This window comes from Clarias gariepinus, chromosome 12 (assembly GCF_024256425.1).
Source record: "Clarias gariepinus isolate MV-2021 ecotype Netherlands chromosome 12, CGAR_prim_01v2, whole genome shotgun sequence".
NCBI classification, from domain to species: domain Eukaryota; kingdom Metazoa; phylum Chordata; class Actinopteri; order Siluriformes; family Clariidae; genus Clarias; species Clarias gariepinus.
The window spans coordinates 16,340,475-16,412,563 of record NC_071111.1 but is presented as its reverse complement, the minus strand read 5'-3'; the positions used below and the strand labels follow the sequence as shown (position 1 = coordinate 16,412,563).

The following is a 72,089-nucleotide window of genomic DNA, read 5'->3' as shown; positions in this document are numbered from 1 at the left end:
CGGGCATTATAATTATTACTACAGTAAATTACTGTTATGACTAATCTGAATAAAAGCTACAGTTTTTTGTAAAACAAGCACTCAATATATCAATCACTCAAACAAATGAATAAACAAGTCAGATATTCTGACTCAATAGTGAGTGTCATTCTGAATAACTTTACCTTTTTTTCCCCCTGTAAATTTGGTGGGTCCAGTCAGTAGAAAAATGTATAATAATTACATAAGATCAACTTTAGAATTATTGCCATCTTTCATAAAAATTATGAAACCACCAAACACAAAAAAGTACATGAAGCTGAGCCTCTTTCGTTTCTTTAAAATTTAACAAGTATGGAAACACTTGGATCATCGTCCAGTCCTCAAAGCAGAAACCCTCAGCACATTAGCAGATGTCAACGGATGACAGTAAAACAATATTTATTTATCCTTTTTTGTTTTTAGTAACTGCTTTGTGTTAATTTGAAAATATCAGGTTTTGGACAAGTTGTGGTTCTAGTGTGCATAGCACCCTGGGCAAAATTTTTCCCACGCCCGCCGTGCCACCACAAGTGGCTGCCCATGGCGCCGAGATTGAGTCTCGCCATTGCACCACTGCTTCGTTACTCCGTATTAAGCACACCTGTGTTCAGTTTTACCTAATTAGTTTGTTATTTAAGGCCTGATGGTTTGTATTTCATCTGAACCTCTTCATTCATATTGTGATTTGTAAGCCAGGCTCTTTGTTGGGTTTTCTGACGTTATCTTTTGACCCAGAGATTAAATGTGCCCCCAAAGCATCAACAACTTGATTTTTTTTTGTCTGCAGTGTCTGTTTCCATCAAGCATGCCAACAGGTTTAATATTAGTCTCATCTGTTCAATTTTTTAAATGTATTTTTATTTTATAGATATATTTATAGATAGTTTCTGTAGTACAGAATCCTTTACTCTATCTATAGACACATCATAGAAGATAAAGTTGCCATCATGGTTATATCTATAATATGGTAATCCTTTCATTCTCTTCATCACCATTTAATGTCATTTTACCTCATAGTCGTTTTCTGTCTCTCAATCAGTCCCAATTAAGGCAAAGCCTCCAGCATGCTCTTGCCATCTGGACACTCACTCATGTGTAAGAGAAGACTCTGACTCACTCTCAGATATAAACAGGCCACAGAAAAACAATAAACAAGCTCTATGTACCTCATATACTACAAGGTCTATATTCAAATGAGTATCTGTGCAAAAAAGGTTCTTCCCAAAAAAAAAATTATAATAAATAAACAGGGATTGTTCTTAGTCTTACATGATGTGTTTTTTGACAGAGTATTAAAGAAGAATGTGGATAAGGTGTTGTCCCTTTCCACACCTGTATGTTCATTTACTTATACTGTATGCAAGCATCCATGCACGTATGACTCACTGGCATAATCCAAATGTGTCATTTATCTTGTTGAATGTAAGCTATGTTTTTTTCCCCAACTTTCATTTGATCTTATTTGCTGTATTTGTGGTCAGAAATGAATGAACCTGCATTAACAATGTTGGAGCCAGGGCTACATAAAGCTAATGCATGGCCTGGGGGCCTGATATGAGGTCCCATCACCATCCAGCTCCTATGGGAAAGTGACTACAAAGAGTCTTTAAAAAAATCTGACACTGTGTCCGTGGTTATGGCAGCGCAGAAAATCAACAAAACTACGACAAACAGCATACAGTACTGTATTAGCAAAAGAGCACTGCATTTACAGTATATACAGTATACAGAGCAAACACACCTTAAATGTACTTACATTCACCATAATACAGTAATATACAAAATGCTAAAAATTAAATTTTAATTTAATTTTATTTGTATAGCGCTTTTAACAATTGATATTGTCGCAAAGCAGCTTTACACAATTAAAAGAATTATTTTCGTTTGTATGAAATGTGTATGAATTAAAATGATAAGCCTGTCCCTGATAAGCAAGCTGAGGATGAAGGCGACAGTGGCAAGGAAAAACTTCCTGAGACGGTAATAGGAAGAAACCTTGAGAGGAACCAGACTCATCAGGGAACCCATCCTCACTTGGGTGAAATGGATAGCAGGGATTGATCTGCCTCATACTGTGTGAGACTGGAAGTTCAGTATAACAGGTTCAGAGTCCAGTTCGTTATTGGAGGCTCAGGTAGACTGTAGGAAACTCCAGTCCTGAACTATTAAACAAGTGAAGTCACAAGTCCTCAAAGAACAAAATAAGCCTTATTACTTACTAGGGTCATAACAGAAATTAAAAAGGCCAAACACCAGATTTGTCATTTTAATGCAAACATATTGAAAACACATACACCATTTTCTTTTTATTTCTCAAATCCACTTGAAACCATATACAGAAAGTGTGTTCCTTAACTGCATTGTGATTGAAACAGAGCGAAAATACAAGAATAACCTGTACTGGTGCCGCAGTCAAAAGAATCAAAATAATGTCTGGTTGCCTGGAGGTAGGTAAGATACCAACGTTTCATCATTAGTTAAAAATGATTTATAAGAGTATCATGTACGCCACTTTTTTTCCCTCTTAATAAGCAACTTAAAAACATATTCTCTTATGCTCTATTATACATCATTTTTTTTATATCATTCCTTATCCTAAAACAAAAATAATATTCTGCGTGACAAGTGTCTTCTAGGTGATCCACAATTTTGTCAGTTATTCAGTCTTGGCAAAGCGAATCTATTGTTGTGTTGTAAACTGCCACAGCAGCAATCATGACAATCACTGTAAAAGAAAGGAAAAGCTGTACAATGGACTGTAATAACTTGAGAAGCAAAGAACACTATAATTGACATTTTTTCCCTTGAGTAGATATTATGGGAATACACAATTCCACACAGGTTAAACGATTTAGTGACACTCAACAAAAATGCACTTTAAAAAAAACAAAAAACAGAATGTGGACCAGTAGTTGAAAAGTCAATTGTAAATCAGTGGTCAGAATAGTGGATTTTTTTATTTATTTATAAATTTTTATGCAAAGGTGATCTTCAGTAATACTGTAAGGTAAATATTTTTAATATTCACTATAAAACTGTTATGTTCTCTGTGTAAAAGTTTTAATATGTTTCGTTTTGTTTAAAAGTTATAAGATGTACATTTGTATTTAGCTAAGGCAAATTTTCTTCACCTTATGTTGCATTTTAAAAATTCCCCACCTGAAACATTATTATGTAAATATTATTGTGAATAATCTTACTTTAATTATTACATGCCCTGCAGGTGTAATTTATAATTTCACTTCTTTATTACACACTTTTATTGCCTTTTATTCATTTTGAGGATGGCAAGTCTGAAAATCAGTCCATAAGCAAAACAAAGAGCACCACCTTAGTGTAGAGTATATGACAGGGACTAAGGGGTCTGTAAATCCCAAACGCTGCATATATTTGTGCTTTTCCATATGAATACTCTTGGCTTTGGATCCCTGCTCATTCATGAAATTATCCAATCAACTAATCATGTGACAGCCATTGTGTGTTTTTTAAATCATGCAAATACAGGTCAAGAGCTTTAGTTAATGTTCACATCAAAGTATATGATGGGGAAAATTTTGACTTTGACACTGGCATTGTCTCTGGGATCAGAACGGTCGGTTTTGAGTATTATAGAAACAACAGTTATAGATATATACGTATCTGTATATTTATACAGAATGGTGAGAAAAACTAAAATCTTCAATGATTGGCATTTGAGTATTTAGATTTCCTTGGTGAAACAGCAGGGGAGGATTTTTGTAGTGAATCATACTTGCAGCAAATTGGAAAAAGGAACAAAGAGTTAGTTTTGGTGCAGATAATTTTTTTTTTTATTACAAAGATTTTAATTAACGTTAAAAAACAATACAAATGGTTAAGGTTACAAAGCATCATCAGCACCTCCCTCGTTACTAGTGTGATTTTAAATGCAGTAATAGACTGTAAACATCCATTATCTCGGCTTTAGCATTCTCAATAACTCCATCGAATGCATTAATTTCATTGCTGTCATGGTAGTTGCTCGTTTTCCTACAGTAGCATGACCATTTTAGCTTCACAGATGATGTAACGGAAAGAAGCAATGATAATGATTTTAAAAATGAATGAAATGAATTTAATGCATAATTTTGCAATGCAATGTAGTTTGTTCACTGTCATATGTGGTGCTTATATCTATAATGTACTCCTAGGCCAAGCAGAGTTACAAGCTTCTATCTGGGACATTGATAAATGATGCTAACCTCTTTGTATTATTAGAATCAATGTTCTAGCTTAATACAATAGTTGTTATAGCTCCACTGTTTATATTTCAAGCATCGCAATGCAATGGAGGCACTGGTGTAATGAACAGCTACTGACATGAATATATTGCGGCCCATATGCATATTGTGTTATAAAGCTGAAATCTCACCACTTGCTTTGCTCATGACTGGACATTTACATTTCAGGTACATCTAAATTTATTTATTTTTTATTTTTATTTCTGTACATAATGTAAATTTTACAGCCAACATTTTTTTATATTTTCTATACTGTCCTTTTTTATATCATTTTTCCATATTTATTATTTTATTTTATTAATATATTCTATTATTATTTAGAATACTTTTTTTTTAAGGTCGAAGGCATTTGATAAAAACATTTCACTGCATACCATACGGAGTGTGTGTGTGTGCGTGTGTGTGTGTGTGATGACAAATAAAATAAAAATTTAAACTTATCCAAGGTAGACAGATAAATTTAGACTGGTAATAGCAGTTGACTTGCAAAGTATCTATGGTGAAAGCTGTTGGGTGTGGGAATCTGTGTAGTTTACTGTATATTGTATGTGAAATGTTGATTTGGTAAAAGATATTTGGATATTATGCATTTTGAACATCCTCAAATAACTGTTTGTGTAACATACAAAACAAAGAGTGGTAGCACTAGACTGTCTCTTAGTCCAAACAGATGAACAAGATGGGAGCTTGCATTTGGCAGTGGAAAATGAAACCAGAGCTCTGTGTGTGTGTGTGTGTGCGCTCAAAGGGATAACGAAGTGATAAGTAGATAATGACTTGCTTACCCAGCACTTCTACTATATTTTGGATGTAATTTTCCAAAAGCTTTACCAATGCTAATAAGATGTTTTGAAGTTACCTTAAATACACATCATTGTTTTAATTCGCAAGGTTGTGACCAGACAACTCATGTACTCTTACTAGCGATGTAATAATATACGACCATCTGCCCTCTGCCAAAAGAGAAGTAGGGAATCACGGTCTGCCAAGTAATACATGGCGTCAACTAATACTGCCGCTGACATGTCGATATAAATATTGCTGACACGAGTGGTCATATTTTCTACGGCTGAAAATAGGCAGCATGAAATACGTTTGTGTTGTATGGTCATTTCCTTTCACTTCTTTTCTTTTGTTGAATAGTCGCCAGGTGTGCTCTGGAGCATTATTAATGTGAACAAGTTGAGTAGAGCATGTGACTGCCTTATCATGCTGAAGTAAAAGGAACTCTTCAGAACACTAACGCTCCTGGAATAGGTCCATTTACTTTCTTTTTTTTGTGCCTTCTTGGGTATATCAGATGACTTGTGAGACCATCACATACTAAAGATAAAGTTTGTTTGGACTAGAGATGAATTATATACTTAGGCCACAAACAATCTTAGGCAAATAAACCAAACTATAGGGTATGAAATAAAAACCACACATTGTAAAATAAATTCTGCATACATCTTAAAAATGTTGTCCTAAATAAAAATTGTTTTCATTTTATGTCGAATAGAAGTACAGGTAAAGCATTTTAAAATCTGCTTCTATCAAAAACAATTTTAAGATTGAAGATTAAATCTCAGATTTAAGATTTTAAGATTTCAGTTTCACTAAAAAGACACCACATTTTACACTACCTATGTAAAAACAACATTTTAAGCTTTTAAAAGGACAGGGGTTTTCACTCTGTATGTATTTATATACTGGTTGACAATCTCTGGGTAAATTTTGGTTATCTTTTGTCCATAAGTCAAAACTCTTTAATTATTTAAACTTTTTGCTAAAGCTTGCTAAAATGTCTAAAATTTAAATTCTTGATGGTTTTAGGTCACTCAGCTTTGTGAGGTTTTGAAAGTCATGTCCAACTGTCAAGAAATGTCTAAAAACTGTCACATGGCAAGAGATATCAAGGTCTTAAAAATGTTTTAACATTTTAAAATGCAGTCACTAAAAAAATATAATAAATCATAGAGGCTGTGGATACTTTTTAAGAGTTGGTAGGTAAATTGTGGCATACCGTGCCAAACTCTGATGAAGTTCCTGGAATCTCCATTGGATTTTATATAATCTTGAATTAACATGGGTTCAGGGTCAAATTCTGAGATTTGAGAAATCATCTTTGCTCTGCAACAGTCTTTTGTAAGGCAAATTTTTTTGGAAGCTTTGGATGTTTTTTTTTTTTTTTTTTTTGCAAAGTAGAAAATGGAACCTATCTTTCTGTACAATGATATTATACAGTATTCATTTCACAAATACAATGTTAATATATTTTTTTGTCAAACTCAATAGTTCGGCTTATGCTTATAAGCATTTTTTATATAGAAAGTGTGGACTAGTGGACGGATACTAATAATAAAATTGGTGACGAAAGATAGCAGTACAATTTAAACTGATTCTGCAATAACCATTGCAACATCAAACTATTGTAGAATACTGAAAAATACAGCAATAAGTACAGACCACTGCATTACCAAACCCAGACTTCTTAATATTCATCCACTGGGTTTACTTGGGGTAACACTCAGTAGCCTTTTTTTCCCTTCTTTTTATTTCTTCGCAACCCCAAAAAGTTTTTTTTTTCTGGCTTCGCTTTCTAAAAACAGTTTTCATGTAAAACACTTAGAGAAAGCTGCTACTGTTTAAATTGTGTATATATTTTAATATATTCCCATTTGCCATGATGATCTGGCATCCCATTCAGGGTGTATTCCTGTGTACATTGCACCCAGGATAGGCTCCAGATACACCACCAACCTAACACGGATAAGGCAAGTTGCTGAAAATGAATAAATACTTATTTTTTCTTGCATTGCTTACATGCAATCATAAGTACATACTGTATATTTCTGCACATCCATGACTCATGCCCCCCTTTCTGTGACTCTTGGCTAGGAAAAGTTGTGGATATTATCCTCTTGTGCATGGATCTTTTCTCTGATATCAATGGTTTTTAGTTGCAAGTTTTTCAGAATACAGATCCTGGCTATATTTAGACAAAAAGAAAAGATGAAGAGCAAAAAAAAAAAAAAAAAAGTCCCACTTCACAAAGGCTTAAGTTTCATCCAGATCAACTCACTGACTTTCACCCAAACAGCACAGCCATGGAGCATTTCTCAGTAATTGAACAGGCCATGGGCATTATGCAACCAGCCCACGAGTGGGCCGTCAGAGCCAGAAGAGGAGAGGAAAGGAGAGAAGAAGTGGACTGAGGGGGGTGCTGCTTGTAGGCAGGATGGTGGGGGTTAGCAGTGCTTGGCAATGTGTAGGAGGATAGATGTAGAGTGTGACTGAGTGAGATAGGGAAAAAAAAATCCAAGAACAAGTGATACAGTAGGTTTTGGGTTAGCAGTCAGTACATATTACAGTGCTATGATGAAATCGGTTGAAATGTTGTTTCCGTCATTGTGAGCAAATTTGTGAGGAGAAGGAAGAGGATAGTGATGAACCATGGATGCAGATGAAATCAAATTCAGAGAGATGTGCCTGTGTTTTGATTACCAATCACGCTTAAAGGTGCTAAGGATCATTAAATTTCTTCCTTCATTTGAAAAACATGATCTATAAAGGAGAACAGTTTGTAAACTGTTGAGCCGCTGCCAAAAGACCACCCAGGGTGTGAACATATGTTGGCATTAAAGATACCTCTATATTTTTAGTCATGCCTGTGTAGAGCAGCCAAAATCTCCCCACATCCTGCCATGCTCACTGTGCAACACCGGCATCCCACCATGCAACGGGTAAGGATCATGGCAGCTCTCAGCTGTGCCTGTGCATGCCGCTGTGTACACCTATACATGCTTTTGTATGTATTTCTTCCTTGTTCTTCACTGGCAGGCTTACAAGCTCTATTTTCAATGTGCTGCAGCTGAATCACTGAATTTTGTTCTGTAAATTTCACTTTTGTTTCTTTTTCGTTATGCTTTTTTTTTTAATTTGCATTTTCATTTTCTCTCGCTCACTCTACTCCCACGCTAACCCCACATGCACCATGCCTAAGGCACCACTAAACCAGACTTTTTGGCTGTTTTTAAAACATCTGGATTAATACATAGAAATTTACCTTGATTTGGACACATGTAAAAATTCTCATATGTACAAGTACATTTAATGTGCTCTGACATTACACTACCAGTCAAAAGTTAGGACACACCTTCTAATTTCATGGTCTTTCATTTTTATTTATTTCTTTTTATTGTAAAATAATGCGGAAGTCAAACATAATATGTAACAATTTCCTCTAAAGAGCTGATATTGAGATGTGTCTGCCACTTGTAAAGCCTTCATAACGGTTCTAATCTATCATGCTGTTTGTTAATTGGTGATTTCTGAGGCTGGTACTGTAACTCTAAATAAACTTCTCCTCTGTAGCCGAGGTAAGTTCTTGCTTTTCTGGGTAAAAAAAAAAAAAAATCTTTGAAAATGTATTAAATTAGCAGTTGTTAAACCACTACTTAAGAAACCAAACCTTGATCCTTGTCAGCTGTCCAACTACAGGCCGATATCAAACCTCCCCATTTTCTTTAAGGATATCTTCTCAGCAGCTATGTTCATATCTACATGAAAGTAGCATACATGATCTGTATCAGTCAGGGTTTATGCCTCACAGCCCAGAGACAGCACTTTTTAAACTAGTAAATTACCTCCTACTGGCCTCTGATCAGGGCTGCGTCACTATGCTTGTGTTACTCGTCCCCAGTGCAGCTTTTGACACCATTGACCATAGTATTCTTCTTCACAGATTAGAAAATGTAGTAGGAATTAGGACATAAGAGTCTGGATGTTAATTAAATTTCTTCTGCTTAATCCTGATAAGACAGAAGTTCTAGTCATAGGACCACATACAGCTAGAAGTAAGATTTTAGATCACACTGTAACTTTAGACGGCCTTTCTGTTCCATCGAGTGCAACAGTGAAAGACCTCGGTGTGATTATTGATTCCAGCCTTTTATTTGAAGCTCATGTTGATAATATTACCAGGATAGCATTCTTTCACCCCAGAAATATTGCCAGGATAAGAAATATATTGTCACTAAATGATGCAGAAAAACTAGTTCATGCTTTTATCACCTCTAGGTTGGACTATTGTAATGCCTTACTGTCTAGTTGTTCAACTAGGTGTATAAACAGCTTCAGCTAGTCCAGAATGCAGCAGCGAGAGTCCTCACTAGAACCAGAAGATACGAGCACATCACCCCTACTGTATCTTATCCGCACTGCATTGGCTCCCTGTGAAATTTCGCATTGATTTTAAAATACAACTTTTGACTTATAAAGCATTAAATGGTCTCGCGCTGCAATACCTGAGTAAACTGATAGTGTAGTATGATCCGCCACGCCTACTTGGATCAAAGGATGCAGGCTGCTTGTCAGTACCACGTATTATGAAGCAGGGGACAGAGTTTTTTTTTTTTTTACAAAGCCCCAAAATTATGGAATAGTCTTCCAAATAATGTTCGGGAGTCAGACACAGTCTTAGTGATTAAGTCTTAGCTAAAAACCTAGACAAGCATTTTTGTAAATAGATTTGCCTTAGGTAAAGAAGCAGATCTGGGGAACTCATGGACGTAGAGTATTACGGTGAATTGGTATGTCTGAACCTCCAGCCGCCTAACACAATATAACTGCAGACCAATCCCTGATATCTGTTATTTCCCAAATGAGGACAGATTTTCTGTTGAGTCTGGTTCTTCTCAAGGTTTCTTCCTATTGCCATCTTAAGGGTATTTCCTTGCCACCATCGCCCCCTCTGCTTGCTCATGAGGAACTATCTAATCATTTTAATTCATACACATTTTTCCACAATTCATACAAATTTTCATAATTTTCTTTTGATTGTGGAAAGATGTTTTGCAACAAAAAAATTGTTAAGCGCTACACAAATGAAATGTAATTAAATTACAATTTTCATGTGTGGGGGTTAGCAATTGTTCTGAGGTTTTCAAAAATCAAAGTTTTTTTTCCACTTTTTAGGAAATGATGAACTCTTATGATTTAATATGAGACCGTATCACTCACTCACTCACTGATTGTCTATACCGCTTTATCCTGTATTCAGTGTCACGGGTACCTGGAGCCTATCCCAGGAGGCTTAGGGCACGAGGCAGGGTACACCCTAGACAGGGTGCCAATCCTTCGCAGGGCACACACACATACAGTCACACACTCAATCACACACGACAGGCAATTTGGGAACGAGCCAATTAGCCTGACCTACATGTCTTTGGGCTGTGGGAGGAAATCGGAGTACCCGGGGGAAACCCACCAAACAAGGGGAGAACCTGCATAGGAGACCTTATTTCTAATTTAATTACACTAACAACCACTCTGTACAATTTCTGTTAAATGGAAAATCTGCTAATGTTATATTCCATTATTGACATTTGTAAAACTCAATTGAAAATCTAATTATGATGTCCCCAATACTGGTGATCTGTAGAGGCATACTGTAACTGTGTCATGAAACAAAAATTTCATGACACTTGCCCACACTAGAAGGTTCGGATTAGGGTTACAAGGCTGTCAGTGTTTTTACTATTTTCAATAAATGTTATAAATTTTTATGTTACATAATAGTGAGTGTAACTTTGATAATATTGTTGGTACATAGTATGTGTTAGAGAGATGGACCACAGGATGTAACATTATTTATAAAAGCAGGGCTTCTGAGGGGGTTAATGAAATAGGAGGCTGAGAAAGTGCTTATGACGCACACAGGAAGACCTTCCCGTTTGGAGATATTGTGGGATTATTAATTGGAACTAAAGAAAACTGAAAACAAAACATAAACAGAGCTCCGCCGTCTCCTCAAAACCCAACAGGGCTCTGATAACTAAAAATAAAGCTCTTATCCTCTCTGGATGAGTCTACCCATTCTGAGGGCTTATGTGTTATTTATGTCTTTGTTTTTTTTACACTTTAACTGAGGCTAAATGGGTGGCATGCCGCTCTCTCTATTAATAACTCCAGCTTCTAGTGCAGACATTGGCTGGGTCTTTGCCTTGTCTTTACCTTTGTCTTTGTTGCGCTCTTTGTCTTGGTCCTGGTACCTTACCGGGTGCTACAGTACCTAATGATCGCACAATGTGCACAGGTATCAGGCCCCTTAAATAAGAACGCCGACAGGTGCAGAGCATTTATGCTAATTGCTTCACATCGCCGTCACATACAGGCCCTACTCCATTTAAATTAAACACGGCTTTGCTTTCCCATCTGGTGTGGTTTTTTCATCAAAACAGCCACACTGTGACCCCCCAAAATAGGTGGTCTCGATCCGAATCAACTGGAGAATTCTGATCTGGTCCTCCTTGTGAGAAAGCATTCAGAACCAAAACAGGACCAAGGTACATATATCTTCAGCTGATTTAGCGTCATGGTTCAGGAGGATTAATGCAGTCATTTTTGTATGTTCTTCATACAGTATGTTTCAATTCAATTTAATTCAATTTTATTTGTATAGCCCTTTTAGCAATTTTCCTTGCCGCAAAGCAGCTTTACACAGTCAAAAGAATTATTTAAGTTTGTATGAAATGTGAATTTGTATGAATCAAATTATGTTTCTTCGGTGACCCCAGTGCATTAGTGTTTTTTTCTTTTTTTAACTGTATGATCTGTATGATTTTGCCACATAGGTGAACCTCCATCATGAAATAGTTTCTTCCATGTAACAGAGATGTGCAGTAGCCCACAACACAGGACCTTCGTCCTATATTTACTATTTTTGTTCTTATGGCAAACGCATCTGACCAATAAGTGGAGAAAACGTTCTTGCATAGTTTGAAGTGGCATTTTTTGGAATACTTTTAATTTCCTCTGTGTGAAAAGAAACCAAACGAATGGGAAAACACTACAAGTTTTCAAATTCAAGTGATTTGGACCAGAACAGATGAACTAAGGTGTGAAAGCACCCTCAAGTGTTAGCACACTGTGACAGTAAGTTTTTTTGCAAGAGGAGTTTGTGCCTTCCGCTTTCTCAGTGGTACAGTATGACAAGCTGACTAAAAGAGAGAAAAATGGGTGGTGAGAATAACTAGTTTTACATTTTAATGTTACACAAAAATTATAGTTATCATTAATTGTTTAAAAAATGTAATTCATGAAAAAGTAGCACATTCCTGTAGTAGAGGAAACTCACATTTCAGGACTGAATGATCTGGATTCTGGATTATTTTCCTGTATGAGCTGTTGAATGTTATACCTTACATCATGCATATTGTGGATAAAGGAGAACTCTGCCAAGCTTAAACCTCCATAAAGAGCCAGTTTATTATTAGAGTCTTATAGAATATATAGGGTATTATTACTGAGACTAATAGAAAAGGTATGTAATTAAAAGAGTTGGTAGTTTAAGTTGAACTGCTAACAGATTTTTTTTTAGGGGTAAGTCATGGGTCAGACTACAGGGCTCAAGGGACTTCTGAGATTTCATCAATACCCAAATCCATCCATGAATAAAACATTGTGACTCGTTTGCCACATGCTCTCTCTCCTCTTGTTATTTGGATGCCAGTCTGTAAAATGGCTTTGTGGGAAGAAGCAAGGTGGCCACCGTACAAGCCTCTGGAGGCAGTGTTATGATGTTATGATGTGGGCATTCTTTAGATGGTCAGGTCTAGACTCAGCAACATCATGTGGATCAGATGGAGGCCGTGGAGAAGCTGATCCGCGACCTACAGGTGAAGCTGGCCCGGCTACAGCAGCGGAAAGCCACGCTGGAATCGTCGCGGACCGACGCTCACCTGTCCCAGGTAAATTCTCGGCATGAGAATTCTCCGACAACCTCTACTCCGCGTGCTTCTCTGCCCAGGTCCAACGCACCGAGAACGCAGCCTGCCCAGCTTTCCTTCACCCCGGCGCCGGGATACCACGAGGCCTGGAAACTTCAGCAGCGGAAGACGCGCGCCAAGCCCCGGGCGAGGACCTCTCCTCCTCCGCCACCACCCGTCTTCGAGATCTCAACCCGAAACCGCTTCGCTCCTCTCCGTGAGACGGCACACGACGCGCTGGTCATCGGAGACTCCATTGTCCGGCACGTGCGTGCTACCACAGCTAAAGGTAAGGCGTACACGCGCTGTTTACCTGGTGCACGTGTTCTTGATGTTGCTGCACAGGTGCCTGCGGCCCTGAGGAAGAACATTCGAGCTGTGGTTCTCCATGCTGGCACCAACGACATCAGGCTGAGGCAGACGGAGATCCTAAAGAAGGACTTCAGGAGCCTGGTTGAGAAGGTCCGCAGCACATCACCCACGACAAAGATCGTCGTATCTGGACCACTTCCGACATTTCAGAGAGGAATCGAGAGGTTCAGTAGATTATTTGCCTTCAATGAATGGTTACAATCTTGGTGTCAACAACAGAGATTACCCTTTGTTGATAACTGGAATGTTTTCTGGGAGCGTCCTAGGCTCTACCGCACAGATGGCCTGCACCCTAGCAGAGCTGGAGCAGCGGTCCTCTCTGACAACATCTCCAGGACATTACGAACCATCTGACTTGCGGTAAGTCATACCTCAGATTCTTTAGATATCAGCCACAATACAACCCACCATACTAATAGACGCACACACATAGCTTGTACTATAGAAACTGTGTCTATTCCCCGATTAGTGAGAAAAAAGAATAAATTCGTTAAATCCAGCCGAAACAATCTGGTAACCATTAAACCAGAAAAAGCCCAAATAAGTAATCGAAGTCTACCTCTAAAGTTTGGACTTCTCAACATTAGATCCCTTACGCTAAACCAACCGTCTGCTAGCTGCATAGAGTCGTCACTCAGGGTTCACTCTATTGAGACTGTGTCTGTTCCCCGAGCTAAAAACAAATTTAGAAAGACTCAGAAAGTCTGTTTTAGTAATTTAATTAGCATAAAGACCACAAACTTGGATCAGACTGAATGCGCAGCCGGCACCTCTGATCTGAAGCTAGGACTGTTAAATATTAGATCTCTCGCATCTAAAGCAGTTATAGTTAATGAAATTATCACAGATCAGGAGTTTGATATACTCTGTTTAACAGAAACCTGGATTAAACAGGACGAGTATGTAGCTCTAAATGAAGCTAGTCCTCCTGGATACAGCTACATACACCAGCCTCGGTTAACTGGTAGAGGAGGAGGCGTCGCAGTTATTCACAATGATAATTTGACTATTGTACAAAAACACGGACACAAATTTAATTCATTTGAAATTCTTTATAGTAACATAAGTGTATTTAACTATATTAAGTCAGCTCAGTCGATCCCGCTAATTGTCATTTACAGACCTCCAGGGCCGTACTCGGAATTTCTTAGTGAATTTGCAGATTTCCTCTCAAACCTAGTCATTTCTGTAGACAAAGTGTTAATTGCTGGAGATTTTAATATTCATTTTGAAAACCCAGAAGACCCTCTGAGAACTGCATTTATGTCTATACTGGACTCGGTAGGAGTAAATCAGTGTTTAGTAGGACCCACTCATAAAGCAGGTCACACTTTAGATTTAATAATATTATTTGGATTAAGTATAAGAAATTTATTCACAATACCACTATCTGAAGTTATCTCAGATCACTATCTTGTCTCATTGCAAGTGTGTCACAATAATAATGTACACACAGCGCCGCGCTACCGTATGAAACGTACATTCACATCAACTACCAAACAGAGTTTTATCAGTAATCTCCCAGAGTTCCCAACTTCGATTAGATCACCGTCTGACCCCACAGAACTCGATCAGGCGACTGAATATTTAGAGTCGACATTTCGCTATACCCTAGATAATGTAGCTCCAGTCAAAAGAAAAATTATTAGAGATAAAAAACTTGCTCCCTGGTATAACGATCACACGCGCACTTTAAAACAGACCGCTCGGAAATTAGAACGTAAATGGCGTCAAACTAAATTACTAGTATTTCAAATAGCATGGAAGGAGAGCATCCTGAACTATAGAAAAGCTCTTAGTGTAGCTAGATCAACATATCTCTCCATTCTTATAGAAGAAAATAAAAATAATCCTAGATTCTTATTTAATGCTGTAGCTAAATTAACCAGAAATAAGACCACTGCAGAAATCTCCACAACAACATCATGCAATAGTGAGGACTTCATGAACTTTTTCAATAATAAAATTGTAAATATTAGGCATAAAATTGAGGTTTTGAAACCGAACAATGTAATTGATGCAGATGTTAATCTAGCCATGTCAGACCAGAACCTAGAATACTTTACTCCCCTTGAAGAGAATGAACTAATTTCACTCATCTCTTCTTCAAATTCATCAACCTGTATATTAGATCCTGTACCGACACATTTTCTTAAACAGATAGTACCAGCAATAATAGAACCCCTGTTGAGAATAATTAATTCTTCACTCAGCATTGGATATGTTCCAAAATCTTTTAAATTAGCAGTTATCAAACCAATAATTAAGAAACCTGACCTCGACCCCTGTCAGCTGTCCAGTTACAGACCAATATCAAACCTCCCCTTTATCTCTAAGATCCTGGAAAAGATAGTAGCGGAGCAGCTATGCTCATATATACATAGGAATGGCATACATGAACTGTATCAGTCAGGATTTAGGCCTCATCACAGTACAGAGACGGCGCTCGTTAAAGTAGTAAATGACATTCTATTGGCCTCTGATCAGGGTTGTGTAACTATGCTTGTATTACTTGACCTCAGTGCAGCTTTTGACACTGTTGATCACGCTATTCTTCTTCACAGATTAGAAAATGTAGTGGGAATTAAGGGTACAGCCCTCTCCTGGCTCAGATCCTATCTGACCCATCGTTATCAGTATGTAGACTTAAATGGTGATTATTCTGCATGTTCTCTAGTGGAGTTTGGCGTTCCGCAGGGTTCAGTTTTAGGTCCACTGCTTTTTTCCCTTTACATGCTTCCTCTGGGCAACATAATCCGTAAGCATGGTATTAGTTTTCATTGTTATGCTGATGATACACAGTTATATGACTCAGCAAAACCTGATGAGAAAAAACAGCTTACTAAAATTGAGCAATGTGTGCAGGACATAAGAAATTGGATGCTAACTAACTTCCTTCTGCTAAATCCGGATAAGACAGAAGTTCTAGTCATAGGACCGCATACAGCTAGGAGTAAAATTTTAGATCATACCGTAACTTTAGATGGCCTTTCTGTTCCATCAAATGCAACAGTGAAAGACCTTGGTGTGATTATTGATTCCAGCCTTTCATTTGAAGCACATGTAGATAATATTACCAGGATAGCATTCTTTCACCTCAGAAATATTGCCAGAATAAGAAATTTATTGTCGCTAAACGACGCAGAAAAACTAGTTCATGCTTTTATCACCTCTAGGTTGGACTATTGTAATGCCTTACTGTCTGGTTGTTCAGCTAGATGCATAAATAAGCTTCAGCTAGTCCAAAATGCAGCAGCGAGAGTCCTCACCAGAACCAGAAGATATGAGCACATCACCCCTATCTTATCTTCACTCCATTGGCTCCCTGTGAAATTTCGCATTGATTTTAAAATACTACTCTTGACATATAAAGCATTAAATGGTCTCGCGCCGCAGTACCTGAGCGAACTGCTAGTGTCTTACGATCCGCCACGCCTACTTCGATCAAAGGATGCAGGCTGCTTGTCAGTACCGCGTATTATGAAAAATACAGCTGGAGGCAGAGCTTTTTCTTACAAAGCCCCAAAGTTATGGAATAGTCTTCCAAATAGTGTTCGGGACTCAGACACAGTCTCAGTGTTTAAGTCCAGGCTAAAAACCTATTTATTTAGCCGAGCATTTTTATAAATAGATTTGCCATAGGTAAAGGAGCAGATCTGGGGGACTCATGGACGTAGAGTATTATGGTAAACTGGTATGTTTGGATGCTGTCTTCCTCACTCTCATTGATCACTCAGGTTTGCTGACGGTGAGGTGATTGTTTGTTTTACATGTCAGGAAGCCCTCATGTTTGTGTTTCCTTCTGGCTCCTCCCTTTTAGTTATGCTGTCATAGTTAGTCCTGCCGGAGTCTCTGCTTGCACGCTACAGTTAATATACATTCACATTATACATTGTGTGACTGTGACCATACCTAACTGCCATCTCTCCTCTTCTTCTCTTTCCCCCCCTCTTTCTTTTTCCTCTCTCCTCCTGTCCCCCCCTTTCACTCTTTCTCTCTCTCTCTGTCGAGCTACACATGTCGTTCCTGAGCTGCCAGTGATCCAGACTCCCTCTGCCCTCCGGACCTGTCTGACCCATCCTGGTGCCCCGCTTCTGGCTGAAGATCTCGTCACATGGATGCCCCGTGTGTCTCTCTGGGATGCGTCTGGTGTCTGGGAATGATTCTCTCTACCTAGAAAATGGTTCTGGCCTTGACTGGTGTTGGCAACTGTTTCTCTGGGGACTTGACAGTTCGATAGTTCATGACTGGAACTTCTTACAAGTCTACCTGGGTCTTCAATAACTACCTGGACTCCATATTAACATCAATTAACATCAGCTATTATAGCTGAACTGCCTCCCACCCTACACACTGTATAAATGCAGATCATTTACTGCTTTTTGTTTCACCCAAATGAGGATGGGTTCCCTGTTGAGTCTGGTTCCTCTCAAGGTTTCTTCCTCTTACCATCTCAGGGAGTTTTTCCTTGCCACTGTCGCCCTCGGCTTGCTCACCAGGGACAAACTGACCATTTTGATTCATACAAATTCACATTTCATACAAACCTAAATAATTCTTTTGACTATGTAAAGCTGCTTTGCGGCAATGAAAATTGCTAAAAGCGCTATACAAATAAAATTGAATTGAATTGAATTGAATGTGGCAATAAGATGAAGTCTCTGGATGATGACCTGAATGTACTGGATTTTTCAGGACTTATATAGTGAAAGGGAAATTCTGAGAGCATGAGGAATAATTTTCACGCATGAACTGACCACCATGTTGTTATCTATTAAAATATTAGTGTACAACTTTTTTTTTTCTTGTGGCTCGATCACTGTTATCTTTTTTTTATTATTATTTTTTCTATAATGGTGAGTATAATTTTTATTTCATACTGTAAGGCGATAACTTGATTATTTAACTGGATTGCTTTTAGCTTTGATTTAGTTTTCTCTGTGGCATACTTTTGACAACCTTATGCAACATCGCAATACTTTTTTAAAAGTTGCATTAATCTGTGGCTGCGATCTTGTTTTCCTGATGGGAGAGCTGATTTACTTTTAAAGACTTCTCTGACGCTTTTCAAAGACTTTCAATAGGGTTAAGGTGTGCTGAACAGTTCATGTGTGAAAATCATTCTTTATGCTCCCAGAACCTCTCAAACTACTGTATTTGTGCCTGTTTGTTGATAGGATGCCCTGGTCATTCAGTATATTCAGGTAGCCAGCTGATTTAATTTCATTGCTACATAATGGTGTTGAGCACAGACCTGACCAACTGATGCAATACCTGATCATAACACCTCTAAAGGCTTGTACAGTAGGCTCTATGCATGATGGAAGCATCGCTTCACTCATTTCAATTCCTATCCTGATATGCTTCTAGCTCTGGAATAGGTTACATTTCTGTGCTACTAATTAGCATGTAGTGCCTGTGATTATTAATGGTGGTTGCAGTGATGAACTGTGACGTTGTCTGGGATTGGCGTGCCACAATTTTTGCTTTCAAAATGGATAGCTGAAAACATTATATGCTTTTATGTGAAGTGCTTAAAATCACGTTACTAGGCAACTAGGCAGTATGAATACCTATGGATAGACTGTCATAGCCATTAAATCTGTCATGCTAACAATGTAAAGGCTTAGCAACAGTGAAAGCGTCTGTCTTACTCAGATATTTTGGCCAATTACAAAAGACAAGGCTAAAATGAAGCTAAAACCACAGTGGACCATATTCAGAGGTATTAACTTAATTACTTACAAAAAAGAAGTTATATTTATGTACAGTACATCTTGAATTTTTATTCAGAATTAACTTAAGCAGATGCTTACGCTCATGTACTGTATAATATATTTGTATTTGTAGTCTTGATTAATGGCTTTTTCTATTATTATTATTATTATTATTATTTTTCAGCAGCTTTTAAAAATTATTTCATCCAACACAACCTATTTTTGCCTAATGTGTTAGAAAAACAGTGGCAGTAAGCATGAACCTTAGGCAGGGTAATGTATAATATGTACAATATTCTTGTGAGATGGGTAAAGAGAGAGTAAATAGCTTCAGTTTTCGCATTAACTGATGATAAGTCCTTGCTGCCTTATAGTGCAGTAGCCATCGCAGTAGTTCTGTGAGTTAAATGGTAGTCCAGTTGCCAAGACCTGTGACATAATTTCTAATAAATTCATTCAAATCAATGTACAGCAGGTTTGACTGGCAACAGGTTGAAAATGATCGTGTGTGCATTAAAAGTGTAATTCTGATGTTTACTTCCTGTCTCATTATTAATGGCATTGGTAGTTCAGTGGTATTTTTTTCACCTGCCATGCGAGGGCCCGGATTAAATTCCTACCCAATGCCCAAACTCCAGCCAATGTGTGCAGTGTCAGTCACAAGCCTGGATGAAATAGGAGGGTTGCGTTAGGAATGGCATCCTGCATAAAAACATGTGCCAAGTTGTGTGCGGCTTGGATGGTCTGCTTGGCGACCCCTCTACACAACCAGCCAAAAGACAAACAACTTCCTGTTTCCTAATTGAAGCCAACTTTTTTTTTTTTTTCATTTCTTGATTAGTTTATATACAAATCACTATGTTTTTCGGTGCTGTGCCCAGTATTGTTTCTGTTGTGAAAAGTATAATTAAGTTGCTATGAGTATGAGATTCTCTATCTTTTGTTTTTTTGGACTCAAGGTCATGTTGTGCCTGAATTATGCTGTACACCTGTACAGACATGTGTTTGCTCTGCTGCAGACATGCTCTGCACTTTCCAAGCTCACCTCAGCTGTGTCCAGGGATACCTTTAAGGACATTGTGCTTCTCTTTCCACCTAGCTTCAAAACAAGTTGTCGTGCTTCCTAGCTGCAATGTCATGCATGCTCTTGATTTTGTATATGCTCCACACCCTAGCTTTGCATCATGCTCACTCTACATCGTTGCTTTAAAAGCATTATGATTGTTTTGCATCCTAAATCTAAGAACACCAAGCTTGTTCTGCACCCCAGCCTCAAGAATGTCATACTGGAAGCCCCCTCTGCCCCAAGGTTACATTGCGTTTAGTGCACTCTGGCTTCTAGTGCTGGTGCCAGTTCTCACTGGTTTTCTTTGAGCATATTATTCACCGATCAACATCTTGCCGCATACCCATTTCCATTCTCGAAGCCAACGACCCATGAAACAGCCTCTTGAATCCTTAACTCCAACTATAACCAAAATCTGGCCATAAGCCTATGCCAAGTATAGTTTTTAGTCTTATCTAAACCCTACACCCAGAATCTTAGCATTAGCTTTAGAAACTGAGTGAAGATGGTGGGGTGGCTCCGCTGGGCCACAAGTAGGTGTCCCAGGTCACTTTGCTGTATCCAAAATTATCTATGTTGACACTGACTTCAGTTCCCACTGTTTACTTCCTTTTTAGCTATTAAAGCCACCGCTTTACATTAAGGGTTTTCGGGGATCTAGAATAATTCTGGTATGTTATCATGGAGTAGATATCCACAATGGCATGAACCAGCTGGTGTTTTTTATTGTAACCTAAATCTGACAAGAGTCAAATCTAAGGTCATCTTTACTGCAGGTCAATCTGATTGTTTTTTTTTCTTTGGATTTTTTTCCCCCAATTTTCTCCCTGATTTAGTTGTGTCCAATTCCTCCCCGTCACTACGGGGCCCTCACATTAAGCTTCTACTCCCACTCAGTCGGGAGGGCCGAAGACTATCCCATGTTTCCTCCGAACCACGTGACACCAGCCAACCGCATCTTTTCAAATTGCTCGCTCACGCACCGTTGGGGGCAGCGTAACACACTTGGAGGACAGCGCTATCTGCTCATTCCACTTGCTTGACTGATTGGCTGTAGAGCCGTGTTTAATGGGAGCACCAAGTACCACTCATCCCTACCGTCTGAGGGAGCTCGGCCAATCAGCTCTCTTAAGACCTCCCGCTGCAAGAGGTTACAGCATCACCCGGGAATTGAACTCGCGATCTCCGGATAATAGGGCGAGCGCTTTGCCACTGCGCCACTTTCTGTAACTTTCTAGCAAACTGTGAAGACAATGGAATCATGTATCCCCCAAGTCTATCTTGTGGAATGTGTTTGCTGATTGTGCTGCATTATGCTAGGATTCTCTAGCTGAGCATGAATTACTGGTGATGCCCTTTCCCTGAAGTTGAACTTCCTGTTGTACTTCATTTGTTCTGCAGCACTACTTTGTTATTTATAAGTGTTATCCAGAGGATGAGGTTTGTTTCTCCACTGACAATTGTCTGCAGGTCCTATCTACTGTACCATATCAGAATGCAAACACCTGGTTGACAAATTCATGATGTCATGAGCTACAACCCCAAATCAGAAAAAGATGGGACAGTATGAAAAACGCTAATAAAAAAAGAAAAGTAGACATTTCTAAATTTACATTGTATTGTATTTCATTGCAAACAATATGAACACAAAATATTTCATGTTTTGTCTGGTCAACTTCATTTCATTTGTAATCCTTTCCTGTCATTTAGACCTGCAACACATTCCAAAAAAGTTGGTACAGGAGCAATTTAGGGCTAGTAATCAGGTTAATTAGTTAAATAATTAATAATTTTAAACAGGTGATGTCAACAGGTGATTGTAATTATGATTTGGTACAAAAGCAGAATCCAAGAAAGGTCTAGTCCTTTAGGAGCAAAGATGGGCGGAGGATCGCCAGTTGGCCAACAAATACGTGACAAAATTATTGAAATGTTTAAAAACAATGTTCCTCAAAGAAAGATAGTAGGCATTTGGATATTTCACCTTCAACAGTGCATAACATAATTTAAAGATTTAAGGAATCTGGGGAAATTTCAGAAAGATCTCCGATCCCTCAGGCAGCACTGCACAAAGAATCATTATTTATCTCTAAACAATATCACCACAAGGGATCAGGACTATTTTGGCAAACCTTTGTCAGATACCACAATACGCAGTTACATCCACAAATGGCAGTTAAAACTGTACTGTGCCGAAAGAAAGCCCCATGTTAACAGTGTCCAGAAGCGCCACCAACTTCTCTGAACTCTGAGGCATCTGGGATGGACCATCACACTGTAAAAACATGTAATATGGTCAGATAAATCAGTATTTCAGGGATTTTTTGGAAGAAATGGACGCCGGACCAAAGAAGAACAGGATCATCCAGACTGTTGCCAGCAACAAGTCCAAAATGGGTCTGTCATGGTATGGGGTTGTGTCATTACCCTTGGCAATGATAACTTGCACTTCTGTGAGGGCTCTATTAATGCTGAAAAGTACATAGAAATTTTGGAGCACAATATGCTGCTTTCAAGAAGACATCTTTTCCAGGGACGCCCATTGGATATTTTAACAAGACAATGCAAAACCACATTCTGCAAACTTTACGAAATCCTGGCGGCAGAGGAAGAGGATACAGGAACTTGTCTGGCCTGCCTGCAGTCCCAACCTGTCTCCAATAGAGAATGTGTGGCGCATTTTGAACCGCAAAATGCGACAACGAAGACCCCGTACTGTTGCCCACCTTAAGACATGTTTGCAGGAAGAATGGGACAAAATTACATCTGAAACACTTCATTTCTTGGTGTCTTCAGGCCCTAAACATATCTTAATTGTTGTAAAAAGGAATGCCAACATAAATGCCTTACTGTTTCAACTTTTTTTTTAATGTGTTGCAAGAACCAAAATTGGAATATGTGTTTATTTTGAAAAAATTCATAAAAATTCATGGGCAAATTCATGAGGAACACATTAAATAATGTGCTGTTGTATTGTCTTCAATGAAATACAAGTCAAAGTAAATTTAGAAATCATTACTTTTAAAATTGAACTATAGAAAAGCTCTTAGTGTAGCTAGATCAACGTATTTCTCCACTCTTATAGAAAATAACAAAAATAATCCTAGATTTTTATTTAATACCATAGCCAAATTACCCAGAAATAAGACCACTGCAGAAATCTCCACAACAGCATCATGTAATATTGAGGACTTCATGAACTTTTTTATTAATAAAATTGTAAATATTAGGCATAAAATTGAGACTTTGGAACCAAACAATGTAAGTTATGCAGATGTTAAACTAGCCATGTCAGATCGGAACCTAGAATACTTTATTCCCCTTGAAGAGAATGAACTAATTTCACTCATCTCTTCTGCAAATTCATCAACCTGTATATTAGATCCTGTACCGACACATTTTCTTAAACAGATAGTACCAGCAGTAACAGAACCCCTGTTGAGAATAATTAATTCTTCACTCAGCATTGGGTATGTTCCAAAATCTTTTAAATTAGCAGTTATTAAACCGATTATTAAGAAACCTGACCTTGACCCCTGTCAGCTGTCCAGTTACAGGCCAATATCAAACCTCCCCTTTATCTCTAAGATTCTGGAAAAGATAGTAGCAGAGCAGCTATGCTCATATATACATAGAAATAGCATAGATGAACTGTATCAGTCAGGATTTAGGCCTCATCACAGCACAGAGACAGCACTCGTTAAAGTAGTAAATGACCTCCTATTGGCCTCTGATCAAGGTTGTGTAACCAGGCTTGTATTACTCGACCTCAGTGCAGCTTTTGACACTATTGATCACCTGGCTCAGATCCTATTTGACCGATTGGTATCAGTATGTAGACTTAAATGGTGATTATTCTGCATGTTCTCTAGTGGAGTTTGGTGTTCTACAGGGTTCAGTTTTAGGCCCACTGTTTTTTTTTTCCCTTTACATGCTTCCTTGGGGCAACATAATCCGTAAGCATGGTATTAGTGTTCACTGTTATGCTGATGACACACAGTTATATGTCTCAGCAAAACCTGATGAGATAAACCAGCTTACTAAAGTTGAGCAATGTGTGCAGGACATAAGAAATTGGATGCTAATTAACTTCCTTTTGCTTAATCCAAATAAGAAGTTCTAGTCATAGGACCGCATACAGCTAGAAGTAAGATTCTAGATCACTCTATAACTTTAGATGGCCTTTCTGTTCTATCCAGTGCAACAGTAAAAGACCTCAGTGTGATTATAGACTCCAGCCTTTCATTTAAAGCTCATGTAGATAATATTACCAGGATAGCATTCTTTCACCTTAGAAATATTGCCAAGATAAGAAATATATTGTCGCTAAACAATACAGAAAAACTAGTTTATGCTTTTATCACCTCTAGGTTGGACTATTGTAATGCCCTTCTGTCTGGTTGTTCAACTAGGTGCATAAACAAGCTTTAGCTAGTCCAGAATGCAGCAGCAAGAGTCCCCACTAGAACCAGAAGATAGGAGCACATCACACCTATTTTATCTTCACTTCATTGGCTCCCTGTGAAATTTCGCATTGAATGGTCTCGCATCGCAGTATCTGAGTGAACTGGTAGTGTCTTACGATCCGCCACGCCTACCTCGATCAAAGGATGCAGGCTGCTTATCAGTACCACGTATTATGAAAACTACAGCTGGGATTATGGAATAGTCTTCCAAATAGTGTTCGGGCCTCAGACACAGTCTCAGTGTTTAAGTCCAGGCTAAAAACCTATTTATTTAATTAAGTATTTTTGTAAATACATTTGCCTTTGGTACGTAAAGAAGCAGATCTGGAGGATTCATGGTCGTAGAGTATTATGTTGAACTGGTATGTTTAGATGCTGTCCCCACTCTCTTCTGGTTGGAGATCTCGTCACATGGATGCCCCGTGTGTCTCTTTGGGATGCTGCTCGTGTCTGGGGATGGTTCTCTCTACCTAGAAGACGGTTCTGGCCTCGACTGGTGTTGGCAGCTGTTTCCATGAGGACTTGACCAATCGATAGTTCAGGACTGGAACTTACAAGTCTACCTGAGTTTTCAATAAATAACTGGACTCCATATTAACATCAATTAACATCTGTTATGCTGAACTGCCTGCCAACTAACACACAGTATGAATGCAGATTAATTCCTGCTTTCTGTTTCACCCAAATGAGGATGGGTTCCCTGTTGAGTCTGGTTCCTCTCAAGGTTTCCTCCTACTACCATCTCAGGGAGTTTTTCCTTGCAACTGTCGCCCTCGGCTTGATCACCAGGGACTATCTACCCATTTTAATTCATACACATTCAAATTCCATACAAACTTAAATAATTCTTTTGATTGTATAAAGCTGCTTTGGGACAATGGCAATTGTTAAAAGCGCTATACAAATAAAATAGAATTGAATTGAATTAAATTTGTCAGTAGGGTGAACCTGGGGCCATTAGCCACTGAGGTAAGAAGATTAGATCTGATATTATTGGTTTGTACAAGATGTAGCAGACTCTTCTGAATCAATACTGGGGCTAAGTTGGCACTTTGAAGCAGATATAGTCAGTCACCCAACCATGTGGAATATTTACAAGGCTTTTAAGAGCTCTTAAGAACCTCAGTGGGTCAGTGACCCACTGAGGTTTATCCTACACAGCCTTACAGTACATCTCCTCCAAGTGCAGAGATGTTGATGAACCACTGGTTTTTAAAACCTTTTACAGTACCAGTGGGTCATGTGCTAATTCTTTTAAAACCTTTTACAGAAGTGGACGGACTGAGAAGAAAAGCTTGAAATTCTACATCAAAGTATTATTCACCATTTATAATCTATAAAAGGGAATATACAATACAGCTTTAGTGTCTGCCTGGAGATGCATGTTATGTGATATGTAAGATTTGTGGTTTGATGACTTACCTGTGAACTTCTCACACAAGAGAGAATACATGCATCTTTTTTGCACCCACCCCAGAGTCGCTTCATCATTTTTTTTTTTTTTTTTTTTTTCTGTCACCCAGCTGATATCAAACTGGGAGACACATGAATAGAAATAATTTGATAAGGCTAATTATTAATAGGGTGACCTTAAAATTATTACAATTGTCACACAATTGTCTTGGCACTAAAATTTTGTGCCAAACAGGCCGTACCATTGGAAGGTTTAGGTACTTTCTATTCCACATTTGGTGCAATTACGTTTTTAAGAAAGGTTTACCAGAAATCCCTGTTTTTCTGATTCCATGGACCTGCCTATCCACAAAGTCAGGTCCAAGTCATAGTCTCAATTCACATAGTCTCTAGTTCGGTGTATCTGCAACTGCATACAGTATGGCAAGATATCATAGCTACCATTTTAAATCTGTATTTATATCTCTGTACAGAGATGTCATCATGTTAATCCCTATTTCCTGTAATCTTGTGCGATTTTGTGCACAAACCCCACAAAAGTTATATCAAATCCTTCAACCACGTCTCCTAAATGCTCCCAAAAACTTATTACTCCAGTACTCTACCTACAGTAACGGTTCACAAGGTATTCAGGAAATCAGCAGACTTGCCCCCCCCCCCTCCCGTGAAAAGTGATCTTCAATGAAAGATTACATTCTCAGCATGTGAGTGAGGCATACAGCTTAACCATGTCCATGGTTCATCATTTTTCCTGCTGCTTTTCCTAATAGGGATTGTAATGGCGAAAGGCTGAGTTACTGTAAGTGAAAGATAAGTTTACATGTCTCTATCTCCAGTCAAACATTACAACTCTTCATCAGTATACATATAGTAGGTGTCTAAAAGCCAACTGTTAGATTTAACCCTTTTAGTACATCTTGGGTCTTTCTAGTAGGAAATGCCTGGTAAAAATATGATAAAAGGCAAATAGGAAGCATCCTTATAAAGACACCAACCATAACAACTAATTCCTTTCAGATTAAAAAAGAGCAGTGGCTTTACTCTGAGACTGAGACTACAGTATACTGTAATTCAGGTTACATTTTGTGTCTTCAGAAGTGAGTTATACATATTCATAACAAGTTCCACAGTAAATGTCATCCTAAACCAAATTTACAATTGTCCCAGAAAAAATATTCAAGAAAGAAAAACAATAGAGATCATATTTATAGGCATTTATATTTATTGATATAGATGTGCAATAGGATGGACATGGGAGGAACATCCTTGCATAGACGATAGACTATGCTTTCACCAGCATCATATGATGGTGTGTGTGTGTGTCTGTGAGTGTGTGTGCAATTTAACACATAGTTATGTATGGGAAAGAAACTTTTGTATGTACTTACAAAGATGTAATAATAGTAATATAATTTTGCAAGAAATAAAAAAAAACATGTGGGTGTTTGAATCAGCTTGAGTTTTATCATTTCAATTATTTGGATCATGCAGTTCTTACTTTTTTCCATGCAGACTATAATTAAGCAGTTTAAATGAACACAAAAGCTCACCACATTCATCATATTTAAACATAACAGAGACATGGGTTGAATATTAAAGAACATGTTAAATGACTCATTTCAGCCCAGCAATTCAATGCATTTCAGTACTTTTAGACCAAATACCACTTTGTGGTACTCTGTTTCACATGGCTCTTAGCAACTCAGAGTAAGGGTCAGATGACTTTTGTGCAAACGTTCTGAAAACGATGGGCATTTATAAATTCTAAGCAAAGGCAACAGAATCTATGGATATTTTTAAATAACTATCAAGTTGGGTAAACATACCCAATAATACTTCTGCAATAAAGCCTACATAAAAGTTATTAAAGCTGGTATCAAAAAAACAACATTGAAAAATAAATACAAACTATCATTCAACCCACTCAAGTAATATGGATGGGAAACAAACAAACAAAAGGTGATCAGTTTCTCGTATTTAACTTTAATAATTAAAAAAAAATTCACCACATTATAAGGCATTAAAAGGTATTTTATGAATGATTTAGATCTTTTTATTAAGATTTTAACCCATGCATTTTCTTTCGTTGCTGTCTAATTACAGAAATGAGAAATAGTTTTTGACATAATAAATGCTGTTGTCATGCATTCCACCTTCCTACTGTGTAATACATAGTATAACAATCAGTTTTGTATACAGTTACTTATACATACTATTATGTTGAACAAATGTAATATGTTGAATCATTATCAAATGCTTTAACAAATAAGGGCAGTTCAGTCTTGGTCATGCTCTTCTTTCAAACTGAAGAGATAAAATAGAAAAATGCTTGGTCCTTGTTGTTTCTCTCTAATGGCTTAGAAGCTTAGAAGCAGTTAAGTCCTTTCTTCAGCTTTGGCCTAACTATGAACGTTTGTTCAATTTCTTTTTATTCATATATATTATTATTATTATAATATAATGTGTGTGTGTGTGTGTGTGTGTGTATATATATATATATATATATATATGTGTGGGTGGGTGTGTGTGTGTGTGTGTGTGTGTGTGTGTGTGTGTGTCTAAATTTTAGTGCTAAATTTTATCTAACTTTGCTCCTGTCCCGAAGTAGATAGGAAACTGATCTCCGCAAACTGCTTTTCCAAAAATGCTTTCATTGATAGACTTGTAGCCCAACATCACATACAGTAAAATCTACAATGTAGCATTATTTTATCAGGTATACAAAGTATTTGTTGCTTTTTGTTCATGTTCCCTTTAATTAACTGTTGTTGTCTCTATATGGATAAATATACTGAGCAGTAGGTTGCTTTATTTCCTGGCAGTGTTAAAAATCTGTTAAAAATCACACCATTTACTTTTAAAAAAGCAATAAATATGGTGCCTCTGGTTATATTTAGGTTACTGATGACTGTTATTTTAACAGTGTTACAAATCTTTACACTGTTTTAGAATAAACTAGCAGATAAAGGTTGCTTAATAGTTATTAGAAAAGGCAGTGATAGAATGCCTAGCAGGATGTTAAGCTTCTGGGATTTCAGTCTATACATGACCACAGTGAGGTAGACAAACACATAAAAAAGGCTTATTATGAGATTATTATGAAATCAAAATCAGATGAAAATAAAATAAAAACGATGGATGAACAGGCAGCAAAAAGATAAAAAATATATATTTCCTCTCATCTCTACACCACATTGACTGTTTCTCAGATTAACTGGGGTGATCAATTGGGATTTATGTACAAGGTTTGACAGGACGAAACTTAAGCTATCCCACTTGTTTTCTGAGGTCGAACTGTTCTTACTTTCCCTTGTTCGACATCTCAAGCAGCTCGCTTTAGCAATCATCAAATCATCACTTTCTTCACACTGAGGCCATGGGATGGACCTTCCCCATTCCTGTCCTGAAACTTTGTTCTGCTGTGCATATTCTATTTTAATACAAATCATACTCCGATTGGTCCTTGACATTGCATCATACAGTTAAAAGGAGTTGCACAGTAAAACTGATGTTATTGTACATGGAGGCACTTTTTTAAAAGTTCTGTCAGTAAGGGGGTTAAAGGCACTATATGCAACATATACAGAGTAATATATGTATATCTTCAAACAGCGTAGATGTCAAAGCAGATACACTATATATTTTCCTTGTAAAGTTGACTAAATGGGTAATATGTGGTAAAATCATGGATGAGTTGCAAGCAGTAAAGGGTAGTTAATAAGAGTTGTGCAGTAGCTTTTGAGAAGTTTACAATTGGATTGATTCTTGTTAATGTTGCTAAAAACTAAAATGAATGCATTAGTTTGACTTGTTTGAAAATATTGCACTGGCAGCTGTACTGTACTGTCACCTAATAAATCAGCCCATATGAAACACTATCAGATACCCAGGAATCCTACAAAAAGCTAATAAGTTATAGTTGGTATCCTTTAATTGTCAGCTCTATAATCCCTATGGTTTTACCTCCATGTCCCATTAACTGCAGATGTAATACTGTTAGGAATGTAATGACATTGCTAATGAATGCCATTACAGTATACTTGTATATTGTTTTAAAAGATATTTTTGAAATAAATTTGGATCCCTGTATTAATCTTCAAGTACATACAAAGAGATCGATTATGATCTGTTAATAATGGTGCCATGACTTAATTATACCAAGATACATAGTACCTGAGTTAAGTAGACCTCAAAGCTTCACTGCATCAACCTTACTGTTAAACATTCATTTCCCAGTCCATGCCAGGAACAAGACATAATAAGCACTGCATTTTGCAAAACCAATGTCTGGAATCTGAGGGCAATATGTAAATGAATAGAAAAATATTGAGGTAATGATTTGAGCATGCCATGATTGATAACCAAAGAATATTTCAACATGCTTATACACTTCCAAAAGCCATGTTCTTTTTCACATAGTATTGGATCTTAGGAGTAAGATTTTAGCATGTGATGGAGAAATACCAGCAATGGCAAGAAGCCATGATTTTCCATTAATAATGAAGTGCACTGCTGTTTGCTGAACCTCAAGATGAACAGCACTCGTTCCTCAAAAATGAAATAACACATCAGAATCTGCATAATGCTTTAGGAATTCAATTCCAGATGCTGTAGACAATCTGTTATTGTAATAATCCATGTCGACTTGTTTTTCTGACGATCCTACTGTTGACAGGTGGAGTTCTTATTTGGACCTGCATTTTAATCTCCTTTTTATCCTCAAAATCTTAATTTTCAGCAAAAATTCAGTGGCATATGAATGTATTACTTGTCTTGGTAAAGCAAATGCAATGCAATAATGCATTGACCTAGGCCTATATAAAGCATTCTCGTATTATCAATACGTCATGTTTGTTGTTTCTTCAAAATAAAAGTGGAGCAAGAGTTACACATCTGTCAGAAGCTTGCCCTTATTCACACAATTCTGGTTTGAGATATGAGTGCAGTTCCCAGTTCTCAGGTTTGCCTCCCTAAAATTGTCAATGCTGTTATTCATATCATCGTCTGTCTCCACGTATTCCGACTTACTTATGATAGAAGAACTGCGTCGACTGGAGTTGGAGTCAGACGCAATGTTGGGATTACTCACATTGAGGAGTTGTGCCTGCTCCTCTCCTTCTGTTTCTCTGTGGTAAAAATAGTTAAAGTTGGACACAATCACTGGAACAGGAAGTGCAATGGTGAGCACACCAGCAATGGCGCAAAGGGAACCCACAATCTTGCCTCCGATGGTCACAGGATACATATCTCCATAGCCAACAGTGGTCATTGAGACCACAGCCCACCAGAATGCATCTGGAATACTGGTAAAGAAGGACTCCTTCTCTTCAGCCTCAGCAAAAAACACTGCACTAGAAAACAAGATGACACCAATGAAAAGGAAAAAGATCAAGAGGCCCAGTTCTCTCATGCTGGCTTTCAGTGTCTGCCCCAATATCTGCAGTCCTTTAGAGTGCCTTGACAATTTGAAGATCCTGAACACCCGGACAAGGCGGATAACCCTGAGGATGGCCAAAGATGTGGCCTGCTCACCTCCTACCTTTGCTTCCTTCCCCTCTTCATCTTCAGCAAGCTCTGTACCAAGCGTGATGAAATAGGGGATAATAGCCACTACATCAATAGTGTTCATCATGTTTTTAAAGTAGGCTGCTTTGCTTGGGCAAGCACAAAAACGGACAATCAGTTCAAAGGAGAACCAAATGATGCAGAGAGTTTCCACAATAAAGAAAGGGTCTGTGAAAATGTTTGGCTTGTAGTAGAAAGTACTGTTCCCAACAGTTTGCAAATGCCCCTGTGGGTCCTCTTTGAGTTCTGGCAAAGTCTCCAGACAAAAGATGACTATAGAAATCAGAATGACCATAACTGACACAATTGCAATGCCACGTGCAGGGCCCGAGCTCTCTGGATGTTCAAACAGAAGCCATACCTGTCTCTGAAATTCATTTTCTGGCAGTGGACGCTCCTCTTCACGAATGAAGCCCTCATCCTCACGAAATTTTTCCATGGCCTCTACTCCGAGCTCGTAAAATTTTATCTCCTCTGAGAACATGTCTAAAGGGACATTGACGGGTCTTCTCAACCGCCCACCTGACTGATAGTAGTAGAGGATGGCATCAAAGCTTGGACGGTTCCTGTCAAAGAAGTATTCATTCCTTAAAGGGTCAAAGTAGCGCATCCGCTTTTTGGGGTTGCCCAGCAGCGTGTCTGGGAACTGGGCAAGTGTTTTGAGTTGAGTCTCGAAGCGCAGGCCTGAGATGTTGATAACGACACGCTCGCAGCACTCGTGGTCCTCATGGTCATGGGGGTATGGATCATGTGGATGCCCTGGCAGGGTTGAGGTCTCATCCATGTTATCTCCTGCCACCACAGTCATTTCTGCAGCTTAGACTTGCAGCACCAGAGAAAACATTAAATCTAGATTAGGAGACATCCAGCTCCTCTATGGTTTCCACTCTCCACTGTTTGCACTGTCTATGACACAAGCCCCATTAGAAGGGAAAGCTCATATGGTTCCTTTTTACCACCAGTCCGACTGCTCCCACTTTCAGTAGACCACTGCATCATCTTCTATTGCTCACCACTCAACCGGAGAAATGAGACAGACAGATGGGGAGAAAGGATGGTAATTAGATATCAGAAGATATCACAGCAGAAAAAAAGCATGCAGTAGGTTTGCCTGCTCAGCAAATTGTTCCTCCCTGACTGATAATGCTTATCAAGTAAATCTCTTGGTATGCAATCAGGAGGAGCAGCATTTATGCATCAGTATTTATGTGTCAGCATTCAAGTTTAAAAATCCTGCCTATACCTTCTGGGTGCAAAAATTAACGGCGTATTGCACCTTGCACCACTTATACCGCACAGTTATCATATTACAAAGCAAAATCTCCAGTGCTGAGTTTATAGACTATATATAGCGCAGTGTTCCAGTGCTTATGTAAACGCTGTAGGTGTTAATGCAACAATGGAAATTTCGCAAGCATATTATTCGACATATATAGGTGTGGGATATACAACAGAAAATAGCAAAGAATAGTGTTTTTCTGCTTACCTTTTGGAGATGTTTTAAGGGCTTGTTCGGTACCGGGTCACTCCATTGTTGTGTGTCCGTGTGTGTGTATGTGGGTGCGTGCGCGCGCGCGCTCGGTGCCGGTGCTCCAACTTTGCACTGCCCCCCGTTGGGTCTTTTTTTTTTTTTTTTTTTTCTCAATATGAATATCGCATTACAGCAGCAGTCCGCGCGACACTGTGCGCTTTCTTTAAATATTAATCGGCTGCTTTGTCTTCGTTAACATCCAGAGGTGCTCCCCATGTTCCGCTTCATACGCAATCCGAGTCTGCGGTAACAGGCAGGTGAAATCTCTTAGACGGGGTGTTGAGCTCGTGCCGGAGGATGGGCGCGAGCTCGAGGCGCATGAGATGTGCGGAACGCATCTTCCCCTGTGAGGCGCAGTGTGGGGCTTCAGCAGCTTTCCTCCTCTTTGGTGCAAATCAACAAGACACGGACGTCCCGAGATGCACAGTCTCTCTCTCTCTATCTCTCGCCAACACACACACACACACACCGCTAGGCTGAAGAGAGAAGGAGAAAGGGAGGGTAGGAGGAATGAAGATTTGAAAGCGAAAAGAAGCGCATGATGATGTTAAAGCACATTGCAGGTTTTCATACACGCACAGCGTGGTGAGAGAGAGAGAGAGAGAGCGAGAGAGAGAGAGGAGGGGGTTCCGACGCAATGCAGACACACTGTACTAACACAAGTGCTTTCCACGCCACAAACCCACAAATACTTGAGCAAGCGATGACTTCCCTCCTCCACTTTAAAGGCCAGTTGCTGTTTTTACAGTAAATGTGCATCGCGCTCTGAGCATGTGCGTGTAATTCCAGCGCAGAGTAATCGGATCCTGTACTAACGCGGAATAAGGCATGTTCGAGATTTAGTATTCTGCATTCGACGCATGTGAAGGGGGAAAAAAGGTTTCCCTAAGGCTGTTTGTTTTACGGGTTTAGCTTTGGCATGTATTTAAAAAGTGCATTTCTTCCAGTAATAATAATAATAATAATAATAATAATAATAATAAGTCATATTTAATTATTCAATTGATTTAATGCTTTTATTTGACTTTATGTGCTTCCATTTCAAATTCCCATGTTTTGCACTGAATGACGTTTAAGAGCAGAAGCCTTCAGTCTTGTTCACCGCCACTCCTCATTACACTTGTTTAATCAGATTTTGGTCCTCAGTAAACTGTTAGGTGTGGTTCCTGTTTGCCTGCAATGAAAGCCTGCAGCCCTTTGTGAACACCCTCCCATGATAGCTATAGCATATCATTGATAATACTTTGAGTCAATCAGTAACACTTATGAATCAGAACATACTTGTGCACTTAATTGTACCCGTCCATGTCACTAAGCTGGTACCATTAAGTGTACATAATTTTTAACTTTTAAACTTTTGGTATCTACAGTATTACATGATAATGTGAATGTAGTGCCTTGAGATGATTTAATGTACTGTACATGATTAGAACTTATGGATCACTCTTGTACAATTAATTAGCTTTTAGAACGACACAATTTTACATGGACTTTTCCTTATTCCTGATTGTGGTGCAAGTTTATATAAAGTGCTGATATATTCACATTTGTTTGTAAAGTTTATGAAATTGTTAACCTGTTAAACACTGTTGTGTCCTAAAATCTGCATGCTTATGAGTAGTCAAATGCTTCAACAACAATAAAATTAGCAAAACCTGAGACTGATTTAAAAGAAGCTTGGATTCTGGACTATCCCAGTTACTCTCATCTGAAGAACAATGTGCATTTTTTTTAGGCTATTTAAAGATGCCACAATCCACCCCATTTGCCTAACTCCTCATTGACTCTTTGTGGAACCATCGCTGATTTGCAAAAATGCTACAAAATGCTAATATCTTTTGCTAATTGCTAATAAATTCGCAAATCAATGGCAATTCCCAAGAAAAATACCATCTTTCAGCACCTTGGACAGTGACATGCATTTACTCTTAAATAGGGATTTCTAACTCTGGTCTTGGAAATCAATCGACCTACAAAGTTCAGAATCACTAGAGATTCAGCTCAGTCATGAGCTCTTAAAACATTTGTAACCTCAATAATTTGGATCATTTTATATTGACCATGTCTCAACCATGCAGGGGGATTACTTGTTTAAAAAAAAGAGATTAAATCTTAATTCAACTTCTCCCCCTGGAGGAAGCTATATCACCTAAATAAAAAATCAATAGATTGTTTACCTATAACAGTGGATTTTAATTAGCAGTGGCTTATAATCCAAAATTTTGGTTAAACAGACCAACATTAATAAAGAAACAGCCTTAAACAAAATTGAGAAATATAGGCAATTCTAGAGATTTTTTGAACAACAATATATATAGTCAGGCACAACAACATGCCAGCATACAGGGCAAATCTTGTAAAATCTTTTTTTTTTCTATCTAAATTTTTTTAAATCTAATTTTAAGGCTGAGTTTTCCCATATACATTACAGCACAGTAAAATTCTTACTTCATATATTCCAGCTTGTTAAGACGCTTGGGTCAGCTGTGATACATCTCTTGAGCAAACAGGGTTAAGGGCCATGCTGAAGGGTTCAACAGTACCATCTTGGTGGAGCTGGAGTTTGAACCACTGACCTTCTGGGCAGTAATTGAGATTCTTAACCTGTTGAGCTACTACTGACCCTAACTAAGTATACAATTTCACATTTTTTTTTTGCATATTTCTCTAATAACATCTACTCTATAACCCCTCTTCCTCTCTTAATCTCTGCAATTTATCTTGAAAAATGGTTCTGTACATCATAGCTATACTGCCTCCTAAGTCCTGAAAAAAATAATAAAGGCAGTTCTGGTTTGCTCATTAAAGCTGTCTATTTGAAGGACATACCTTTCATCTAATAAATGAACTTGAGAGGAACACCACCACTACTAATTTTTTTTCTGAGCTAATATTCAATGCTCCTATTCTGTTCTGTTCTGAGAGTTTTTAAAAGAATGGCTCATGCTGTTTTACAGTTGGACTGCCAGTCTACCTTGAAAAAAAAGTGTTGCATAGAGATCACCTGAATAACTGTATTAAAAAAAAAAAATTTTTTAAACCTATTGGTCATAATACACAATGTTCCTGCAGAGCTCTAAGCTCTCACCACACTCATTCGCTCAGTATGTACTCATTAACACCAACGCCCACCATGTAGCTTTCTTAAAACGAGCCAGGCTGTGAGCTTACACACTTTTCATACATGGGGCTGATTGTAGCTTCTTGCCCCAGTTTGCCAGCACTGCAGCGTGGGGACATCCTGCAGTTAGAAAGAGAGTGAGAGAGGGTTCAAAAATATACAGCATGTTCCACACATTTCTCCATGGTAACCAGGAGCTAGCAGGCACTAAAAGAGAGAGGGAAGAGGAGGAGGGAAATGGAAAGAGATAGAGTGGGAGGGAAAGAGAAAAAACACTGACTGGTGCTGTGCATGCAGAATCAAGAGCATACCTATGAGTGACAGCTTTAACACACTGCAAGCTATTATTTCTGCTACTCTGTGAACAAGGCCATGCAGATGATTATGCCACATGACCGAAACCACATTTTGTGTGTTTTTTATAACTGTGTTGATGACAGGTTGATCACTGCATATGACAGAAGTGCTGCATTTCAGATTGATCGAACATACTAACTGTAGAATCGGCAGTAGACTTTCATTTAAACCTGGAAGCTAAATGTTAATACTATATATGGTGTAATATATAAAATATGCAAAACTGGAATGTTATTACAGAGTGTCAAGCTTCTGCTGGTTTACTTACAGTATGCAGCAATTTTTATGCTTTCGCTACAAACAATATTCGCATGATGTTGAGTGGGAGCTGTGTCCAGTGTTTTGAAGTTATTAGTGAAGAATGTAGAATGTCAACCCATCTGTGGTTCTTGGCAGGCTGCAGTGTCTCAGCAACCTTTAACTCAGGGGACCACAATGTGGTAAAATGTTTCTGAATCATTTTATTCCCACCTCTCATCTTTTATAGGTCACTGACCATTCCACTCAAGTGAGTACAAATTTGATGTTTTCATGATATTTTTAAGAATACCATTACATTGCTGTTCCAATTCATTTAATCTGGCTAATCAACAGTTTTTAAAGGGATTAGGTATTTAAAAGTATTATACCAGAGAAAAATGAAATAAAGAGCATGGAATATGTAAAAATGGGTTTAGCAGTTATTTAAGTGGGTTGTCTGATATGTTGTGTATTTAATATGATTTTCCTCCCAATTCCACAATTTAGATTTTTTTTCTTCGTTCTGAGCTACCGACCATGAAATTGCTTATTATGTGAGGGATTCTATGATAGCGAGTTGTCCTGCCATTCTGCTGTTTTTTAAGAAGAACCCTGATGTTTGCTTTCAAGAGAAACCCCACTCACATACAGTATGGCCCACTTAACATGTCTTACAGAGGAATTTGTGAAAATGTTGTGCATTCAGACTTATGGAACACAAATCACTAACACAACTGGTGAACAGACCTGGATGTGGATATACAAACAATAGAGCAAACAATTACTATATAGTTTATATTTTATGTTACTGTATATAATAAATCCCATCATTTGTTACGCAAAGTGTAATTTAAACACCTTCCAAAAATACCTAACAAAAAAAAAACAGCACTAAAAAAAGATTCTGTGGACCCAAGCCCAGATATAAATTAGAGGGTTGCGTCAGGAAGGGCATCCGGTATAAAAATCTGTGCCAAGTTGTTGTGTGGATCGAATGGTCTGCTGTGGCAACCCCTCGCGAGCAGCCGAAAGACTTACAACAACAATAATTTATCCTAATTCCATGCCAGTCATTGTCCTGATGTGTGTGTGTGTGTGTGTGTGTGTGTGTGTGTGTGTGTGTGTGTGTGTGTGTGTGTGTGTAAGTGTACAGTATGTACAGTATAATCTGAACAGACTAATATTTAATCATAGTGTCTATTGTGAGTCATATTGCAGCTTCTTATAAATATTTATTGCCCACTGAACTTAAATCTTGTTCTTCATGTTTGACACGTTTTGGCCATACTCATTGATGTTTTCATGCAATATATTACACACTTTATTTTCTGTGCAATTGCATGCTCTGCAAGGAGTTACTCATATCTTACTCATATTATTACACGTTTGTGTAATAAAATAATGTGATCAGGGTGGAGTAATTATACTTGCTAAAATTTTGGGATGTATTTATACTTTAATTAAAAAAGGAAAAAAGAGGATGGCTACAAAGTGTAAAGATCTCTTCTTCTCTCAAAAAATCATGAACATTCCTCATCTGAAGTGATCTTTTCATGCTACACTTTATAGCTATAGATATTAGAATGTGTTTTGGTGATTTGTAAACCTGGTGGCTTTTTTTTTTTTGCAAACTTGAGTATAAACTCTATATCTGACTCTAACTATTTGAAATGTCAAGTAAGACAAGTAGACACTCCATCTACTTTTTAAAAGCATAAAAAAAGTTTTTTTAATTTACTGACGTTTGCTTAGTATAGCAGCTACCATATAGGTTGCAAGTCAAATTTATACAATATTTTACTCGTGATTAACTGAGAAACAAAAGGGTTAGTCACACATACTGTACACATGTAATTTTACATTTCCAGCTCGTGAGGCACAGAACATTGTGTTAGTCATCAACAAACATTACTATTATTGAATGATGTTTTCAGGTCCTTTTTCACACACACACAAAAAGCCATTGCTTAATCTTATCAGTAAAAATTTACTTTTTACCTTTTACTGCCTGACTGGTCAAAAAAGTTACTATTTCAGAAAGGTTTAATTATTGGGCTGCATAAGACACAGAAAACAACTAATCAATCAATCAAAATTTTAAAAATACTGAAACTGGGTTAAGAACCATTTGACACATTACCAAAAAAGGAAGGATAGTGCAGACCTGTTGATGTGGAAGAAGTGTGATTACAGTAGAAAAAAACAATAAAATCCATAGCTTTGTTTAATAGTGAATGTATAGCATTTCCATACACACACAATGTGATATGACTGGGACTAAACAGTTGTGTGGCCATAAGAACACCATTTGTTAGTGAGATTGATCAGCAAAAAGGCTTAAAAAATGCAGCATTAAGCTTGGAGCGATGGGAAAAGTTCATGTGGTCTGAGGAATTCAGATTGATCCTATTCCAGAACAAAGGGCATGTCAGGGTAAAAAGAGTGTATGAAGCAATGCACCAATCATGCAGAGTGGTCACTAAGCCTCTGGAGGCAGTCTAATGATCTGTGAATGCTTCAGTTGTTCAGATCTGGAATGTTAAGTGGCAATAAACTGAACTTACTAAATGACCTGGTTATTTCATCAGTGGGGTCTTTTGGCACAAGCGTTCTCCAGGACTCTATTGTGAAAGAATGGTTCTGGGAGTATCAAGACACATCAAGACACAAGATGGTTGAACAAAATATTAGTCTGTGCAACTTTTTTGTATAGCAGTGTGTGATTTATACTTTCACTTAAGTACAATTAATTAACAGGATTCTCCCACATCTAAATATGATTTCTCTGTTGCTTATGTTTTAGACAGTATAACATTATAATGGCTATATGACCATGGTGCTCATCAACAACTGGGATACAACTTCATAAAAGATTGCAGTCTCATTTAAAGCACTGCTTGACAGTCAAATGTACATCATTAGTCCATATTAGGCTCCAAAATCCCCAAATTGCTGATGGCTTAATAAATAAAGCACTAGGCTGATTTCTTACTGCAAGAAGTAGAGGGTATTGTAAAATTTGTTGGGTGTCTCCCAAGTCATGGAAGTTATGTCACACATGGGATAAAGTGAATTTTATTTAATATTAAAACACGAACGTTTTACAGACAATTTTTTTTGTTAAATGTTGATGCATAATGAGAAACAATGGATATTATACCACTGATCCTTTAATTTATGAGAAAATAAAGGAATTGTGCACATTTAACGATAGAGTAGTTGCACAACCCAGGATTTCATACTGTCTATATTACATCTCTCATGCAGTAAACCTGCTGGGGAGGAACTCCTGATCTCCTGATTTTGCCTAGCAACAGTGGTGTAGTAAAGGGTTTCTGCAAAAGCTTCACATGCATTTAAAGGGCAATAGTGTTCCACATATGATATACAGTTCAGATATTAAACACAGGTTTTATTTTCAATAGGAAAAGACTGCAATGGCTGGAGGGTTTTTCTTTTTGGGCATATGATATATGTGTATACACACATAAAAACATAATAAAGATAAATCATCATCCCATTTGAGGGAGATCCAGTGGGTGAAATGAAGTGCAGTAATTGTATGAATGCAGGTGCCCCCACCTCCATCCCCCAAAGCCTCATTCACAAAGTGCTTATATAATACCTGAGATCCATTTATGAAGCCAATAGTATGAGCATGGGGGAAGAGACATACTCACACAACGCCCTTCAAGATGAACACTTGTGCCCCAGGGGCTGTTGAGGCTGGACTCTAGGGAGCTATTCTTAGCTTCATGCTCTAGCACAGCCAATGAAAGAGAGAGAAGAACTGACAGATGTAGGGGGAGGGAATCCAACAAATGGGGAATGTGGTAGTGTCGTATGAGAAAGAGGGAGAGTGGGTGTGTGTGTGTACTAGAGAAAGTGTCTATGCGTGTGTGTATGTTAGCGGAAGTCGTGGCTGGTGGTGTAGGAATGCCTTGGAAATATGTGTGTTTATGAAATTGTCAGTAATTGGATGGATGACTTGTTACATTATTTTCTGCTTGTACCATTCATTTGGACAGCTATCTATAGAAAAGGTTTAAAAGTCATGATTTCTAATATTAGTTATCATTAGTATGTAATCACAGATGAGACATACTGAATTTGCATATGCAGTATGAGTGTACTATATGTTTAGCAATCCAACAAATATCATCATCTGTTTCTAGGGGTTTAGAATTAAACCTAGTGTGGGTGCATCCTAACTTGAAAAGATTATTATTATTGTTGTTGGTAATATTATTATTATTATTATTATTATTATTATTTTAATAATTATAATATTAATAATAATAATTATAATAATTATAATAATAATAATAATAATAATAATAATAATGTTATTATTTTTAATTATCTAGGTCTATCACTGATATTTTGCCTGTGTGATGGTGAAAACCTCTCATTTGCATGGGTTTTTAGTGATATACTGTGGGAGCTTAGTACAGATGTACACCTATAAGTGACATTTTACAGAGACCCCTGTTTGAACCATTTAAAGGAAGGCAGAAGTGTAAATTTATTTGAGTCATAACTTTAAGCCAGTTTTCCCCTTAACTATTTGATATTTGAAAGGTATAACCCCTCGTGATGACGGACCTTAAGCCAGCACCTTGTACCGTCTGCCAGCTCCTTGCTTGACTGTAAAGAGGAGATGCGTTCAGCACCTTGGTTAGCTCCATTTCATGTATGGAGGGTGTGCTCTAACTCACTGTGGCAGTAAATTATTATCCACCATTCCAATGTCATTAGTACCTTATAAAATGGCCGCCAAACATCAGTCAAGTAAGTAGCATGTTCTGGATGCGAGACTCATATTGCTCTCAGGGTGTATCTATTCCCACAGACTCAGTGTCATCAAGAGATTTCCCTGCTCAGGGGAAACCACAGAGGAGGGAAATTTGCCAAAGCTTGACAACCTCCTTGGCCTCCTTGTCTTCAGCCTACAAACTCTAGCGCTGACCTGCTGCAACTGACCGCTGTTAAACACAAAGGCCCAGGAACTGCACTCTGTGCACCTGTCCTTCACTCTTTACCCCTTCTCACCAAGTGGATCTCCCTGACAGTTTTTTTCCTTAATAAAAGACCACCATGTTTAAATTCTGTGGTCCTTTTGTCTGTGGCCAGTCGTGCCGACAACTCAAACTCAGGGGTACAACCCACCTTGTTCCTCAGCCATAATACGTTCCGTCTCCAAAGCAAGAAGCCATGCAATGTATGCTGTGCCAAGAGCTTCCACAGGACAAATAAATGCTCACGCTACCTGACGCAGCTAACCCTGCATATGCTCAAGTGCTTTGGTTGTGGCGCGTTTGTTCACCAAAACTTCACCCTTTTCCTTTCTGAAGTGATGAGTAAATATTCAATATAAACACTGAGAAGATATTTTATTGAGCGTATTATCTGGAAATAAACCTGGCAACTGTATATTACAGAGTAAAGCATTATTATTATTATTATTATTATTATTATTATTTGTATTAAACTGCAAATAGTTTAGTAATGTATTATACATTTGTTTCAATAATAGTCGCAAAGCGTGCACTTTTGATGTGGAAAATTGTATTCCATGGCATGACATCCACTTCAGCTAAAGTGGTATTTGTTTCAGTAATGTAATTTAGGCAGGTGAAAGCACTGCAGCACTAGTTAGACCCTGAAGCAGGCCCTTCTGTGCTCTCTGTCAAAGAATTGATACTAGAATGCTTAGTTTAGAAGTGCTGTGCACTCACAGCTCGAGATTTCAAAAGAATAAAGCTGTGTCCATAAAAATATAGATTTTTTTTATTATTATTCTCATTTGGTCTGCAATTCACAGGAAAAGGGGTGTTTTGAAAATAAATTTGACTGAGGACATCCACCAAGGACAAGTAATTTAAAGATTTTTAAATTTACAAAAAATGTTAATATATGCACACAAATCTCACTGGCGTTATGTTCCTACATTAGCTTGGCTATTACATAAGCCTTATTACTGCCCAACAAACTAACATGTGACTGTTCGTAAAAAGACAGGTATTAAGTCACGCAGGTTAGTTTTGCACTATGGCCAATAGTGTGCAGTAGGTGAAATATGAAATTTTCAATTTAGGCAAAAATCTGTTAATAAATATCTACTTCTTTTGATTATTTAACGGAACTAATACAGTTGTAATTCTTTCAAAGCACAAAATGTTTTAAAGCAGTTTAGTGAAACTATCAGAACTAGTTACTGTAAATCTGCCCTGTTGGTGGAGTTATTTTTAACAGTAGCAGGGAAATCCTGTTGTCAAAAAAAAGCCCTCCCACCCCTCCATGCCCCAACCCCACTCCCATGGACCTCATTGTAAATAGAATTTCACTAGACATATCTCAGCAACTGATCTTGGTATCAAATTGAATTAGGAATCTTAAAATGTTCATGAATTAAATCCCCCAAAATAGCTTACTACCTGATTTGATGTGATGGTTTGCATGTCTGAAATCTAATCAAAAGCCATGCAATTACTTATAGACACTGTTCATGATAAGATGACTGTGTTCATTGCTTTTGTAAGCAAGCAGGACTGTTTTTTTTTTTCAAAACTTGAACATGCTAGCCTTAAGACAAGTTAAATTTAACTAGAGAAGTCTTGGATGTAATTAGACAGGTCTTAAAATGTAACTATTAAATTAAGGTATTTTTTGTTCTTAGCTCCTGTAGAATGTGAGATTACATTGAAACATTAACAACTTCAAAATAAGCTTCATCAATACATGTATTTGTGTTTGCACAACCACTGTTTGTTGGACTTTTATAGCACCAGTTTCTTTATATATATATATATATATATATATATATATATATATATATGTATCAACTATAGGGATATCAATACCATTTAATGTCAGTATATCCATCATAGTTTAAGTGAATACTCTCTAAGTAAAAGTTTTTCCTGCCAAACATATGTATTGTAAAATATGCCATCTCATTGCAAACCACTGTCAGGGGATCTGGCCTTGATTTATCTCTCACGGCAGTAAAAAAAAAAATCTCCATCATCAGCACATCTCAAAATGAGCAATGTGTTGCACCAATGCCACAGGCGTGCGTGTACAGTATGTGTGTGTGTGTGTGTGTGTGTGTGTCTGTGTGTGCACTTGTCAACTGCGCTTATGTCTTCTGTCATTCCCCCGAAGCTCTTGTAGAGTGATGCGCTAATGTCACGTGTCGTAATGGAGGCTAGAGATGTGATGGCGCCTAGCTGAATGGCAGGGGAGGGGATAGATTTTTGATTGCATTAACATTTCAATAGGGTTGTGTTTCACTGTGCCTCGATCAGACCCATCTATACTGTGGAACACATTGTCTCAAACCTCTTTAATAATTGATTCAAATGGTTTCATTTCACTTGAGTGAAATGAGTTTGAATAAGAGAGACTGCTGACAGGAGGAATTCAGGTGATGACCAACAGCCTGTGTTGCTGCAAGAGTGTATGTAAGTATTTGTGAGCAGAAATTATTCATTACATAAAATATGTGATTCTGGTCTTTAACCCTTATACACAAGGATATTTTTCACCATTCAGTAAACCATAATTTACGTTGCCAGTCAAAAGTTTGGACACACTTGATTAAATATTTATAAATTTTAATATCTTAAAAGACATCTTGTTTACTCCATATGTGTTCCTTCAAAATGGTTGTATACTGGTAAAATAACAATTAAGAAATTAAAACAATATATATTTTTTATTATTTAATATTTATTTACAATTGTAAGGAATTTAAAGGAATTAGGAATTTTATATATAGAAATTACAGAATGTGGTTCATAAAAACAAAAAATTCACTTCTAATTGTCTTGATGCAGGTGTTGAAAAAGATCTATGGATGAGGTAAAGTCAATCGCAGCCCAAGTAGAAGAAGAACCTTATCACTGGAAAAAAGTTTCAATGACCATCAAAATGCTTTGGGATTCCACAATCAGTAGCCACACAGTTTAGTCACCTCGAATACTACTACTTACCTGATAACAGTCATTCTTACATTGTATATAGTTTCAATGTAAAACAGTGTATAATACTAGCAAAGATTTAATCATTATGTATAGACATGTGCATATACGTGCGTGGGTCAGGGGTAGCTCAGTGTTTAAGGCATTGGACTACGGTTCGGAAGATCCCAGGTTCAAACCCCACAACCACCAAGTTGCCACTGTTGGGCCCTTGAGCAAGGCCCTTAACCCTCAACTGCTCAGATGTATAATGAGATAAAAATGTAAGTCGCTCTGGATAAGTCTGCCAAATGACTAAATGTAAATATACAGAATATAGTCATGGTTAAAATTAAGTACCCTTCCTTTTAATTACTGTATATGTGTTTTTGTGTAATAGTAAGTACCCCCATACTGCATCCACAGGATTTAAAAAAGTAACTAGCAGCCAGGTGATGATCATCAGCCATTGGTTATCAGCAGATGTGCAGACCTCTATAAAAGCAGCGGTTTTGGCAGTTTGCTGGTCTGGAGCATTCAAGTGTGTTTTAACACAATGGCAAGAGAAAAAAAGACATGGAGAAGCAGTTCTTTTTGCACATGGATTTGGAAAGTGTTATAAAACACTTTGAAGTTAAATGTTTTACAGTGAGAAATTCACAAGTGGAAAGCATTCAAATTAGTTCCCAATATTTCCATGTCTGAGTGGACGTCCAAGCACATTCATCCAAAGGTTAAAGAGCTAAATCTCAGATCCTACAGGCCTCACTGAGCATGTTCCATGTTAAAGTCAATGGCAGCACAAGTAGAAGAAGACTGAACAAGTACAGTTTGTTTGGGAGGGTTGCCAAGAGAAAACCTCTTCTGTTCTGTTTTCAAACCTGCATCTGCACAATACTTCTGGGACAATGTCCTTTAAACAATTGAGACTGGAATGTAGTTGTATGCCCTTAATGCCTAGTGCAATGTTAGTACTGTCTACATGTTTTTTTTTTAATAGCTTAATTTTTGTTAAATAAATAATGGCACTGTGAAAAAAAAGTTAGATGTTGTTTTTCTGATATTGTATTTTTCTGATATTAAGACACACTATAAAAAAAACAACAAAAATAATATAATACATATATTACAATGCACATAAATGCTATATATGTGCTGTAAAATCATACACACATGAACCCATTAGTCAGTAAGTTCATGGCTTGGGTTACAGAGAGTCTGTTGCCAAAAAAGAAAAAAAAGAAATATCACTAATCCTCTGGTGGTAAAAGTCACTTCTAAAAATAACCATTAGGGCCTGGAAGGGGATTTCCCAAAGGCCTTTCTGCACGACTTGTTATAATAGCTTTGTGCTTTTAATGAATTCCTGATATCTGTCTCACTTACTTCTTATTAATCAGTTTAACTTACTGTAGCGGTGAGGAAAAACATATATTTCAATTGTGCAATCTTTATATAAATCAAAGAAAGGTTTTGTATGTACATTGGCCAGATCTCTTTCAATTATATCTTTACATTTTATACATTGGAGGACTTAAAACCAGTTTTCTGTATGTCTACCTTTTTGATTTCTCATCTGTGAGTCACTCACTGATTACCAAACAGGGAGTGTATCTGATTGACAACAAAAGAAGTACAACTTAGCGTAAACAAGACGTAAGATGCTCAACCTTCATTCAACAATAAAATTTCTTATGATTTTACCAATAAAGTTAGACAGGAACAGGCAGACATTTACAGTATGTGGGTTTCAACCTGACATAATAATACCACTGATTACATTAAAGCTGATCAGCTTATTTTTAACTTTAACCTTTTAACTATTTTTACAAACTTTTTTCCCATCAACGATCAATGGTACTTCTGCTAGTTTTCTATATATTGTAGCGTTTTTACGCCGGGAAGAATACTGGAGAGACGGGTGAGCTTATTTGCTACCCAATGCAATGGCTGGGAGTACTTTATTAAGCACACAGCATGAAAGGCATGAGCAGCACCTTCACTCAGGAGCCTACATCCAATTCAGCACTAGCTTGAACTGGAGCACATTTCACACGTCACACACCCACCTCACACACAACAGGGCCTAAGCCACTAACCAAAACACCTTTCCCCAATATGGTGAACACACACCGACATCCCCGCAAGGCATGCTGATCGTCAGCCGCCGCCCCGCCCACGCCACAATATTTTAGACTTTTTGTCTTTTTTTTTTTGTATATATTTTAGACATTAATAACAATAAATTTAGCCAACAAATCAGTCAAAAAATTTTTTTTAGGTTTTTCACCTATGAGTGAACTCAAGTAAAGAGATGAAGATGAGGCTTATGTCAGTGACTTTTACCTCCAGTTAGGAGAAAAAGACTTATGTACTGTAAGGCCTTGTTCAAGGCCCGTTAAATTTTTGGATAAACGAACGTGTTCTGAACGTCCTAGACGTTTATGTTTCGTTTTGTAGTGGCGCTTGATTGACTTCTACACTGGCGTTCGTTTGTCTCTGTCTGTTCGTTTGACTGAGCCTGCAGCCCAAACTGTAGTTTGTCTGTTAACCTGTGGGGGCAGTGTGTCGGGAACTGGATATGAAAGCCCGCCGCTACCGGGTTCACTCTCTGACTGCACAACGTCGGATTAAAGGAAGTTTTTTTGTGGTATATGAAGAAATGCAACAATTTCTGCGTAAGTTTTTCAACAATTCATTTCTTTTATTTTGCCCTTTTCCGCATTTCCCTATGTATAGCATGGAGGATCATGGGATATATCCGGTCCTCCGAAGCGTAAAATGAACGTGCAGAAAACGCACTAGAAGCGGTTTCCTTGCGTTCGTTGGGATTTGAACGCCAAGAAAAATGCCGAAATCTTAAATACTTATCTAAGAAAAACATGTAACAACATCGTTGTCCTATTTAAAACTATTCTATAGATAGTAGAAAGTGTCGAAAGTTTACCAGATGAAGGGTTATCCCACGCTGCTACAGTACATATATGTAATGGCATGCTCAGTGAATCACACATGCACATACTCACCCACACACACACACACACAAACACACAAATGTGGACTAAACAGCATTTTAAAATTACATTAGAAGTTCTACGGTCTACGGCCACGTTGTCTTACTTCACATTTTTTTACACAGTCAATATCACAGTCACAATGTTACCCAAGTACGCAGCTTGTTTCTTTGAGTAAAATTTCTTTTGAATGAAGACTAAATAAATAAATACATAAAACTATCTCTCTCTCTCTCTCTCTCTCTTTCTCTCTCTTTATTATTTAGGTGCTTTTTCCAATGACAATTATTGACAATCGTATTGCCAAAACTAAAAAAAAATAAATAAGAAGAAATAATAATAATAAAAAAAGGAATATAAAGATCGAAAAAAAGAAAAAAAGTAGTAGTTGAAAGTAATAAAAAGGAGGAAAAAATAGAATACTATCAAATAATTATATATAAAATAAGAGTACAGACATTTAGCTCTGCAGTTAAATATAAAGTGATCATCCACTTCTTTCTCCACATTTTCTCATTCGACGTGACTGTGCTGTCGGGAAAGTGCAGGGCAGCTGGCCAACACTTATCTCATTGATCCCTTCACTCCTGTTCTGTTCTGACGCTCAGTAATCATCACCATGTGGGTCCTGTATGTATCCAAGCGCAGTGAGCATTTTAAAAGCAAAGACCTGCCCAACAATTATTTCATAATCATTTCTTTAGACAGATGCAAGAACATGTACATTTACTAAACATTACATATAAATTCTTTTGTCATTTTTGTTTAAAATAAATCAGGTTTGCAATGACCTCCAACACAAACAGCTAAAATGCAATTTCAGCTGTAACTGACCTACAAAATGCTCATCAATATTTGTAATTATAATCTGGTAATTATATCATACTAATATTATAATTCATACTTGATATAACCAAATTATCATTAGAATGATTATGTTTTATATTCATGTAGTCTTGAAACACAGTATATGATTTGCACTGTGATTTTGGAATCCACACTGGGGTGCTAGAAATTTCCTGAGTTATAGAAAGAGTAAAGGTGCTTTGAACTTGCATGGCACGAATATGGTTACATAACCCATTGCCTCTAAAAAGCATTTACTGTAAGACTCATCCATTTCCTGTTCAAATACAGAGAGTTACTTTTATATCTAATATACAAAATGGCATAGTAGTCCATATAAATGTTACAAAATATCCCTACTTCATGAATTTAAACCTTTATACTTTGTGTGTGTGTGTGTGTGTTCAGTATACTTAGTCCATATACCAGAGATCAACATAAAATTAATAAATCATAAATCAATCAAAGACCTGACACCACTTTTATTCAAATAGATTTTTATTGCGTACATATGCCATGTACGTGAACAGATCATACATATATACATTATTTAAGCCTTAGAATATACTATCTATCAATATTTGCTAATTTGCTGTATTTCACACATTGTACATATTTAACCACACACTGAATTTTTTCACACACCATTTTATCTACACATGACAGAAGACACTACAAAACAGCAATTTCATGTTAAGGTCTCTGTTGTATTTTGCATGTCACAACTGATGGCTAATGGTATACAGTACAGAAGCAAGACAAGACACAGTGACCGCTCACGGAGCTTCTCAAAGCTCATACGTCATGTATTAAAAAAAGACTGCACAGTGTTAACATGTTAGAAATGGACAAGCCTCCACTGTAGGCCAGTACCTGCAATAGCACATGCGTGCATGTGCGTAAAGTCCATACAAACACAAAGATACAAATACAGTAGGACGTAGGACTAAAGACTGGGCTATATAGCTTTCTGCATGATTTGGAGAAATGCAATGCGTAGTTTCAGAAATGCATCAGTGTTTTAGTAATGCTCTACTTCCTGGCAGCACATTCTTAAAGAGAGAGAAAAGTAATGCAGTTGTCTAGATGGAGAACGCTATCGCTTACATCAAACTGTTTTGCGAATAATTGAGTTTAATTTCCTGATGAAAAACACACTGTCTTAGGGTGGGAAGTATGTGAATGAGCTTTAAGAGGGTTCAGACCTTATTACAAACTGACTGCATATGGTCTATGGTTTTGCCTGATTTATCTCCTTGATTTCTGAGAACTGGAAAATATCCCCTAAGAAAACTGGCTCATTATAATGGTTTGACATCAATTTGCTTGTTTTGGTCCTTCACACTTTTTTTTATAAGGCATTGTAAGGTCTCAGAGGAATACGATGGCCTGTAATTAATGTTCACTGGAAACATGACGTGGTGTATATCGCCTTGCACAAATGTTAGTGTGTTGTCCTCCAAGAACATTATCTTGGACGACTTTTACATTCAGTAAATGGAGATTGTTGATCCAGGAATCTGAAAATATGCGTGACTCGAATCAGCCAGAATGTGACGTAATACCTGATATGTGAACCATCACAAGTATCACAACATCTAGCAATTTTCAATCCACATGATCAACAACATCTAAAGAGCAACAAACGTATTCTTAGTATGCAATGTTTAATGTATTCTGTAATAACATCCCGATGACAATATGACACAATATATGATATGTAAGGCACCGTTTAAGGGCATGTATGCAAATACAACCAAACAGGGTATACGCAGTAATGTGTGCAGCTCAACCATTTCTATTGAACAATATTCTTATGATTTGCTTATGATTATGGATATAACATGCATTATTGCTCACCATACATAACTAGGAACCTGCACAGAGCTAACTATAAATATAATTTAAAGATTTAACTGCATAACACTATTTCCTCAACATCATTCCTGATTACAGATGCAGAAAATATAGATGTATAAAATAAATATGGGAATGAATTGGAAATTAATGTTCTATCACATGCCTGAATCTACCACTCGCTTTTCAAATATGGCATATACAGACTCATTGCACATTGAATATATCACTAAATCTCTGATTATACCATGTAGGGTCATTATTAGCATGACATAGCTATAAAAGTATAGCATTGCACATCCCTATTAAGCCATATGATTCTGCAATTAATTAATTACACCCATTAAAGACAGATGGGAGAACATTTACTGTACAAAAACAAGTTTCAGTTTGTGCTACCCAAGCTTAAATTAAAGTACCTTGAATTTCTCCGCAATACACTTGTGCAAAACCTCAAGCACTGATACTAAAAGACCTGCAGTCGTGTAAGAATCTTAGGAGATGAGCTGCACATCTGAGAAAGACAACATGGCCCTCAGGATAGAATTTAAGCAATGATTTTAAAACTAGAGTTAAAGTGATAATAACACCTGTCTGTTTTTCTGTAAATACGTGAGTTGGTGGCTGATGAAAGCTGTGCTCCAACACGGTTATCTAATCCCATTTTGTGGTGGTTGAATATACTGTATGCACCCCTCAAGATCTGCAATCATTTCAAAATAGAGAGAAGCACAGTAGGGAGTGCCATGATTTGATATTTGATGTTTGTGGGGTTCAGTAGGAAATCATGATTTGTTACTGAGACTGTGGAACATCTTAACATACAGTATACACACATGTAATAAATAAAACAAAAAACAGTCACTGATGCAGTTAAATTAATATATTCCACAGAACATTAAGTAATAATAATTGTTAATTATAAAATCTGAAAAAGTATTAAAGTAGAACAAACATATACAATCTATCAGCCAATCAACAAATGTTTAATGTTTATAATGACCTCATTTGTACCTTCAGAAATGTCCAATTCTATTAAATATTATTTACTTTTTACAAATGCTGTTATTTAAAGGTATGGATTTGGTCTCATTTCTAGGTGCATAATTGTAAAACAGTTATCTCACTGCCATGTTTATTTATTAAGAAGTTCAGATTGCACCCAGTGGTAAAAAATAAGAGCTACAACCACTTAGAAAGGGTTATTGATATTTACCTTTTTTGTGTGTTCGTCGCACACGTTTGTTTGTTTGTCAGCAACTATCATAATTGGGTCCATTACTTATAAAGCAGCTATTAATAAAGATTAAGAAATGTGAATCTGAATGACAAACAGGCCAAATATCATTACAAATGAGGCAAATTAAAAGTGAGGAAACAGTCATTTGTCAGAGAAGCTAGATCAGTTTGATTAGGAATTGTATAGTTTGACTTCTTGCGTGGCTATTCCTCTATGCTGGGGGGTGCTGGCTTTAAGACCAGGCTTCTGTAGATGTGTTTCTATTTTCTTGCTAAAATTGGTTACCATACAGGTAGTCAGTTTGTTCAAGTTCAGTCACATCTTGTATACTGAAAACTTTATACAGTAATATGTTGTTCCTCAAAAAAAATCACTACTAGATAATAAAGTGTGATAATCTCTTCATCTCATTTTGTATGAGGCTGTTGTCACTCCCGATGAGGTGAGTATATGTACATGATATAATAAGGTACCATGCACAAATCTATAATCAATTTTTCATTTAATACCCATTCACTTACTGTACATCTTGTAATAACTGCTTTTAAAATGTATTTATTTTTCTATCCAACCATCCATTAGTAAGCCAACAATCATCATCATCTTAATGATCTACACTATCCATAAGTAATCATCAGAAAAACAACATTTTAATATTTATTAAAATAGGTCTGATTAAATAGAATGATGGGAAGTATATGAAAAAGTGACCATCTCAGGAGAAACAAAGCAAAGTCGTTTTGCTTCTCAATGGAAGACCTTAATGTGTATAATAAATGAAATGCAAGGCTTTCTCTACTATTGCTCTCTTTCTTACAAACCTATAGGTTTTTGTCCGCCCTGTGGTCATGTGTATGGATCTTCATGAACAAATAAATACTATAATCTTCTTCTTTTTTTCAATCATGAGTTGGCATACTGCAGAACATGTGAGCAAAAATGTGCATTTTGAATACTGCATCCATTCTTCCATCAATTAAAGTTGCGTATTTTATGTTGCATATATTAAATGCAGATTCCTCTTTTTATATGGATAAAGCACACTTGAATGGAAACCGATTATATACAGTACAGTGCAATATTTATGCAGCTTGACAAACACTACACCAAAAACTATGTTTAACACTTAGATGCTGGGAAATGTACCAACTGATATGGACTACACGTTTACACTGCTAATAGCCTGTTTATCAGGGTCAGATATTGTAGTTAAAGACTTTGCATAAGTTTACCAAACAGGATACCATGTGGCACTGTAATAGACAAGAACATGTATAGACACAACAGCCTGCAATGCATAGACACAACAGACGTCTAGCATGGACAATGAGGACAAGTGAGTCATGCATATTTTGAACATGATATATAACTGCTTCTGACTGCACGGCAGAGTAAACAACACATTGCTTTAATGATGGCCCAGTTACATGACCAATGCTGCTTTCTTAGGGCGAAGCTTTTGGCAAAAATGAAGATCATGACATTGAGGTAGATGCTTTACATGACAGGTGATACAGCATTCTGATCCGAAGGTTATTTTAAACAACGTCATTATAAAAAGGAATAATTTCAAATCAAAACCTGCGCCAACTTTGCTGAAAAGGGGGACAGAACCTGTTCCTATGATATGAATATACCAAAGTTCATTCATTCTTTGAAGGCGAAATAATTCCCAAGGAGGAAGAAAATCATTCCACAATATCAGCAGATGTTTAAAAAAAAGTGTCACCAGTCTAACCTATTAGGTTTCTTTTAAAACAAAGAGAAAATACTTAAAAATATATATTTAACAATGTTATCTTCAGCTGTCAAACAACAGAACTATTTATGAATAATGCTGCCATTGCTCCCATATAGAATTCCCGAATAGAGCTGAAGCTGTTTTGATTATTTTGCCTGATTGCATGCTTTGTTTCCAAGCATGCAATTCTACGTTTTGGTATAGAACATGATATGCAACTTTCATGTGTGCCATATCGTTGACATGTACCTGTGAGAACATACAAACACACTCATACATCGCATACTCCTGTTCTTAGAGCCTAAAATAGCATACATCAGGAACACAGTGTCTCCTAAAGAGTATATGAATATGATTTGTTATTCAAGTAAATTCTCAGCTAAACACAGTTCAGTGTGTAAATCACTTGCTGTCTTCAGACTGTATCAGTTTTGCTTTGTCTTGAAATTCAATTAGACTCCATGGGTGAAAAATAATCCTGTTTCATGGATTCATAGAGGAGCTCTTAGCTCCTGCAAGAAAATAGTTTATGGTCCTCCACTGAACGTGACCATACTCACACTCCTTTTATTGGATGTAATTGTTGATATGTGAACCTGCTGCCTGGTTTAGCCGAGCTTCACTTCCATACAGCGGTAAGGCTGTCCTGATTCCACTGACTTTCCTTGCTCTTTTTGTTGAACTTGAAAAGGTTTATCTTTCTGCTCCTGGGAGAAAAAAAAAAGAAAAATGTGTTAGTCCACAGTTATAATGTTATTAAAGCAAAGTTTAAAGAGTTTAATGTGGCAAGCATAAAACATTATGGAAGATATGCAGAAGCACAGAATTGCATAGTTTATAAAGTTTGGATTTTTATGTCATTAAACTAGGTTATTCTGAAGCTGAAAACTTTTCTTTAAATTTTTCCTTTGTTCACCTGAGCCTAGTTAGCTGATTATTAGTATGGTTATAAATAGTCTTTTAATAGGTTTGTTTGTTGCCTTGCACCTGGTATGTTATCTTTGTTTTATAGCAACCACTTTGTCTCATTCTTTTTGGACTATACCAGTAAAAGCTTTTTGTTGTGATTGTTTTTGCATTACAATTAAAGTTAACATTTATGCATCCATTCATCCCTAACAAGCACAGTCCCAGTTTGACTTGAACCCCTCATAATTGCAAAATTTATGAAAATTGCAAAGCTTAAAATTCACATATTTTACATACAACATCACAGATCCCACATGTTTTCATGGTATTTATACCAAGTATGGTTAAATTCCATAATCTGATTTGTTAGAAGGTGTGGACAACCAGATGTAAAGCTGTAACTTTAGGTTTTTTATTATTACTTTTAAGGTAATGTTTACAGATGTTGTACTTAAGAACCATCGAGTTTCAACCATGTTCCATAACATTAAATATTATAGACATTAGAACTATGATGGAAAAATGCTATAACAATATTCATTATCCTTAAAGAAACATATGTACAATAATTGTTGGTACTGTAAAATACTATGGTAAAAAAAAGCTTTAGAAAACTGTCTTATATCTTGTCTAAAGCAGGAGTCCTGAATTAAAATATAAGTCAGATCAATAAAAAATTCTTCAAATTGATTTCATGTTTGTGTTAAGATTCAAATCACTATGTAGTCATTGTAAATCTATAAAAAAAAAAAAAATAAGCTATTTAAAATTTCCATAACATTTCAGTAATATTTATATTTAGTGAATCTTCATTTGCACGCTGCTGGGCTATAAATGAACGTGAATGGACACTGCTCTGTAATATTGTGCTCTCAGTTTGGATATTTTATATCTCCTCACCTCAGCCTGCTACCCTATGAATTAAATAAAAATGAAAATACAGTGATTGGACAAAGGGCAATAAAAAAAATCGAATTTTGTATGGAATTTAAACATACACAGAACAATGTACCAGAATTCAAATTTATGAGAAAACTCAAGGGCTAACACAATGAATAAAGAGAAAATACAACAAAAGACATGCAATATTATGTAAAATACATACATTTGTATTGACAGCTTAGAACTAAGTCACAAAACAACAATAGAAATAAATAGAATTCAAAAATAAACAAATAAATATACACACAAGTGCAGTCAAAGTAACACTAATAATGAAAACTACTGGAAAAGAAGGAAATCGATAAACCAAAAGTGCTGCTACTACTACTACTACTACTACTAATAATAATAATAATAATAATAAGTAAGGAAAGTACAAAGAAGAATCATTATTGACATAAAAAAATAAAAGAAGAAAAAATATATATTTAATACATGTATAGTGGGATTGTGCTGCACGTATGGTTGTGATTCTGTCCGTTTGTCGGCTTTTGAGCGTTCTTATGAATATTAAAGATGCTATATTAGTTGATAGAAATATAGACATGTATTTCCTTTTTTGGATGATACTATGCCACTGCCCTTGACATTAAAATGAAAGCTGTTTATAGATGACCTAGCAGATAGAGGCTAGCGCTCAGTGTTTTTGTTTGCATCTTCCACAGAACTGCTGGCGGTTTGTTTCTTCCGTCTATACACTGGACTATCACGTTGATTAGCTCTGCTAAGTGACGCATTAAGTCAGATCCATAATGTGGACAAAACACACTTATTTCTCATCTATCAGAAATCAGGGTCTAGATTGTCATTTGGTCTAGATCTGGACCGCGGTCCGCCTTTTAGCGATGTCTGGTGTTCTTGTGAACAGTTATGCACTGATTAAGGACCAGAACTGACACATTTCTCTACACTGATAAAAAGACCAAAAACCTGTTGAATCAAATCGCAATAATAATGGAGGAATATGAGCAGCTGATAAATAAAATATGCAAGTATCGAATTTAAACCTACAGCTAACGATAAGGGTGACTTGGACATGAAAGACTGACTTACCTGTCTAAGCTGTTCACCCTGTTTCACACATTTGTCATGTAACTACATACCACTCCGCTCCTCCTAGTGTTACTGTGGTCACTGAATAATTGATAGTATTAATGAGTAAAATGCTTTAGGGTTAACAAATGAATAATAAGTTAAGTAATTAAGTAGTTAACTACTGGGCTGCCACTCAGATTACAATGATCTGGTCTAATTTATACGGCTTATTAATAATGTCTGGTGCACACCTGTGAGGAAAAAAAATTGTGAAATGATGTTAAACCAACATGAATTTACTGTACATATTCTTACAACACAATAAAGTAAGAATATACTATATCAGAAACTATTAATAACCTGGGCCATGAAGCCAATCTGTCAATCATAGCTAACTCAACAGTCCTAAACCATGAGCAGTGTAATGATCTAAAATGAAACCAACTGATGGCTAATTAATTATTTAAATGTAGATAAGTTGTCATCTCAGCTTTACAAGACAGTTACAAGTGTACAGTAAGCATAACTTTGCGTGTGCTGCTACTAGGAGATGAACATCCTCATAAAGACAACAGTCGGCCTTTTATGTTTGTCCTAAACAGAATGGGACATTTAAAAATTAAGAATTTAAAAGCTGCTCAGGATGCAACACTGACACTGAACTGTCAGTATGCATCAGTTATCTAGCAAGGGACAAAATGTTCCCATTGCTCTGGCAAAGAGCGAGCATGAGAGTCTCCATGGCCCTATGTGAAGCCATTTTCAAGCCATGATTTCATACGCCATTAAATATTAATCGGTTTATTAAAATGTGCAAAAAAACTCAAGTATACAGTAGGTATGCAATGCATTGTCTTCTCTGTGCCCTTAAAATCATCATGGCCAGATACATGCTAACTGCTTATTTTAGATATGTTCAATTAGCAAACAAAAAGTGGGGAGTGGTGGCTCAGGAGATTGCAGCTCTTGGTTGCTGATCAGTGGGTCAGGATTTGAGCCAATAGAAAATACACATCCACTGGAAATGCTGGGCATCCTCAGTGCCAGTTCCAAGCTTGGAGAAATGGGCGAGTTGTGGTAGGAAGGTCAACTGGCATCAAACCTTAGATCAGTGGTTCTCAAACATTTTCTGTCATTCCCCACTTAAGGGGGTGGGCGAATTTTCAAGCCCCACTTGTCAACAAAATGATAACGAAAACGGCCAAGTGTACTATTTATTCGAAAAATCAATTTCTAAACCAGTAAGATCAAATAACACCAAGTTCAAAACAGATAAAATACATGTGCAATTGTTATAACAGTCTTACTTTGTCACTTATCTAGAGCTTTCTTTCAAAAAAGTTAAGTGGCTTATTAACGTGACTGGGGTGTGTTGTCTCTAGGTGTCTTCCTACTTTGTCTCATGCTGTCTGCTGCCAGCGGTTTATGACACAAAACACACACAGGTCTCTCCTCTGCCCTCACCATCCCCACCATGAATCCAAGCGCAACATAGGCTTCATCATGTTTTCCTTTCGGCTGGATTTTTGGTTGATTAGGCTGATGATGCTGAATCACCTGCTTTTTTGTGGTCCATGTAACAAATGTATCCATTGATGTTATTATGCTCACTACATACAGTACGCTACTGTGTTATGGTCTAAAATTCCCCCGACCTAGGCCACGGATTGCCCACCTAAATTCATAGGTTTATGGTTTACAAATTACAAATTATAACAAATGAATTTAATTATAAAGTAAGCAATATAAAAAAAAAGGTTGTATAGGGGGAAAATATATAAATTATATATTTTTTCATATACCACATGTATATTTTTATATTGCTTATTTTATAATAAAAATCATTTCCTGTAATTTTTTCACCACAAACACAATTTATTTAGTGTAATTTGTGATAAATAATTTGTTATTTGTACATTGACAAACCCCTGCAAAATAAATGTGCCATAAAATAATCATTTTTGGGGATTTGTATTAATCGTCTCGACGAGTGTCACGTGCCTAGGGTTGATTATAATAGTAATAAAATATTCGATAATAATAAACATTTGAACGCATGTCCTAATATAATATTTGATAGAGATTATGCAGGGGGGCAATCCGTGGCAGGGGGGCATTTTAGCGCATAACACCTGTTTGTGTCCGCGGTAAAGTTAGTTTGATATTCGCATCTCAGAATTCAATAGCTGCGTAAATAAACCCGCAAATAAGATACCCACATATATATATTTCCTCTCTACACTGTCTTTAAGCTACATTCGCCTTAAATTATACATGTTTAAAAGCATAAACACCATTATTCTCTACGGCGCAACGAATGATTTAGGGATCATCGCAAAATGCCGCACAGCAACAAAAAGTGTAGAACGATATTGATCTTCCCTTCTGTTCAGCGCCTGAAGGATCAAAAAGCTACTTTGTTGCTACACTGGAAACGAGAAATGCCAGACTAGTACTGCCTGATAAAATATTAACAAAAATACAGAAATATCAGCATACACATGGTAATAAATGAAATTACATATATAATACCGAATGTTTCCTTATATATTGTTCCTCTGCAATTAACATGCTGACGTTAAACCGTTATTGTTGCACTATGGTTCCACTTTTTCTTTGATGTTATTTTAATTTATTTGTATTAATGATCCATTTCTTTGTGTGTCATTATTTAGTTTCGAGGGTCCGATTAAGAAAATAAAGATTAAATAAATCAATAAAGAAAAGCATGAATTAGAATAGGTACTTTCCTATTATTTTCCACTAATTCCCTCCCGTTCATTGCGCCCCACCTGTCATGTCTGTATTCCCCACTAGTGGGGCGCGCCCCACAGTTTGAGAACCACTGCCTTAGATAGTAACATGCGGATCAACTGATCTGATGTGGCAACCCCAAGAAAGGGGAAATAACTCAAGGAAAAAAACTAGAATGATCTTCAAGTAGTTAAACTATACTGTATAAATTCCTGACAGAGAATCGGGATGAACGAACATTTTCATGTACAGCCATTTAAATTCTCTGTGACATTGGAAAAGGCCCGGGGCTCACTGTAGCTTTTATCAACTTAATGTTGTTGTTTTTTGTTTTTTTTTGCCTGAAGTGATTTTGATTGCATGACTATGCTCATCACCATTAAATGTCCCAAAATGTAACCTAAAGCTAACCATGGTTAACCAGATAATACTGTCGCAAACTGCTCCCACAAAGTTGAAAACAAACACTTGTCTTTGTATGCTTTAGATTTATGATTTCCCTTTACTGGAACCAAAAAGCCCAAATCTGTTCTAGCATGATTACAACACAGTGCACAAAGAGAGTTCCATGAAGGCATGTTTTACCAAGGCTAAAGTGGAGGAACTTGCGTGTCTTGCACAGATCTGTAACCTGAATCCCACTGAACACCTATGGTATGAACTGGTATGCTTACCTCACCCCAGGCCTCTTCTGCAAACACCAGTATCTGACCTCACTAATGCTCTTGAGGCTGAATGAACACAGATCAACACAACAGCCACGCTCCAAAAACAGAGGAAACCTGAAGGGGCGTACTATGTATTGATGTCTGTACCACCAGGACACCACTGTGTTCCATGGAATCAGCCACGTGTTGTAACACAATACAAAGCCACAAGTGCCACACAGGAATCCACAGCTATGCAGCTGGAGTCCTTGCCAATTCGTCACTACAGCAGCGGAAACAAACAGAACACTTCTGGCATGTGTGGAAATATTTCTGAGAGACACAAGGGGGGGTTAAAAGGCGAGACATGATTTTGTGGAACTAAAATAATAATAATGAATCATCTGAAATTTCCAGTGTATCCACCCCTTCAAAAATCACATTCCTTTTTAAAAATTCATTTTATTTTTATTTACATTTTTTGTCTATTAACCTTTTTCAAAAAAAATTTGCATTTTAACTGATTTTGCTGTACAAAGGACATACAGTATATAAAATTCATGTGTGGTACCATGCAGCTGGATTTTTTGTTCATGTGTTACACCATTGAGTCTGCATTTAAATATAATGTTAGGATTTGTTTTCAGGTCTGTCTGATGCAATTTAATTATCAATAATTACAAGGTGTTTTTTTATTATTATTTATTATTATTATGTTTTTTAATTCATTAAATAAAGTCATTGAGACCATACATTTAAAAGTATGATAAAAATATGTGACTGTGGTTAGATTTTATGTTAATATTATTTAAAATCTGTCTGATACAGGTTCTTTGCTTCATTGACTTTCCTACACTAAAGGGTGTACAGTGCCCTCTATTAAATAATATAATTTCCGTCTAGGCTCTCTCGGATAGTGCCTTTTAGAGAGTTGAACCTAGTGTGAATCTGAGAAGTGAAATCTATCCCATTACACTGGCTGTGCTTAACCTTGTTATGATTTATTACTAAATCTCTTGTCATAATTTCCACTATATAGAATTTGAACAGAACAATATATCAGGAAGGCTGGCTGAGATGTTGTGCAGCCATGAAGCTTCCACATCTGGCCTAGGTGCTATGGTGAAGAATTTTAGATGTTTAGAGTGACAGAAAAGAAAAATGCCTGTATAGCTCATGTTTTCCTTCAATCATTTTCTAGACATTTATATTCACTGCATTTGGCAGACACCCTCATCCAGAGAAACTTGCATTGTACTGTATTATGCGTCTGAGCAGTGTAAGGTTAAAGGCCCAACAGTGGCAACTCAGGGGTGTAGGAGTTTGAACTCTGGACCTACTGATCACTAGGCCAATAATGCCTTAACCACTCTAGGCCACGGTCACTCAGGGTAAACTATCCCCCTTAAACTGTTACAAAGGTTCTCTGTACTTAATGCACTTTAAGATTTAGTTTGTGTCCAAGAGAACAGGATCGGTCCTGAACTCCCACAGTCTAGTACAAACCAGATTCAACTTCAGCATTAATTGGTTAAAGTGTCTTTATCAAAAACACTATCCACTGACAGTTTATTTTATTACTCCCATTAAATAAAATGAAGAGAGGAATCCTTCCTATCCATGTCCTGATGCATCATTTTCCAGTAACTCTAGCTCAAGTGTCAAGCTTAGGAGTCATCCCTGTGTCATCTTTGGAAACTTACTGCAAACTATTTTTGCTTTGTTACAAATTCACACCACTTATATAGTTGATGATGGTTATCCACGTCTAACTCAGGACTAATGTATCACTACAAATATTTTGATCTATTCAATCTAACAGTATCTGATGCGTAATAAAGTTAAACACTAACACATTAAACCGAAAAGAATGGAAGTATTAAATTGAAGAATTAAATATATGATTCACATCAACTTATAATAGTAGCCTATGATATATTATGTTCATCGTTTACCTATGATGTGTTTCACAATTTAAATAGCTAAAACCCAAACAGATCCACATCAGAACATAATTTTATCCATGATTAATTTAGAAAGTACATCTTTTTTTGACCTGATAATACCAGCTATTAGCATTACCTGTGTTGCATAAAGCTTACCAAACAAGACAGGATAGCATGCAGTATGTGCTCTTGTTTTTATGCTAAATATTTCTTTAAGCAGATTTTTAAGGGGAAAATTTCTGTTTTCTGTTTTCATTGTAACTTGACAAAGTCAGGTTTTGTCATGTTCACCTCAGGAGAAATGGGGGAAAATGGCTGGTGAGGGAGCAACTGTTTTTTAGCTGCACTAACCCATCCTGTAGTCACTGCACAATGTTAAAGAGGAGTTTAAATGTCTAAAAGTATTATCATAAAAAGGAAAATCCTTGACAAATCTACTAAAACACTTTGGTATGGGCTGTTGAAAAACAGTGTATGTATAAAATACAGACAATTTGGGACCTTCCTGCTTGTGAATAAGGCAATGGGGTTTAATAACTTGGAGCAAAATGAATAGGATATATTTATGTTTGTGAGATTGTGATTAGTTTTAGTCACACCATAAGGTCACTTTAGAAATAATAAAAATGACTAAACTAGATTGGGTGTTTACAGATTATATATAGAAACATATACAGGAAATGGTTAAGAGCTGCTGTGTATGAAAGCATTTATATGGAACACATTATACGGTCTGGCTGTGAAGAGGAATTTTTAACACTTATCTTTAAAAGAATTCACATTCCTCAGTTTTCTGACCACCCAACGCCCACAGATATAATGTTTTTATTAATCTTACTTCACGTCCTTCATCAGTGGCAGTGTGCAATTGTAATAGTCCCCAGTAGCTGAATTAAGGTTTGTCCCTCTAGTGATGGTTTCTTGTACTGCACTATGCTGCAGTGGAGTTGGTAATGATTATGAAATCAGTTGCAAAACAGGAAAGATGAAAAGAAGAATGATGTTGTGTATGTAATCTACAGTAAGATTTTCTGTAATTGACAAATTCTTTAATATCTTAAATAAATCTAGTGATGTAGTGAAATCTAAGGTGTAGTGAATATAATAAAGTGACCCTCTCCCTTAGTTAGGCAATGTCATTTTATGTGGGCACAAGTGCATATACATTACAGACAATTTGGAAACACCATTTATCCTACAACACATGTCTTTAGACTGTGGGAGGAAACTGGAGCACCTGGAGGAAACCCACACAAAGCACAGTGTGAACATGCAGACTCCACGCACAGAGACCAGAGGATAGATTTAACCCTTCACCATAGAGGTGCGAGGTGACCATATTAACAGCTCAGCCACACTGACCTCTGCATATGGCTTTATTTTATTACTCATATCTGGGGCATTATTATTATTATTATTATTATTAGCTTCAATTACTTCAACTGCATAGTAAATATGACTTTAGTCTGGTTACATATCTGCACAAACAACCACAAATTACCACATTTACCTTTATTTATGACTGTAACAATTTTCAGTCCCTTTATTTATAATCCTAATAAACATAAAGCTATCGTATAAATTTGGGTTCTCAACTTCAGTCATTCTGATCCACTAATCTGTACAGTTTCAAGTTTTCCCAAATCTTTCTACTCACCTGTTCGAGATCTAGCCACTGCATTTCCATTATGAAACTGGATCAGATATGACGTGCAAGAACTTGAAACTGGGCGTATAATAAACTTAGTAAATGATGCCATCTAGTGTTTACATCAAAAAGTTTTATAGTAGCCTATATGGATGTATAGATCTTAATCAATTGCTGACCAGTTGCTAATTAAGCTCAGTTGCAAGTTTGAAATAATGCATGCAAATGCAAGCTTAAAAAAGCAGCATGAAATACACACACACACACACACACACACAAATGATTTCAGCAACGTTTGTGAATATTTTAACCCAACTCACCTTCTACAGGGAATTTGCTCCACAGCTTCCTCAGAAGAGAAGTCCAACAGATCAAAGAGATTACAATAGGCTCCTCTGCTGATCAGTGATTGGTCGCTGAAACTCCTAATTAAGCCAATAAGATTTCAGGGTTCTGCTTCTCGCGACAGACCCAAGTGCCAGTCATAGTCATGGTTGTCGTTTATCCGTTTGTTGAATTTTTTTCTCCGTTGTGAAGTGAAATGTCTCCGAATCAGCTGCAGTGCACATGATATGTATTTGTCATTTTATTTCCCCTGTAGTGGGAATCTTCGGGTGATTAATGGGTCTTTTTTTTCCTTCTTTAATCCGTGATGTTGATGTCAGGATCCTCGAAAAACAGACTGACAAGTGAAGCCAGGATTAAGCGACAATGTGTACGATGCTTACATTTAGATACACGTTTGCAAAAGGTTTATTTGGGCGTCTATAGCTGCCGAATAGGCATGTTTCATCTAATCTCGTTTGTCTTTGTAAGCTACATTACTTGGTCGGCGTTATGTAAAGCAGCAGAATTAAAAGCAACAACAGCCTGGTAACTGTCTTATCAGAAAGAAAGAAAAACTTAAGGCAAAACGTGAGGAGCGTCCAAAACACGTACTACTGTGGAAAAAAAACAGCACAGGACCATATATAGTCTACTATTTAGTACAGTAGTACTCAGGTTTGGACGTAGACACTGCCTGATGTCAGAAGATTCAGAACAGTCTGGAAGGTTGCTATAGAAACACTTCCGTCTCCAAGGAGGATCTGAGACGGATCCCATACTTCCTTTCTTGTCCAATAGATGGCACTCTAGGATTAGATTCGTTCTCACACACAAACACACTGGTTTTGGTAAAGCTGCACATTCTGCCTTCTTCACAACCAAAACCCTGCTGTTAGTCCTGTGCTTTGAAGTAGAACCACGAGACTAATTGTTATCTTTTGTTGTTGTTTGTTGGCTTAGCTACACATGTAACTGTTTGAATGATAAACAATAACTAGAGATAAATGATCATACAGGGCAAATTAGGTGTATTCAGCGATTAAAAACCTGTTTATGCATGGGACCAATTGTAATTTTAAGATGCTAACTGTACAGTGAAAGTGCTAGTCAATAAGTGCCTACTGATCATAAAGAATCACACTTGACCTTTACGTCCATGGAAGAATAAACTGAGGAGCATTACTAAAACTAGAAAGAGAGCAACACTGAGTGCTTGCAGTCGCCAGGCGTAGAAAATATATCATAAAAATAGAACATGATTTAGATATATTGGTCCTCTTCGCTTTGTTCCGAATAGATAAATCATATGTAAACTTTAAAACCCCCTATACACCAAAGCTAGGAGCCTAATAAATTATTTATTACTAAGAGTACATGAGTAAAGTGCTATTCCGCGAGGTTGGGCTTGGTTATTTAGCCTAGTTGTTTTCCTAGCATTATACTTTGAGGCCAGAGGTGCAGTCTCTTCATTTTTTTTAAATCAATGATCGCAAACATGGAAGACAGTTTGGGGGAAAAAAATGAAAAAAGAAAGAGAGAGAAAGAAAGAAATATCCGAACCACCCCGTGATCGCGCCCTCGTCTTATTAAAATCCTCTGCTAATGAGTTGTTAAATAAAATGCCTCGGTTTAGCGCGCAGGATTCTTGAGAACCAGAGCTTAATAACCAGATCTAATCAAGCTGGAGCGCAGGATGAGGATTTGTGCTCACAGAGACGCGCCTGTGTGTTTGCAGGTCACTTTTTGTGCGTGTTTGTGTTTTACACTCATACATCTGTGAGCTTCCCCGTGTAGGCTTTATGGGGGCTGCAGTTTGTGTACTTGATTGAGTCCACGTCCTCCGAGTCCAAATAGTCCGATTTGGAGAGGGAAGGCTTGCTTTCGCTCCTGCCGAAATCACCGTAGCCAGACTGCTGCTGCTGGGGCTGCTGACCACAAGTCACGTGTGTGTACTGAAGCTGCTCCTCGTGCTCTGTCTCCCGGTGGTAGAAGTAGTTAAAGTTGGACACGATCACAGGTACCGGCAGCGCGATGGTAAGCACACCGGCGATGGCGCACAGCGAGCCCACGATTTTGCCTCCGATTGTCACCGGGCACATATCTCCATAACCCACGGTGGTCATGGACACCACGGCCCACCAGAAGGCGTCAGGGATGCTGCTGAAACCTGACTCGGGGTCATCCGTCTCGGCGAAGTAAACTGCACTGGAGAAAAGGATGACACCAATGAAGAGGAAAAAGATCAAAAGGCCGAGCTCGCGCATGCTCGCCTGGAGCGTCTTGCCCAGGATCTGAAGGCCTTTGGAGTGGCGCGAGAGCTTAAAGATCCGAAACACGCGCACGAGCCGGATAACACGCAGGATGGCCAGTGACATGGCCTGCTGCCCGTTGCCTTGGTGCTCAGCAAGCTCAAGACCGAGTGTTATAAAGTATGGCATGATTGCCACCACATCGATAGTGTTCATTATGTTTTTGAAAAACGCCGCCTTGCTTGGGCACGCCAAAAAGCGCACGACCAGCTCGAAGGAGAACCAAATGATGCACAGCGTCTCCACGATGAAAAACGGGTCTGTGAACGGATTCGGCTTCTTTGTGCCCACCGTGCCGTTGACCGGGAGGTGCTCGTCGTACGTCCTGCCGTCGTCTCTGAACTCTGGCAACGTCTCCAGGCAAAAGATGACGATGGAGATCAGAATCACGAGCACGGAGACGATGGCGATTCCTCTGGCGGGTCCTGAACTCTCTGGGTATTCAAACAGCAGCCACACTTGTCGCTGGAACTCGTTCTCCGGCAACGGGCGCTCCTCCTCTTTAATAAAGCCCTCGTCCTCTTTGAAATTTTCGATCACTTCTTCTCCGAGCTCGTAAAACTTGATCTCCTCCATGAAGATGTCCACGGGCACGTTAACAGGTCTTCGGAGTCTCCCGCCCGATTGGTAGTAGTAGAGGATGGCATCAAAGCTCGGCCGGTTTCGGTCGAAGAAGTATTCATTCCTGAGCGGGTCGAAGAAGCGCATCCGCTTCCTAGGGTCGCCAAGCAAAGTGTTTGGGAACTGCGCGAGCGTCTTGAGCTGCGTCTCGAAGCGCAGGCCTGAGATGTTGATGACCACGCGCTCGCAGCACTCCTGGTCCGCCCTCTCGGGCTCGTAAGCGTCGTGACAGAGGGCGGCCAAGGCCACTGTCTCGTCCAGGTTCTCCCCTGGCACCACAGTCATCTTTTCCCAGCGCCCTAAAGCAGGGAGACGCTGCTCGGTGCCTGCTCCTACTGTCTCGCCGTGTCTGCGCGCGCTTTAGGTCTTGTGTTGTGTCGTCTCGAAAGAACTCCGCGGACTCTGCTCCGTCTCTGTCTCTCCTCGCGGATTGTTTTTGTCTTTTTTTCTGACTCGCTTTTTTCACGCCGTCAGTGTTTTCTCACGCATTTTCCCGCGCCGGTAGACACGCGCGCGCGCGCTTTTTTTTGTCCCCTGTTGCCTCCGCGCGCTGGCGGTCTGGACTGCTCCTGTTGTCACAAGCGCAGCATTAATAAGCAGCATCTCATTGCCCTCCCCGGACTGACGTGCGCAGACGCACAGGCTGAGCCAGAGGGGCGAGCACTAACCAAATTCAAGACGTTCGCTCGACCTTGTTTTGCCAAAAATCTGGCGTGATTAAAAAAAAAAAACCTTAAACTTCTTCATTAAGAAGACAGTAAAAATATAGCAGATTGTAGTTTTTAAAACATTCAATTTGAAAACTTTTAGACAATAATATTGAGTTTTTACCTGTTGCGCAGATCTTTCCTTTAATAAATAATTGCGTTTAAGAGCTTCAGTCGTGTTTCTGGTCGTGGTTCACAATAAAGACCCCAAACCCCATATCAGCATGTCCACTCTGATCAAGCGTATACAAGAGAGACATTATTGTTGGTTACTTTTCAGGTTACTTTAGGTTGCATATCAGCGTAAAGGGAAGTATGGAAGGCCAAGTAGATCAAATCCATGGCAAAAGATACTGTAGAAACTATAGTCTTTCTAATATATATATTGGAGATTATATCCACCAAAACCCCAAATGGCCAAAATTCCAAATGTTTTTATTTTTATTTTAATACATCACCTATACCTTAGCTTAATGATAACACATTAAATGTGCAATAAGATTAACCCGATCAATAAGAGTGCAACAATGTAAATATTTATGTGCTTGTGTATGTGTCTATTTTTGATTCCCACAAGTTCTTTCCTCCACATTGGACCCAGCCTGCGGAAATAAATGAAAGTCTACAGAACCACAGATGGTTTGAACATTTACTTGTGGAAAATGATTTGTTCAATTAACAAAGTAGCATGCATTTAATGACTGCATCTGTTTAGATGGACTGTCCTGTCAGTACTAGTGTCGCTGCTCACGCAGTCACTGCCCAGACATGTTTGAGACTTTCTAAAAAGTTGCACATAATTTAACATTTTAGAAAATAAACAATGAAAGTGTTAAATTTTCATGCAGTTTAAGTGGGTGTGTTTAAGACTTAGTGACTTACAAACTGTGCTGGACACTGGCCCTTCAGGTATGGATTTAAAGAGCCCTGATCTAAATTACTCACTTACTCATTTACTTACTCATTCATCATCTATAACACTTTATCCTGTATACAGGGTCTCAGGGGGCCTGGAGCCCAGGGTACTCCCAGAACAGGGTGCCAATCCATCGCAGGGCACAAACACACACAGACACACACACACACACACACACACACACACACACACACGCACTACGGGTAAGTTGGGAACACCAATTAGTCCAATCTGCATGTTTTTGGACGGTGGGGGAAAACCAGAGTACCCAGAGGAAACCCACCAAGCACAGGGCATGTAAACCTCCATGCACACAGAGACAGGAATCGAGCCTTGACCGGACCCGCGCCGTCCTACTCTAAATTAATAAAATAATTAGTGAAAAACAGAGAAAAAAGAGAAAGAAAGAAAGAAATTTCGGATCTTGAACTATGCTTTTAATGCAGAATTTTTGTCAGACATTAACAAACAAAAAACAAAACCGAGAAAGCCTTTGAAATTGTTGTTATGATACAGTATACAGTGAATTTACAACAAATTTTGTTAAATGCATTTTGAAATTGTTTAGCTTGGAACTACATTTTATCCTGTTTTAATTTGTGGACCAACATTATGTACTATGTATTTTCTGTGCACATTGTGCTGCAACCCCTGACGCATTCAAGCAGATTCAGCACTTATATTCTCTGAACGTTTGTTTTGAAAGAAAGTGTATTTAAATACCCAGCCTAAGTGCTCATGGGCCAACGGTTTGTAATTTCACAAATATGTTTTTTCGCAATCTTTGGAGCAAAAAAAAATGTAATATGTTTACTTGGAAAAACTTTATGTTTGATTTTTTTAAACATACAAGAAATTACACTCCTTAGACCATGCGGTCATACAAAAACAATGCATGCCCGGCATGACACTTATATACGTTATGTTATTCTCTGTGTTTTGAGTAAAAATTATTTAGTTTATTAGTTAACAGGATTAACTTCAATTTAAAGATACAGTATGCAATGTCGAGAACACTGTGGCTTATGTTATAGCTGTGGTAAATATCATTACTTTATGATTATTGCCCCACCATTCTTATAAAAAAAAAACATAATTCTTAAAATAAAATAAAAGAAACATTAGAACCACTCTCTCACTTAATCACTCATCATCTATACCGATTTATCCTGTATACAGGGTCACAGGGAACCTGGGGACGAGGCAGGATGCACAGTACGCATACACACTGGATGGGGTGCCAATACAGGGCACACACATATCTGCCTATTAGCCTAATCTGCATGGACTGTGGGAGGAAACCAGAGTACCCTAGAGGAAAACCACCATGCACAGAGAGAACATGCAAACTCCAAGCACATAGACCCAAGGTGGGAATCAAATCTGGATCCTGGAGGTGCAAGGCGACAGTGCTAACCACCAAGCCATCGTGCCTCCACATACTGTATAATCACAAAACATATTGTACACTTTAATTTCTCAGTCAGTATACGCAAAATGAGCTATAGAGATTTTCTCTATTTACAGAGCCTTTAGTAAATACCACAATGGCAGCAAAAAGGTTCAAGAAATGTATAGGGTACAAAATGGTACAACAAAACTATATAGGAAATATGGGGTGGAGTTGCTGAATGGTTAAGGTGTTGGTCCATGGATCAGAAGGTCACATGTTAAAATCCCACCACCACCAAGCTACAACTGTGAGTCCTTGAGCAAGGCCCTTAACCCTTAACTGCTTAGATGTATAATGAGATAAAATGTAAGTAAATCTGCACAAGGGCATCTGCCACATGTGATAAAAATAAATGGTTTATTTTGTTTAAAAGAATTAACATAGTCATATTTCTATGTTTTGAAAATGTATCTTTTAATTGATTGTTCATTTATTTGTAGTTATTTAGCTTTATAACATGAATAATTCATGTAATCAAAGAATTATTTATTCACCAGAGTAATAGCATCACTGGCTGGCCTTTGTAAAGTTTTGTTAAAGTGTGTATGAAAGTAATCAGACATAAAAAGATATTAAATAATGTGCTTGTCGATGTATAAACTAGTCCATGGGTGCAGGATTGTGCTTATACTGTGGGCCATGTAAGAGTTTACAGTACAAAAAATGCAGGGTTTTGAAAATAGTAACTGATACCAAATCCCAAATGACATAAAGTCTGTTATATACAGTGTAAAAAATGCTATTTCATGCCCTATGGGTAGTGCACTAAAATTGGTATTCATTTAAGATTCATGAAAAGAGGTGTACAGTAGGGCAAGTATAAAAGAGTGACATAAGCAGGGGGGGGGGGTCGTTGTGAAGCTGCAGGTTTCCATTCCAACAAAATAGCAACCAAACCTGATTTAAATGATCAGTTAAATTGAAGGCAAATAATGAATGTGACTTCAGCCTGGTTATAATAAATCCTTTATGTACTGTATAATGCCCAAGATCCCTACTCTGTTTGTTAGGTGTTGTTTAAAACAAGGTTCACTTAGTGTCTCAACTGTCTAGAGAATCTTGTCAGAACAGTGTGATGAGATTCTTAGATTAAGGATCATAAGTGCAATCAGCATGTGATTTGATTGTTGACTTGAGCATTTAGGGCAATTACTGATAGTTATCAGGGTTTACACATACATTGAGCATTAAATAATAATGTTTTGCACAATAAAGGTTTGCATTCAAACTTTTTACAACTACATATTTAAAAACTATTCAAACATTACACAAGAGTTACACATGTAGGGTGGAGTAAAAAAAAAAAAAAAGGTGTGCCTCGTTGTTTGTGAACATGGACTTGAAAGCCAAATTCTGTTGCGCAATACTGCATGATCAGGACAGTATTGATCATGGTGCCAGTTTCTGACAATAAACACTAATAACGACTATTTGATATCAACATTAAATGCTGATTTCTTTTGTGCATAACATATACTACACCAAAAGGTTTCATTTTGGAAGATTATCTAAAACATATTTTTGTCTAGGGCTGTTGGTTTGGGCCATTAAAGGAGTTCCTGAGAGGCCAGTGTTTTAGACATTAAGCAGGCAGTCCAATCATGGCTCGAGCGTACTGAGAAAACTTTTCTACCTTGATGCTGGGATAAATGCATTAGTGTAGCAGGGAATTATATTTAAAAAAAAATGGAAGTTTCAGTCTTAGAACTGTGTTCTGTTATTCTGCATAGTCAAAAGTTTGTCAAATGCCCCTTATATGAAGAATGATGGCTGTGTTACTCTGTTCATGTCCCAAATCTTAAATCTCATATAGTAGTCTGTTACATACCGTACAGTATAGAGTTTATTTCGTACCTTATGTAGTGCACTGAATTAGGGAGTAATTTGAGACTCATCCAGAGAGCTGTAGACCAAGTAGAAAACACTGACGTAAACACCAAAAATAGCTTTTTTCCTCATTCTCGCCGGGAGAGCTTTCTTTTTCCCATGGAATACCTCAAGCAGCAGCTGAAAAAAAATAGAATAAAAATACTTGCTTATATTTCTAATGCAGATGAATTCCTTTTTTTTTTTTTATAAGAGAGAGCAAATTAATGCATGTCATCACTCACCCCTGCAAACTTGGATTAAAAGGCCTATGAAAGGCAGATATGTGAATCAACTTTATCCACAACCTTAAGCTCTCTTCCAGCTCCACTGAACATAGCACTTACTTTAAGTTCCCAGTGACACAATCTTAAAAATAAAAGTCATGGTAAAAAAAAAAAAAATTAACAGTAAAAACCATAGCTATGTTTAACAGTGAAAGATTTAATAAAGATTGGAATCTGTGTTC

At 37.5% G+C, this 72,089-nt stretch overlaps 2 protein-coding genes across 2 annotated transcripts; both read right to left on the bottom strand.

Moving 5' to 3' along the window:
* Nucleotides 1–28,628: 28,628 nt before the first annotated feature.
* On the bottom strand, nucleotides 28,629–33,558 carry kcna1b (potassium voltage-gated channel, shaker-related subfamily, member 1b). The gene is made up of 2 exons (XM_053508134.1): nucleotides 33,116–33,558; nucleotides 28,629–32,644 (listed from the first exon to the last, which is right to left on the bottom strand). Exon 2 carries the CDS (start codon nucleotides 32,435–32,437, stop codon nucleotides 30,950–30,952), a length of 1,488 nt encoding a protein of 495 aa, XP_053364109.1. The 5' UTR covers nucleotides 32,438–32,644; nucleotides 33,116–33,558; the 3' UTR covers nucleotides 28,629–30,949.
* Nucleotides 33,559–49,209: 15,651 nt separating this feature from the next.
* LOC128533905 (shaker-related potassium channel tsha2-like) lies at nucleotides 49,210–67,200 on the bottom strand. Its single transcript, XM_053508135.1, has 2 exons — nucleotides 63,742–67,200; nucleotides 49,210–54,247 (listed from the first exon to the last, which is right to left on the bottom strand). Exon 1 carries the CDS (start codon nucleotides 66,961–66,963, stop codon nucleotides 65,515–65,517), a length of 1,449 nt encoding a protein of 482 aa, XP_053364110.1. The 5' UTR covers nucleotides 66,964–67,200; the 3' UTR covers nucleotides 49,210–54,247; nucleotides 63,742–65,514.
* Nucleotides 67,201–72,089: the final 4,889 nt, after the last annotated feature.

What these genes read in the sequence shown, in the direction of transcription:
- LOC128533905 (XM_053508135.1), bottom strand. Translation starts at nt 66,963, where the DNA reads ATGACTGTGGTGCCAGGGGAGAACCTGGACGAGACAGTGGCCTTGGCC.
- kcna1b (XM_053508134.1), bottom strand. Translation starts at nt 32,437, where the DNA reads ATGACTGTGGTGGCAGGAGATAACATGGATGAGACCTCAACCCTGCCA.